General features: G+C 39.4%; 1 protein-coding gene across 3 annotated transcripts; it reads left to right on the top strand.

Moving 5' to 3' along the window:
• Window positions 1-24368: 24368 nt before the first annotated feature.
• Window positions 24369-65644, top strand: SLC36A4 (solute carrier family 36 member 4). 3 transcript variants are annotated; one of them, XM_086384044.1, is made up of 11 exons: window positions 24369-24580; window positions 30464-30587; window positions 32066-32156; window positions 33556-33644; window positions 34631-34726; window positions 37091-37175; window positions 42207-42434; window positions 44263-44361; window positions 48751-48920; window positions 55877-56046; window positions 61491-65644. In XM_086384044.1, the coding sequence occupies exons 1-11, from the start codon at window positions 24394-24396 to the stop codon at window positions 61796-61798; spliced, it is 1647 nt and encodes a 548-aa protein (XP_086240170.1). In that variant the 5' UTR covers window positions 24369-24393; the 3' UTR covers window positions 61799-65644. The 3 variants fall into 3 exon arrangements, with proteins under 3 accessions (XP_086240170.1, XP_086240171.1, XP_086240172.1); XM_086384045.1 differs by having other exon boundaries at window positions 24458-24580; window positions 33556-33615; XM_086384046.1 differs by lacking the exons at window positions 24369-24580; window positions 37091-37175 and having other exon boundaries at window positions 33556-33615.
• Window positions 65645-72089: the final 6445 nt, after the last annotated feature.

The raw sequence follows: 72089 nt of genomic DNA, 5'->3' as shown, positions 1-72089 counted from the left end.
ACAAAGTTGGGTCCATGGACCAACAACACTCTTGTCTTTTTAAAACGCAGAATCTTAGGCCCTATCCCAGATCTACTATAAACCAGAATCTATATTTTTAAAAGAACACCAGGTGAGTGGTGTGCACGTTCAAGTTTGCGAACCATCATTGTAGGAAATCACATGAGAGAGCCTGGTGGAATTTCTCTACTCTTTAAACGTAGTTCTCACAGTGTGCTCCATAGACAGTGACATCATCGTCACCACCGGGGGCTTTTAGACTTAGGGATTCTGGGCTCCCACCACAGACCTGCTGACTCAGAATGCTGAGGGTGTCTCCCAGCTATTTGCATTTTAACAAGCCCACCAGGGTGATTCTGCTGCTGCCGCTGCTGCTAAGTCACCTCAGTCGTGTCTGACTCTGTGTGACCCCATAGACGGCAGCCCACCAGTCTCCCCCGTCCCTGGGATTCTCCAGGCAAGAACACTGGAGTGGGTTGCCATTTCCTTCTCCAGTGCATGAAAGTGAAAAGTGAAAGTGAAGTCGCTCAGTTGTGTCCGACTCTTAGCGGCCCCATGGACTGCAGCCTACCAGGCTCCTCCGTCCATGCGATTTTCCAGGCAAGAGTACTGGAGTGGGGTGCCATTGCCTTCTCCGAGGGTGATTCTAATGCATGTTAAAGTTCGAGAGCCACAGTTTTAAAGCAGAATTTCCCAAAATTTGATTTTTGGAATAGTGAAGTCTCTATAAACAGATGTTATGTGAAAAGCGTTCCATGGTCAAATAAGTTTGAGAAACATCAGATTAAACAAAACTCAACAGTTGTATTTAAAAAGGAGTGTTTTGTAGCCTTTAGTATGTAAATATGCATGGCCATATCCAAGAGGGTGGTATAGAATGCAAACGCATTTGACATCAGAATCATTTTTCCTAAATTACCACATAGGATTTGTGCTCATCATCCCTACAGTGTTGCCCTTATTTGCGTGATTCAGGGACAAGAATAATATGCTGCGTATATTCTTTCTGTTCAGATCTCATTGGCCCGAGTCCAGTCATATAGCAGAGATGCGCAAAAGCTGTATTTCAATGAAAGAAAAAGAAGAAACAATCAGAGAAATAATTTCTGCTATAGCAAAGATATCAATAAACTGTAGAAGTGGGCATGTGGGGGCATATAAATAGCAATTTGCTTGAGGAATATTCACTTAAGGTATTAAGACATGCCTGTGTGTTACTCTAGCCTTGAGACAAAGTTCTGCTGTAAAGCAGACTTTTTTAAAATTAATTTTTACTGAAGTTTAGTTGCTTTACAATGATGTGTTAGTTTCTACTGTACAGCAAAGTGAATCAGCTATATGTATACATATGCCCCCTTTTCTGGATTTCCTTTCCATTTAGGTCACAACAGAGCACTCAGCAGAGTTGCCCAAGCTGGACCGTAGGTTCTTATTAGTTACACAGAGCATCAGCAGTGTATGTGGGTCAATCCCAATCTCCCAGTTCATCTCACCCTTGCCTTCCCCTCTTGGTGTCCATGCATTTGTTCTCTACATCTGTGTCTCAATTTACGCTTTGCAAACAATTTCATCTGTACCATTTTTTTTTAGATTTCACATATATCTGTTATTGCATATTTGTTTTTCTCCTTCTGACTTACTTCGCTCTGTATGAGAGTCTCTGGATCCACCCACATTTCTACAAATGACCTCATGTCATTCCTTTTTATGGCTGAGTAATATTTCCTTGTACATGTGTGCCACATCTTCTTTACCCATCCCTCTCTTGGTGGACATCTAGGCTGCATCCACGTCCTGACTATTGTGAACGGTGCTGCAATGAGCGTTGGGGTGCGTGTATCTTTTGAATTATGGCTTTCTCTGGTATATATATGGAGAAGGAAATGGCAGTCCACTCCAGTAATATTGCCTGGAAAATCCCATGGACAGAGGATATATGCCCAGTAGTGGGGTGGCTAGATCATATGGCAGTTCTATTTTTTTAAAGCACACTTTTTAAATGTTTCCCTCTTTATATTTCCTTCTCAACCATAAAAGAAGATAATTATAAAGACAATAGATGGTTTAGTGGCAAATCTTTATAAATCCTTTAAATGTGTTTCAAGAGTCTGGCAAGGAACCAATTCCTGTGAATATTGGCAGTTAACAACACATTCTTCTATTGGTTTGGATAGTATACAGGAGAAGAGCTTTTAGGGAGAGGTGATTCTTTGACCACTCTGTTGTAACAACCTGGAATTCAGCCCCGTGTGCGCTAATGGCTTCATTTTTCCAGGATGTGCCTGAAGAAATCAAGCTGTATGGCAAATGAGAGGCACTGTTTTGTATAATATGAAGCTGTAATTTATGGTCAGCTCCAAAAGGTACCCTCTTAATGCTTGGGAAACCTAACTGCCATGAGTGGAAAGTCTACTCTGACCCCATCTCTACTGTACTAGTTCAAGTCCAGAAGTATGAGACCAAGCGAATTTTATGCATGGAGATCTAGATTTCAGAATCAAGGTTTTTTTGTTTGTTTGTTTTTACACTTTTAAAAATTGAAGTAGAGTTGATTTATAGTGTTTCAGGTGGACAGCATAGATATTCAGTTTCATATGTACATATATATATTCTTTTGCATATTCTTTTCTAGTATAAGTTATTCAATTCAGTTCAGTCACTCAGTAATATCCAACTCTTTGCTACCCCATGGACTGCAGCACGCCAGGCTTTTTTTGTCCATCATCAACTCCTGGAGCTTACTCAAACTCATGTCCATTGAGTTGGTGATGCCATCCAAGCATCTCATCCTCTGTCGTCCCCTTCTCCTCCTGCCTTCAGTCTTTCCTACCATCTTGTAACAGGTTATTCAGTTCAGTTCAGTTCAGTTCAGTCGCTCAGTCATGTCTGACTCTTTGCGACCCCATGAATCGGAGCACGCCAGGCCTCCCTGTCCGTCACCAACTCCCGGAGTTCACTCAGACTCACGTCCATCGAGTCAGTGATGCCATCCAGCCATCTCATCCTCTGTCGTCCCCTTCTCCTCCTGCCCCCAATCCCTCCCAGCATCAGAGTCTTTCCCAATGAGTCAACTCTTCACACGAGGTGGCCAAAGTATTACAAGATGTTAAATAAAGTTCCCTGTGCTATACAGGTCCTTGTTGTTTATCCATTTTATATATAGTGCTGTGCATCTGTTAATCCAAACTCCTGCTTTATCCCTCCCCACCCCTTTTCCCCTTTGATAACCATAAGTTTATTTTCTATGTCAGAATCAAGTTGTGGTAATTGACATGTAAATAAAGATTATGATTAAGAGCCTTATTTTTAAACAGCTAAATGTTGTGATATAAATAACTTTGTTTTTTATTTCCTTCAAAAGCCACATTTGAATGATGGCCAATGAAGATTAAAGTCAAACTTTTAGAAGGTAAAGAATTTCTTGATGCAATTAATGTAGATTCAAAGAGCTGATTAGACTATAAATTAGAAAACATTTATATTATGCAAAATGAACTGTTCCTTGGCGAATTTCTGACTTAATACAATGGGCCTGTCTTTAAGAAGTCCATCACTGATTTAATCTATTATAAAATGGATGCAGCTTATTGAGAAAATCAAGTCAAAATACTTAGCCATTTTATGAAGGAAAAATCAAACAATGAACAACTATGTGTTATTATGCCTGAGAAACAAAACTGATAGGAACAGAGCCATATAAATGGAGTCTACTGTGATTGGCTATAGCCTGGCCGTAAAGGAAACAGGTAGGTGACAATTTTTTTAAGGGTATCTTTTTCTCAGGACTTCTTGTCTTAAAGAGCTTCCCTGGTGGCTCAGATGGTAAAGAACCTGCCTGCAAAGCAGGAGACCTGGGTTTGATCCTTGGGATGGGAAGATGCCCTGGAGAAGAGAAAGACAACCCACTCCAGTATTCATGCCTGGAGAATTCCATGGACAGAGGAACCTGGTGGGCTACAGTCCATGGGGTCACAAAGATTTGGACACGACTGAGCAACTAACACACTTGTCTTATAAACTTCTGAGGACGTGAGCTGGAATGCGAGTTTCTGACTGGAACATTTCCTGTCTCCTAAGTGGAAGCTTTCTAACTTCATACCACTTCTTTTTACTAGAAAAAGCAGGCTATGTGCTTGTATGAATTTTCTCTAATGAGGTCCACTGGGGATCGGTACCTCTTAGGCAGATTTCCCTACTGAGGTATGGTTGGTTCTACTCCTTCCCAAGGCTGCTGGTATCACCCAACGTTATTAAGTTGTGAGCCAGCTCCTCAGATCACCAAGGAGAGCGTTTTAAGTAGCAGGAATTCTAGGATTCCTCAGGTCTGACATATGTCTCTGGTGACCTACTTACCATAAGCAAGTCTTTCACGTACTCCCTTTGAACTGTGATAAAAAGTAGGCTACACAAGAGCTGACAGGGACGGCGTATCAGATCAAATCCCTAAGCCGAGCCTGATGTTAAAATCGTGAAACAGAGGGGACTTATCAAGTTAGATTTTACATGTGAGAATAATGGATTCTTAGTGTCCAGAGAAAACCCAGACTTCTGTACTCGGCATGACAGTAGTTTCATTAGAAGACAGCACAGATTAAATGACTTCCTTGGAGGTCACTGTTTAACCAATACATAATACTTAAAACGGAAAGAAGCACATTTTTGAAAATACTTTTTTTGCTTTTGAGCCTTTTAGAAGGACACCTGGGATTTATTTCAAGCTTTAAAGCCTTCTTACCATTTATATTGGGCTTTCCTGATGGCTCAGCAGTAAAGAATCCACCTACCAATGCTGGAGATACGGGCTCGATCTCTGGGTAGGGAAGATCCTCTGGAGGAGGAAATGGCAACCCACTCCAGTATTCTTGCCTGGGAAATCCCATGGACAGAGGAGCCTGATGGGCTACAGTGCACAGGGTCGCAGAGGCAGACATGACTTAGCAACTAAAGTACAACAACCATTTATATTAACTACCAAGAGAAGTAAATAATGTGGGAAAATAAGTAGGGGCTTCCTAGCACTTGCCATAATCACTTTTTCTACTGCCCTTCACAGAATAATATTTTCAGAGGACAATGTTGGATATGTGAGTTCAGTTCAGTTCAGTCGCTCAGTCATGTCCGACTCTTTGTGACCCAATGGACTTCATGCCAGGCTTCCCTGTCCATCACCAATGCCCGGAGCTTGCTCAAACTCATGCCCATCAAGTCAGTGGTGACATTTATGTCAGAGTTAAGCTCCAGTAGTGAAGCTCATTTACCTGATTTTCTGATGATTTACCCAGCACTTCATTAGCTCTCTGAGAATGGACAGACGGACACATACAAGGCTCTAGTGACTCAATCACACCACCAACCAGTGGCCTGCACTGTGAAACTGCACCCATGACCAAGAGCTCAGGAGTCAGGCCCTTCCTCAAGTGGCTGGGAGGCCCAGTGGTTTGGAGCACACATTCTAATGTTGCAACTGAATTTAGTTTTCAGCTGTGAAACTAGGGCAAACTGCTTTATCTGCCTAAGCCTCAGGGTATTTTTGGCTAAAAAGTGGAGTAATATAATACCTGCCTCATCGGGTTGTTGTACAGGATAAATGAGGTCATGTCTGAGTGAGACTCACTTAGCGCTGGGCCTGCCTCTATGGCAGTCAATTCCCTTGTTGTTAGATTTATTACTATTACTACTTTTAACTAGAACATTGTGATATGAGAACTTACCTTTTTAATATGACTCAGAAGAAAAGGTAAAGAGCATAAATCTAGTTAAAGGGACGAAACAGAACTAAACTAAGCCATTGGCAGAAAAATGGAGCCTTGATGGACAGTTTTTCCAGGATGATTTACAGTCTGATGGCTCAGCTCTAGGACAGTAAAATCTCAGTAGGGACCTACAAAAACTGGACACGGGGGAGAGAAGATGAGAGGAGGGGACTGCAGAAAATTCTGTTTTCAATTTAACAGCTTGAAGAAAGGGGAGGAGAGGCTGGAAATGACAAATGAATAAGCAGAGTGACTGACATGCAACAGGGGCCCTCACTTGGTACTGTGTACCACTCTATCCAGCATGCCTTTTTTTTTTTTTGGATCAGAAGCCTGAATATTTGGCCAAAATAGAAGTAACGTTTTCTTCAGTAACTGCTGACTTCAGTACAGTCAGTTCAGTGGCTCAGTACTGTCCAACTCTTTGCAACCCCATGAATTGCAGCACGCCATGCCTCCCTGTCCATCACCAATTTCTGGAGCTTGCTCAAACTCATGTCCATTGAGTTGGTGATGCCATCCAACCATCTCATCCTGTGTTATCTCCTTCTTCTCCAGGCTTCAATCTTTCCCAACATCAGGGTCTTTTACAATGAGTCAACTCTTCACATTAGGTGGCCAAAGAATTGGAGTTTCACCTTCAGCATCCGTCCTTCCATTGAATAATCGGGACTGATTTCCTTTAGGATTGACTGGTTGGATCTCCTTCCTATCCAAGGGACTCTCAAGAGTCTTCTCCAACACCACAGTTCAAAAGCATCAATTCTTCAGTGCTCAGCTTCCTTTATAGTTCAACTCTCACATCCATACATGACTACTGGAAAAATCACAGCCTTGACTAGATGGACCTTTGTTGGCAAAGTAATGTCTCTGCTTTTTAATATGCTATCTAGGTTTGTCATAACTTTTCTTCCAAGGAGTAAGCATCTTTTAATTTCATGGCTGCAGTCACCCTCTGCAGTGATTTTGGAGCCCAAGAAAATAAAGTCTGCCACTGTTTCCACTGTTTGCTCATCTATTTTCCATGAAGATATGGGACTGGATGCCATGATCTTAATTTTCTGAATGTTGAGCTTTAAGCCAACATTTACATTCTCATCTTTCACTTTCATCAAGAGACTCTTTAGTTCTTCTTCACTTTCTGTCATAAGGGAGGTGTCATCTGCATATCTGAGGTTATTGTTATTTCTCTGGGCAATCTTGATTCCAGCTTGTGCTTCATCCAGCCTGGTGTTTCTCATGATGTACTGTGCATATAAGTTAAATAAGCTGGGTGACAATATACAGCCTTGACGTACTCCTTTCCCTATTTGGAACTAGTCTGTTGTTCCATGTTCAGAACTAACTGTTGCTTCCTGACCTGCATACAGATTTCTTAAGAGGCAGGTCAGGTTGTCTGGTATTCCCATCTCTTAGAGAGTTTTCCACAGTTTGGTGTGATCCACACAATCAAAGGCTTTGGCATACTCAATAAAGCAGAAATAGCTGTTTTTCTGGAACTCTCTAGCTTTTTCAATGATCCAGTGGATGTTGGCAATTTGATCTCTGGTTCCTCTGCCTTTTCTAAAACCAGCTTGAACATCTGGAAGTTCACAGTTCATGAATTGTTGAAGCCTGGCTTGGAGAATTTTGAGCATTACTTTACTAGCGTGTGAGATGAGTGCAATTGTGCGGTAGTTTGAGCATTCTTTGGCATTGCCTTTCTTTGGGATTGGAATGAAAACTGACCTTTTCTAGTCCTGTGGCCACTGCTGAGTTTTTCAAATTTGCTGGCATATTGAGTACAGCACTTTCACAGCATCATCTTTCAGGATTTGGAATAGCTCAACTGGAATTCCATCACCTCCACTAGCTTTGTTCGTAGTGATGCTTTCTAAGCCCCACTTGACCTCACATTCCAGGATGTCTGGCTCTAGGTGAGTGATCACACCATTGTGATTATCTGGGTCTTAAACATCTTTTTTGTAGAGTTCTTCTATGTATTCTTGCCACCTCTTCTTAATATCTTCTATTTCTGTTAGGTCCATACCACTTCTGTCTTTTATTGTGTCCATCTTTGCATGAAATGTTCCCTTGGTACTTCTAATTTTCTTGATGAGATTTTTAGTCTTTCCTATTCTATTGTTTTCCTCTATTTCTTTGCACTGATCACTGAGGAAGGCTTTCTTATCTCTCTTTGCTATTCTTTGGAACTCTGCATTCAAATGGGTACACCTTTCCTTTTCTCCTTTGCTTTTTGTTTCTCTTCTTTTCACAGCTATTTGTAGACCTCCTCAGACAACCATTTTGCTTTTTTGCATTTCTTTTTCTTGAGGATGGTCTTGATTCCTTGTCTCCTATACTGTCATGAACCTCTGTCCATAGTTCATCAGGTACTCTATCTATCATATCTAGTCCCTTAACTCTATTTCTCACTTCCACTATATAGTCGTAAGGGATGTGATTTAGTTCATACCTGAATGATCTAGTGGTTTTCTCCACTTTCTTCAATGTAAGTCTGATTTTAGCAGTAAGGAGTTCATGATCTGAGCTGTAGTCAGCTCCCTGTCTTGTTTTTGCTGACTGTATAGAGCTTCTCCATCTCTGGTTGCAAAGAATGTAATCAATCTGATTTCGGTGTTGACCATCTGGTGATGTTCATGTGTAGAGTCTTCTCCTGTATTGTTGGAAGAAAGTGATTGCTATGACCAGTGTGTTCTCTTGGCATTGCTCTATTAGCCTTTGCCCTGCTTCATTCTGTACTCCAAGGCCAAATTTGCCTGTTACTCCAGGTGTTTCTTCCTACTTTTGCATTCCAGTCCCCTATAATGAAAAGGATATCTTTTTTGGGTATTAGTTCTAAAAGGTCTTGTAGGTCTTCATAGAACCATTCAACTTCAGCTTCTTCAGCATTACTGGTCAGGGCATAGGCTTGGATTACCGTGATATTGAATGGTTTGCCTTAGAAATGAACAGAGATCATTCTGTTGTTTTTGAGATTGCATCTAAGTACTGCATTTTGGAGTCTTTGTTTGACTATGATGGCTACTCCATTTCTTCTAAGGGATTCCTGCGCACAGTAGTAGATATAATGGTCATCTGAATTAAATTCACCCATTCCACTCCATCTTAGTTTGCTGATTCCTAGAATGTCGATGTTCACTCTTGCCATCTCCTGTTTGACCACTTCCAGTTTGCCTTGATTCATGGACCTAACATTCCAGGTTCCTATGCAATATTGCCCTTTACAGCATCAAACCTTGCTTCTATCACCAGTCACATCCACAACTGGGTATTGTTTTTGCTTTGGCTCCATCCCTTCATTCTTTCTGGAGTTATTTCTCCACTGATCTCCAGTAGCATATTGGGCAACTACCGACCTGGGGAGTTTATCTTTCAGTGTCCTATATTTTTGTCTTTTCCTACTGTTCATGGGGTTCTCAAGGCAAGAATGCTGAAGTGGTTTTCCATTTCCTTCTCCAGTGGACCACATTCTGTAGTTGGGTAAATTGATATTTAAAAACTTTATTTCTTGTAGGTCAGCAGTCTTTCACAAGAAGATTCCCTCTCATTTTGACTATAAAATTTCAAAGGGCTTTTCAGAAAATCTACTCTCTTCAGTCTTTGCTAGTCATTCAAGTGTAAATTCTGAAACTGCTGTGTCCCCACAGAGATAACGGACAAAAACAGAGTATTTGAAAACAACTACTGAACAGGAGAACATGTAAATTTTTTAAAATAATAAACTTCACATGACTTTCTTGAATGTTTCTCTTAACAAAAATTAGTAATTGGCAGGAACCATGACTTTCCCTCTTTGTAAATTTAGTGCTTGTTTTTTATCATGTACTCAAAGGATCAGATAAGACATAATGAAAAGCAAGTTCTTGTTTTCTCTTCCTACAACTCCCTTTCTCAAGAGACATCCATTTTGAACTCTTGATAGTTTTATTTGACATTTTTACTTCCATATTTCTAAATAACACACCTACAGTAGTACTAATGTTTCAGCTTTAGATATTCTCTGTTTTCTCACAACTATGAAAAGGGAGAATTTAGCTCTTTTCCACAGTCTTCACTGAGCACATTTCTTCCCACCCCACCCACATCTTCAAAGAAAATTGTAATATATTCTCTGTCAAAGTTATATTTCGTGTTTTTATTGTTATGACTTTCCATGTATTATTCACTGCCAAGGAAAATGGCACATTATACTTAAATTTCTTTATCGATGCTTTGTTCTTGAAGGCATCCCTTCTGGGTGCCTTCTGTTCTCCTGCCCTAACTGGAACTTCTTGCTCTCTAGGCCTGTTGCACAACTGGGATCCTGCAGCTCCCCTTTGGTATCCTCTTGGGCTTCACCTCTCCCAAGTTGAATCCCTGCTTTCTTGGCTCTCATGTCTACTTCTTCCTAGATGTACTCTTTAATTTTGATGGAGCTTCTCTGGTGGCTCAGTTGTAAAGAATCTGCCTGCCAATGCAGGAGATGCAGGTTCAATCCCTTGGATGGAAAGATCCCCTGGAGAAGGAAATGGCAACCCACTCCAGTATTCTTGCCTGGGAAATCCCATGGACAGAGGAGCCTGGTGGGCTATAGTTCATAGAGCTGGACAAGACTGAGCATGAACACTTGACTTTGATGGAGCAATCCTCCTATGCTTTCTAAGAAAAGGAATATAGGAGGTATATTTTTTTGAACTCTTATATATCTTAAAATGTGTGTATTTTATGCTGTCATTTTATTGATAGTTTGCCTAGGTATCAGATTCTAAGTTGGATGTGTTTTACTTCAGAAGTTGCAATTCAATTCTCCATTGTCCTCTAGTTTTCTTCTTTTCTTGTGATATTTATTTTGAGGAAAATGAGATGTTCAGTGGTGTATATTAAATACTTACTATGAGCTACATACTATGCTGTTATTATCTGTTTATAATCTTTTGTTTTTTAAATTATGAAAATATAACACATTTATAGGTGACTTGGAAAATACAGAACAAGGTTACATAGAGTTCCACTATATATTATAATTATTTCTTTAAGTAGATAAATTAAGATTTTAGTTGGAATTTCAATATCAAACCTTCAAAAATTAATAGAATGAAAACATAGAGAAGTAGAAGGATACAGTGGAGAAGGCAATGACACCCCACTCCAGTACTCTTGCCTGGAAAATCCCATGGACGGAGGAGCCTGGTGGGCTGCAGTCCATGGGGTCGCTAAGAGTCAGACACAACTGAGCGACTTCACTTTCACTTTTCACTTTCATGCATTGGAGAAGGAAATAGCAACCCACTCCACTGTTCTTGCCTGGAGAATCCCAGGGACGGGGGAGCCTGGTGGGCTGCCGTCTCTGGGGTCACACAGAGTTGGATATGACCGAAGCGACTTAGCAGCAGCAGAAGGATATAGTGACCTGAAAATCATTATGAACCAACTCAGCATAATTGAGATTTATATAATTTTTCACATAACAGTATGATACAATTTCTATTCAAGTTCTCATATACCATAAATGAGGAGACACTGGAACATATCCTGTCCTCTAGCTTTTGATGTTGCTATTGGGCAGTTAGATACAACTGTAACTGAATATGATTCCCTCCTCATCTTTTTTTTTTTTTTTTAATTTCAAGAAGCTGTTAGGATCTCTCTATTATTTTTTAATAATAAAATGTTCTAAAATTTTACAATTTTATCTTGGCTTAAACCTGTTTTCATCTGTGATATTGGGCACTCAGTACTGTATTGGGCAATCCTTCTAATTTAGAAACAAATACCCTGCAATTATGAGAAATTCTGTTGTATTATTGCTTTGATTTTTCCTACACCTTGAACCTGCTAGATGAACCATTAATTATTTTTTCTATTTTTCTTTCTTTTTGTCTTTCTGTTTTACTTTTTGTTCTCTGAACATTCCTTTTCCTATGGCATTATATTCTTATTTTATGGATGCACTATCTTTTAAAAATTTATTTGAGAATATCAGTATTTTAGTTATCTTTTTCTACTTGCATTCTTTTACTTCTAGTCACAGTTTTCAGTTAATTTTAATCATTAAACCAGTCACAAAAAGTTAAATAAAACAAACTTATTGGTGATAAAAGTAAGGTTATCAGTAGCAATTACTTCAAAGAAACTCTTAAGAGAATCAGTGCTGGTTAGCATGTTTCCTAAATTCTCAACAGAATAGAGAAGTCATTAAGGTAGATATTAGTTAGAAGATGGTAAAAAATTATCTCTATATTCACTGAAAACATAAGAGGATGAAATGTACTTAAGACATATAACTGGGCTTCCCTGGTGGCTCAGATGGTAAAGAATTTGCCTGCAATGGAGAGACCCAGGTTTGATTCCTAGGTAGGGAAGATCTCCTGGAGAAGGAAATGGCAACCCATTCCAGTATTCTTGTCTGGAGAATTCCATGGACAGAGAAGCCTGGTGGGCTACGGTTTATGGGGTCACAAAGAGTTGGACACAACTGAGAATGAGACACATAATAAAGTAATATTTCACACAGAGGAGGATGTAAAGCAAACACCTAAGATTTGGTCTGTTAAATTTCTCTTTTTGGAAACTATTCACTTAGCCACACTGTCATCTACATAATTTCATCAGTGTGTATGTATGTTAGTTGCTTGGGCATGTCTGACTCTTTGCAACCCCATGGAATGCAGCCCACCAGGCTCCTCCATCCATGGGACTCTCCAGGCAAGAGTACTGGAGTGGGGTGCCATTGCCTTCTCCTTACATAAATCTAACTAGTTCCTTCTAACATTTTCCAGTCCTGTGCCCACTGATGAGTTTTCCAAATTTGCTGGCATATTGAGTGTAGCACTTTAATAACATCATCTTTTAGGATTTGAAATAGCTCAACTGCAAAAGGTCAGTTTTCATTCCAATCCCAAAGAAAGGCAATGCCAAAGAATGTTCAAACTATCACACAATTGCACTCATCTCACATGCTGGCAAAGTAATGCTCAAAATTCTCCAAGCTAGTTTTCAACAGTACATGAACTGAGAACTTCCAGATGTTCAAGCTGGATTTAGAAAAGGCAGAGGTACCAGAGATCAAATTGCCAAATTCTGTTGGATCATAGAAAATTCAAGAGAATTCCAGAAAAACGTTTACTTCTGTTTCATTGACTATGTTAAAGCCTTTGACTGTGTGGATCATGACAGACTGGAAAATTCTTCAAGAAATAGTAATACTAGACCACCTGACCTGCCTCCTGCGAATCCTGTATGCAAGTCAGGAAAAAGCAACAGTTAGAACCGGACATGGAACAATGGGCTGGATCCAAATTGGGGAATGAGTATGTCAAGGCTGTATATTTTCACCCTGCTTATTTAACTTAGATGCAGAGTATATCCTATGAAATGCCAAGCTGGATGAAGCACAAGCTGGAATCAAGATCACCGGGAGAAATACCAATAACCTCAGATATGCAGATGACACCATCCTTATGGTAGAAAATGAAGAACTAAAGAGCATCTTGATGAAAATGAAAGAGGAGAATGAAAAAGTTGGCTTAAAACTCAACATTTAGAAAACTAAGATCATGGCATCTGGTCCCATCACTTCATGGCAAATAGATGGGGAAACAATGGAAACAGCGGCAGACTTTATTTTTGGGGGCTCCAAAATCACTGCAGATGGTGACTGCAGCCATGAAATTAAAAGATGCTTGCTCCTTGGAAGAAAAGCTATGACCAACTTAGTCAGCATATTAAAAAGCAGAGAGATTACTTTTCCAACAAAAGTCTGTATAGTCAGTTATGTTTTTTCCAGTAGTCATATGTGGATGTGAGTTGAATCACAAAGAAAGCTGAGTGCCAAAGAATTGATGCTTTTGAACTGTGGTGTTGGAGAAGACTCTTGAGAGTCCCTTGGACTGCAAGGAGATCCAACCAGTCAATCCTAAAGGAAATCAGTCTTGAATATTCATTGGAAGGACTGATGTTGGAGCTGAAGCTCCAATACTTTGGCCACCTGATGTGAAGAACTGACTCCTTGGAAAAGACCCTGATGCTGGGAAAGATTGAAGGCGGGAGGAGAAGGGGACGACAGAGGATGAGATGGGTCCAGCCCCGGTGGATCCAGGGAATTCGAAGAGGGGACGGCGTCGGTGAGGATCAGGAAACAACTGCTTAATTAAGCGTTAATTAAGGATATAAAGAATAATAGAATAAGGACAGCTCAGTGAAGAAATTCAGTGGAGAAAAGAGGCTGAAATAAGGATAGCTCAGTGAGGAAATTCAGTGGAGAAAAGAGGCTGAATAATTCAGCCAGAAGGTGAGAGAAAGAATGACATGGGGAGACCAAGTTTCAGTGAACAAGGCCCGCACTTTATTTTCCAAAGTAGTTTTTATACCTTAAGTTATGCATAGAGGATAATGGGGGAAGGGCTAGAGTCATGCAGTAAGCCAGGCTTTCTTCCTGCAAACTTATCATATGCAAAAGCTTAGGTGATTTGCATCATCTTCTGGCCCGCAGGCCTGTTAACATCTTTCTTCAGAAAACTTATTTTTCTCTAAAGGTGATTGGTCAGGAGTCACCCTCCAAAAGCATTAGATAAAGTTGCACTCCTACAGAGCAAAGGTGTGGTGGGCTATAAAAGAAAAAGAATTAACTCAAGGGTCCCAGGTTACAAACATTAAAGCTACTACTTACACCAATTATATTAATCAATACACTGCCAGGGACACAGCAAGTAAGGGATATGGAAACTTAGCAGCAAACATTGGCCCAACAAGTGAAAATCCCTTCACCAATACAATTTCTAATCAATCTTTTAACTACTCAAAAGAATCTGTGTTTAGACAGTTTAGAACGTCTCCTCCCTGTCACAGTTGGGAGGCTCTGAACAATCACATGTGGCCGGAAAAACCTATTCAGGCAGGCTAGAGGACTTCCAAAGGTGTTTGTAGGTTGAAACACTGTCACATCCAGGAATTATTAACTGGAGCTGTAAGCTAACTCTTTTTTCAGAGAGAGGTAGTGGGGGAGAGCCCCCCATAAAGTCAGAGGTGTAGGTGAAAGCGCAAAGCAGAAAGTAGGCAGACTCTGGTTTGGGGGGCAGATGCTCGAGAATTTCCAGGGGAACTCCTGAGGCTCAATCCTGCTTTTGCCTATGCCAAGCCTCCTTCCTCATGACCTTTGCCACGGGCAGAGCTCGCTCCCAGCAGATGGCATCACTGACTCAATGAACATGAGTTTGAGCAATCCAGGAATTGGTGATGGACAGGGAGGCCTGGTGTGCTGCAGTCCATGGGGTCACAAAGTGTTGGATACAACTGAATGACTGAAATGAACTGAACCAATTTCTTCTAACCCAGAGGTGTCAGCTTAAATGTCATCTGAGAAGGCTGTGCTGCCTACTAAATCTTAAAGTAGGTTCTCCTGTAGCACCCTGTTAGTATTTTCTTCACTAACATTGTAATCACATAGTAAATATTTTGCTTAGTTCTTTTCTTTTGCAAGCTCTTGTGTTGTATTTTGAATTCCAGTATATACCAGTGTTCTTTGCCATTATAGACCCTATATCTAGCACAGTCCCTGGCTCAGGGTTGGTGCTTCATAAATGTGTTTGGCTAAATTAAAGCTTTCTAAATAAGGCCATATTCAATAACTTTCAACACCTATTTATTGAACCACTGATACATGCAGAACATTCTGTAAGGCCTTATTGAGACAAGGGCAGAGACAAAGATACAGCTTCTCTGTGCAAACAGTCAGAGTATGTGAGAAATGATATATTTCCTTCCATATCAGTAAATAAGGATGTCACGATCATCAGTGATTGTAGTCCTCAAAAATAAGCTGGTGAGCCCTAAGGGTACTCAGGAAGGAGAAGAATTCCTGCCATCTAGCAACCATCAGACTGCAGTCACTCCAAGAGAGCTCAGGATGTGAATATACAGGACACTGGCCGGGCCGGCTGAGGTACATATGAAAGGAATGATTTCACGGAGCACAGACTCCTGCATCCTCCCATACACAGAAAAGTTCTAAGTCCCTTAACTTGGTTTTCTTTAGTTAACAATAATCTTTTGATGTTCAAACTACCTGCCCTTTGTTGCAAAACTTCTATATATAACCTGGCTCTCCCACTCACCTCCTCAGAGCACTTCTCTCAGGGTTACTTGAGATGCTGTCTCCTAGGCTTGAAGTTCTAAAAATTCCCATAAAGTAAAATGTAACTTTCAACTTTTAGGTGACAAGTATAAGACTCAGGCAGGGAAATAATTATAAGGAGCGAGGTGTTATAACAGAGATATGAACAAAGTGTGGTTGTTACAAATGAGGAAGCAACTGAGATATGGTCCAAGGCATTAAAGTGGGGAAAAAAACAAAGGAATTGCTAGGGTTCAGTCAGATTCTTTATAATATCATTATTCTAATAGAGCTTTTTCCTACCTCTTCTTCCAATTTACAATATCTGGAGCAGAAGTCACAGTAGTTTCTTAAGTAGTGAAATATGAAACCATATATTCTCTTGAATTTTATGATCACCCTATCCCTTATTTCCATATCAATCTGTAAAGATCTTGAGACAGGCTGCTTGCTTCAGCCCAGACTTCCCTTACAGGTCTAGACTTTTTTCTCTTACACTGCCAGATCTGCTTATCCTGATGCTAAGATTGAGGACAATGGCTTTTGATTCCATTTAACACTCAAAGAAAGCCTTCCTAAGTGAACAGTGCAAAGAAATAGAGGAAAACAATAGAATGGGAAAGACTAGAGATCTCATCAAGAAAATGAGATACCAAGGGAACATTTCATGCAAAGATGGGCTCAATAAAGGACAGAAATGGTAGGGACCTAACAGAAGCAGAAGAGATTAAGAAGAGGTGGTGAGAATACACAGAAGAGCTATACAAAAGAGATCCTCTCGACCCAGATAATCACGATCGTGTGATCACTCACCTAGAGCCAGACATCCTGAAATGTGAGGTCAAGTGGGCCTTAGGAAGCATCGCTGTGAACAAAGCTAGTGGAGGTGATGGAATTCCAGCTGAGCTATCCCAAATCCGGAAAGATGATGCTGTGAAAGTGCTGCACTCAATATTCCAGCAAATTTGGAAAACTCAGCAGTGGCCACAGGACTGGAAAAGGTCAGTTTTCACTCCAATTCCAAAGAAGGGCAATGCCAAAGAATGTTCGAACTACTGCACACTTGCACTTATTTCACAGTCTAGCAAAGTAATGCTCAAAATTCTCCAAGTCAGGCCTCAGCAGTACATGAACCGAGAGCTTCCAGATGTGCAAGCGGGATTTAGAAAAGGCAGAGGTACCAGAGATCAAATTGCAAAATTCTGTTGGATTATAGAAAAAGTGAGAGAATTCCAGAAAAACGTTTACTTCTGCTTCACTGACTATGCTAAAGCTTTTGACTGTGTGGATCACAACAAACTGTGGAAAAATTCTTCAAGAGATCGGAACACCAGACCACCTTACCTGCCTCCTGTTAATCCTGTATGTAGGTCAAGAAGCAACAGTTAGAACTGGACTTGGAACAATGGACTGGTTCCAAATTGGGGAAGGAGTATGTCAAGGCTGTATACTTTCACCTTGCTTATTTAACTTATATGCAGAGGACATCAAGCGAAATGCCAGGCTGGATGAAGCACAAGCTGGAATGAAGATTACCGGGAGAAATACCAATAACCTCAGATATGCAGAGGACACCACCCTCCCCTCCTGGCAGAAAGCAAAGAAGAACTAAAGAGCCTTTTGATGAAGGTGAAAGAAGAGAGTGAAAATGCTGGCTTAAAATTCAACATTCAAAAAAACTGAGTTCATGGCATCTGGTCCCATCACTTTATGGCAAATAGAAGGGGAAGCAATGGAAACAGCAAAGTGACAGACTTTATTTTGGGGGCTCCAAATTCACTGCAGATGGTGATTGCAGCCATGAAATTAAAAGACGCTTGCTCCTTGGAAGAAAAGCTATGAGAAACCAGTCAGCATATTAAAAAGCAGAGACATTACTTTGCCAACAAAAGTCTGTATAAGAACCGACTCATTTGAAAAGACCCTGATGCTGGGAAAGATTGAATGCAGAAGGAGAAGGGAATGACAGAGGACAAGATTTTTGGATGGCATCACTGACTCAATGGACATGAGTTTCAGCAAGCTTTGGGACATGGTGAAGGACAAGGTAGCCTGGAATGCTGCCGTCCATGGGGTTGCAGAGTGGGACAGGACTGAGTGATTGAACAACAACAATTCTCAAAGGATAATGTTGCTCTTTCAAGACACTGTCCCAAGTGTTCTCATTACTGTGGGTGGTTTCTTGGACAATTACCTGTCTGATGTGCATATTCTCTCCCACTGATCTGTAACAGGTACCCCACGCCAACATGGCTTGTGATCCATGATAGAGCTCTTTCTTCTCTATCTTCCCTATATCTTTGTTATGTGTCTAGAACATTTCACATAAAACCTTTCTTTGGTGTTTGCATGTGTATGTTTCAGAGTGATTGGAGTCGATCTAAAGGAAATAAATGGTGTTGGCAAACCACAGTAAAACTCACAAAAGGATAAAACAGGAGGAAACAGATATTAACTGTGTACACTTAAAATATTAGCATTTAAAGTACTTATCAGTGTCGACTTAAAAAAGATTCACAACCTAAAAGTTGAGATTCATGTTTTAATCGGCAGAAACTTTTAGGACTTCAAGTCCTGGAGACAGCATCTCAAGTAACCCTGAGAGAGCTGCTCCAAGAGGCGGTGGTGGCAGTGGTGGGAACCAGGGGTTTGCGACAAAGGGCGGGTAGCATGAACATCAAATGGTCATTGTTAATCAGAGAACAGGAAATAACGGGAGTTTAGTGCTTTTAGTGCTTTTCTGTGTAAGGGAAGATACAAGAGTACGGGCTCACTAAAATCATTCCTTTGATACGCCCCTCGCTGACCGGGGCCCAGTTTCCTTTCTCTCACTCCTGAGTGGCCTTCCCTCAGGGCTCAGAGTAGGGAGTGGCTGATGGTTGTTCAGTTCAGTTCAGTTCAGTTCAGTTACTCAGTCGTGTCCAACGCTTTGCAGCCCCATGGACTGCAGCATGCCAGGCCTCCCTGTCCATCACCAATTCCCAGAGTTCACTCAAGCTCATGTCCATCGAGTCAGTGATGCCATCCAACCATCTCATCCTCTGCTGTCCCCTTCTCCTCCCTCCTTCAATCTTTCCCAGCATCAGGGTCTTTTCAAATGAGTCAGTTCTTCGCATCAGGTGGCCGAAGCATTGGGGTTTCAGCTTCAGCATTGGTCCTCCCAATGAATATTCAGGACTGATTTCCTTTAGGATGGACTGGTTGGATCTCCTTGCTGTCCAAGGGACTCTCAATAGTCTTCTTCAACACCACAGTTCAAAAGCGTCAATTTTTCAGTGCTCAGCTTTCTTTATAGTCCAACTTTCACACCCATACATGACTACTGGAAAAACCATAGTTTTGAGTAGAAAGACCTTTGTCGGCAAAGTAATGTAGATGGACCTTTGTTGGCAAAGTAATGTCTCTGCTTTTTAATACGTTGTCTAGTTTGGACATAACTCGACCCAGATAATCACGATGGTGTGATCACTGACCTAGAGCCAGACATCCTGGAATGTGAAGTCAAGTGGGCCTTAGAAAGCATCACTACGAACAAAGCTAGTGGAGGTGATAGAATTCCAGTTGAGCTATTTCAAATCCTGGAAGATGATGCTGTGAAAGTGCTGCACTCAATATGCCAGCAAATTTGGGAAACTCAGCAGTGGCCACAGGACTGGAAAAGGTCAGTTTTCTTTCCAATCCCAAAGAAAGGCAATGCCAAAGAATGCTCTAACTACTGCACAATTGCACTCATCTCATATGCTAGTAAAGTAATGCTCAAAATTCTCCAAGCCAGGCTTCAGCAATATGTGAACCGTGAACTTCCTGATGTTCAAGCTGGTTTTAGAAAAGGCAGAGGAACCACAGATCAAATTGCCAACATCCGCTGGATCATAGAAAAAGCAAGACAGTTCCAGAAAAACATCTATTTCTGCTTTATTGATTATGCCAAAGCCTTTGACTGTGTGGATCACAATAAACTGTGGAAAATTCTTCAAGAGATGGGAATACCAGACCACCTGATCTGCCTCTTGAGAAATTTGTATGCAGGTCAGGAAGCAACAGTTAGAACTGGACATGGAACAACAGACTGGTTCCAAATAGGAAAACGAGTTCGTCAAGGCTGTATATTGTCACCCAGCTTATTTAATTTATATGCAGAGTACATCATGAGAAACGCTGGACTGGAAGAAACACAAGCTGGAATCAAGATTGCCCGGAGAAATATCAATCACCTCAGATATGCAGATGACACCACCCTTATGGCAGAAAGTAAAGAGGAACTCAAAAGCCTCTTGATGAAAGTGAAAGTGGAGAGTGAAAAAGTTGGCTTAAAGCTCAACATTCAGAAAATGAAGATCATGGCATCCAGTCCCATCACTTCATGACAAATAGATGGGGAAACAGTGGAAACAGTGTCAGACTTTATCTTTTTGGGGGCTCCAAAATCATTGCAGATGGTGACTGCAGCCATGAAATTAAAAGACGCTTACTCCTTGGAAGGAAAGTTATGACCAACTTAGATAGCATATTCAAAAGCAGAGACATTACTTTGTCAACAAAGGTTCGTCTAGTCAAGGTTATGGTTTTTCCTGTGGTCATGTATGGATGTGAGAGTTGGACTGTGAAGAAGGCTGAGCACCAAAGAATTGATGCTTTTGAACTGTGTTGTTGGAGAAGACTCTTGAAAGTCCCTTGGACTGCAAGGAGATCCAACCAGTCCATTCTAAAGGAGATCAGCCTGGGACTTCTTTGGAAGGAATGATGCTAAAGCTGAAACTCCAGTACTTTGGCTACCTCATGTGAAAAGTTGACTCATTGGAAAAGACTCTGATGCTGGGAGGGATTGGGGGCAGGAGGAGAAGGGGATGACAGAGGATGAGATGTCTGGATGGCATCACTGACTCGATGGACATGAGTCTGGGTAAACTCCGGGAGTTGGTGATGGACAGGGAGGCCTGGTGTGCTGCAATTCATGGGGTCGAAAAGAGTCGGACGTGACTGAGTGACTGATCTGATCTTATCTGACCTGATTCTTCCAAGGTACAAGCATCTTTTAATTTCATGGCTGCAGTCACCATCTGCAGTGATTCTGGAGCCCCCCAAAGTAAAGTCTGTCACTGTTTCCATTGTTTCCCCAACTATTTCCCATGAAGTGATGGGACCAGATGCCATGGTCTTAGTTTTCTGAATGCTGAGTTTTAAGGCAACTTTTTCTCTCCTCTTTCACTTTCATCAAGAGGCTCTTTAGTTCTGCTTCACTTTCTACCATAAGGGTGGTATCATCTGCATATCTGAGGTTTTGAGATTTCTCCTGGCAATCTTGATTTCAGCTTGTGCTTCATCCAGTCCAGCACTTCTCATGATGTACTCTGCATATAAGTTAAATAAGCTGGTTGACAATATACAGCCTTGATGTACTCCTTTCCCGATTTGGAACCAGTCTGCTGTTCCATGTCCAGTTCTAACTGTTGCTTCTTGACCTGCATAAAGATTTCTTAGGAGGCAGGTCAGGTGGTATAGTATTCCCATCTCTTGAAGAAATTTCTGCAGTTTGTTGTGATCCACACAGTCAAAAGCTTTGCCATAGTCAATAAAGCAGAAATAGATATTTTTCTGGAACTGTCTTCCTTTTTCAATGATCCTAGGGATGTTGGCACTGTGATCTCTGGTTCCTCTGTCTTTTCTAAATCCTGCTTGAACATCTGGAAGTTAACGGTTCACTTAAAGCCTGGCTTGGAGAATTTTGAGCATTATTTTGCTAGCGCGTGAGATGAATGCAATTGTGCGGTAGTTTGAGCATTCTTTGTCATTGCCTTTCTTTGGGATGAAAGAAAACTGACCTTTTCCAGTCCTGTGGCCACTGCTGAGTTTACCAAATTTGCTGGCATATTGAGTGCAGCACTTTCACAGCCCAAATCTTTCAGGATTTGGGATAGCTCAATTGGAATTCCATCACCTCCACTAGCTTTGTTCGTAGTGATGCTTCCTAAGCCCCACTTGACTTCACATTCCAGGCTGTCTGGCTCTAGGTGAGTGATCACACCATCGTGATTATCTGGGTTGAAAGGATCTCTTTTGTATAGCTCTTCTGTGTATTCTTGCCACCTCTTCTTAATCTCTTCTGCTTCTGTTAGGTCCATACCATTCCTGTCCTTTAGTGTGTCCATCTTTGCGTGAAATGTTCCCTTGGTATCTCTAATTTTCTTGAAGAGATCTCTAGTCTTTCCCATTCTGTTGTTTCCCTCTGTTTCTTTGTATTGATCCCGGAGGAAGGCTCTCTTATCTCTCCTTGCTGTTCTTTGGAACCTGCGTTCAGATGGGTATAGTCTTCCACTTCTCCTCTGCCTTTCTCTTCTTTTCATGGCTGTTTGTAAGGCCTCCTCAGATAACCATTTTGTCTTTTTACATTTCTTTTTCTTGGGGATGGTCTTGATCTCTGCCTCCTGTGCAATGTCAGGAACCTCCATCCATAGTTCTTCAGGCACTCTGTCTATCAGATCTAGTCTCTTCAATCTATTTGTCACTTCCACTATATAGTCGTAAGGAATTTAATTTAGGTCATACCTGAATGGTCTAGTGGTTTTCCCTACTTTCTTAAATTTAAATCTGAATTTGGCAATAAGGAGTTCACAATCTGAGCCACAGTCAGCGCCCAGTCTTGTTTTTGCTGCCTGTATAGAGCTTCTCCATTTTTAGTTGCAAAGAATATAATCAATCTGATTTCAGTGTTGACCATCTGGTGATGTCCATGTGTATCGTCTTCTCTTGTGTTGTTAGAAGAGGTGTTTGCTATGACCAGTGCATTCTCTGGGCAAAACTGTTAGCCTTTGCCCTGCTTCATTCTATATTCCAAGGCCAAGTTTCGTGCTTTTAGTACTTTTCTGTGTAAGGGATGGCGGAGCCTGGTGGGCTGCCGTCTATGGGGTCGCACAGAGTCGGACACGACTGAAGCGACTTAGCAGCAGCAGCAGCAGCTGTGTAAGGGAAGATGCAAGAGTCTGGGCTCGCTAAAATTATTTCTTTGATGTGCCTATTGCAAACCAGGGGGCAGTTTCCTCTGCTTTCACATCCTGAGTGTCCTCCCCAGGGCTCAGGGTAGGGAGTGGCTGATGGTTGCTAGATGGCAGGTATTGTTCTCCTTCTTGAGTGCCCTTAGAGCTCACTGACTCAGCGATCCTAGAAATTAGACACTGCCCCCCGACCCCCAACCAAAACAACAACAACAAATCAATTTGCCTCAGAAGACCCTAGGGAAATAGAATGGACAAAAAGAAAAAAAAAAAAAAAACACGCAAAAAACAAAGAGAACAACTTCAAAATTATTTTTATTTAATCCAAAAACCTTATTCATCCAGTGATGTAGTCGTGAGAGGGACCAGCTTTGCATACTGGAAGCCCTGGCTCTAGTTGCAGTTAGAAGTCCATATTTTGCCATTTACATTACTATCCTTGGACAAGTGTTACTTAGCTCTGTGTGCTTAGTTCTTGCAGGAAATGGATAAACACATAAGAATTATTGCAGAGGCTTATCATCTGAATAAAAGAAGACAATCCATGTACAGTGCTTAAGAATATTTGACACTGCATTGTATTAGTCTTAACCTTACTTTCCTTTCAGCACTGTGGTAAGGGTAAGTATCTGTGAAGGGCACTGAAAAAAAGTCCTTAAAGTGAGACTGACTAAATGAAGTGCTTCTTGAGGGGACACTAAAGCTGTAAATAGACGCACAGAGAAATCAACAGCCAAGGAGTGGTCAGAACTTCAACACGGATGGGGCAAATGCCCTCTTACTTCGCATTCTTCAAGGTGCCTTATAGAAGGATTGCGTTCTTGCTCAGTCCTGTCCTGTCCAATTCTCTGCGACCCTATGGGCTTTAGCCCATCAGGCTCTTCTGTCCATGGGATTTTCGTGGCAAGAATATGGAGTTGGTTGCCATTTCCTCCTCCAGTGGATCTTCCCCATGCAGCAATCAAACCTGTCTTGGCAGGCGGATTGTTTACCATTGAGCCACAGAATTCAGAATGCTGTGTGTGTGTTAGTCGCTCAGTCGTGTCAGACTCTTTGCGATCCCATGGACTGTAGTCCGCCAGGCTCTTCAGTCCATGGAATTTTCCAGACAAGAATTCAGAATGCTAAAGCCTTGCAAATACATGGGCTCCTCAAATTTAAGCTCGTGGTTATATTTAAAGGCACCCTCCAAGCCCCCGCATGGTGGCCCAGTTGGTAAAGAATCCGTCTGCAGTGTGCGAGACGTGGGTTCGATCCCTGGGTTGGAAGGATCCCCTGGCGAAGGGAAGGTGTCCCCACTCCAGTATTGTGGCCTGGAGAGTTCCATGTCCTGTAGAGTGCACTGGGTCGCAGAGTCGGACAGGACTGAGCGCCTCTCCCTTCCTCGCCCCCGCCCGTAAGGCCCGGGTCTCCGCTCGGTCTGAGCTGTCACCAGTTGTCCCCGAAGCGCCTCCGTCCCGGTGCCCCGGCCTGTCCTCAGCTCGGGTTTCGGGCCCCCGGGCTCCTGGCCCCAGGCGCTCGGGCAGAGGTCGGCCGGCCCACCCGCGCAGGGCGCATGCTCGGCGGCCGGGAGGCGGGAGGCGGGAGGCGGAAGGCGGGCTTGCTCCGCCGGCGCCCTCGGTCTGCAGGCGGCCACGCAGAGGCGGGAGCGCGCGCCCCGGGGCGGCGTAGTCCTGGAGACCCCCGAGCGATGGAAGCGGCGGCGCCGGCGGCGGCCGAGGCGGCTGGGCGCGAGGAGCTCGGTGGGTGCGGCGCGGGCGCGGGGGCCCGGGGCTGGCCGTCGGCCTCGGCCCGGGGGTGCGGGCGCCCTGCCGCCCCGCCCGCGGCTCGGGGTGCGCGGTGCTCGAGCAGGCGGGGTTGTCAGTGGGCTTCTTGCGGGGCGTGGGTCTGGCGTGGGTTCGAACGTGAGAGGAGCCAAGTCCCCAGGACACTGGGGCGGACCGAGGCCGTGGAGGGGACTGACCTCGGGGTCCGCACCTGCGCAGGAGAGCGCGGTCAGGCGGGGAGCCAGGCCTGCAGAGGGTGTCAGAATGTGTGTGTGTGTGACAGAGTGAGTGTGTGACAGTGTGTGAGTGACTGTGTGAAAGTGTGTGTGACAATGTGAGAATGTGTGTGACAATGTGAGTGTGTGTGACAGTATGTGAGTGTGTGAGAGAGTGTGTGTGTCTGAGACTGTGTGAGAGTGTGAGTGTGACTGTGAGAGTGTGAGAGAGGGTGTGTGTGTGTGTGTGAGACAGTGTGTGTGACTGTGTGTGTGCGTGTGTGTGAATGTGTGACAGTGAGTGTGATAGTGTGATTGTGTGTGACAGTGTGTGTGTGTGTGTGTGAGTGAGAGAGAGTGAGTGTGTATGTGAGGTCGGGTGGCGTGCACTGAGTGTACGTGTCAAAGGCAAACCACAGCCTGCGCTGTGACTCGCACTGTTTTTTTCCAGCCGTGCTTTAAGGAAGTTGTCACAGTTGGGCTTTTCGGAGGAGGCACCCGGATCGGGAAAGCTGGTGAATCCTTAGCTTACTCTCCGCCCCCCGGGCGTGGCCATCGCTCTCTGATCGGACGCACACAGCTGTTGACTCCCTTGGCAAGCTTTTGTTTTCCTCCTTTCCTTTGGGGTCTTACCTTGGCGACGGGGAATATACAGCATTGTTTATGGTTTCCCGCTGTCAAAAGGAAAACAAAAGTAGAGATCGGAGTGGTAATAATATTGTTCCTCCCAGTTAAAAGCATCGTATTAGGAATATTTGTAATTCGTTGTTAAATCATTAAATGATTAAAAAAGAAGTTGAGGGAATTCCCTGGAGGTTGAGTGGTTAGGGTTCCTCCCTTCCATTGCAGAGGGCACAGGTTCCAACCCTAGGTCCGGGAGCTAAAATCCTGTTTGCGTCTTTAGGAAATACTTTATTATAGTAACAAGGAGACGTCCTGTAATACTGTGCACTTTGCAGTTGATTTCTTTCAAGTCCCAGTAATGGTAGAAATAAACATAGCGGTATTGAATATTTGCTGTGTGTCAAGTAGCGTAAGTGCTTTACCTACGTTTTGTCTCCTTTAATTCTCACAGTGATGAGTGAAGTAGGTGTAATTATTATCCTTGTTTTATAGATACAGTAATTTTAAGCTTATTAATGGTAGTACCCAGATAGGAACCCAGGTTTATCTGTTGTAAATTCGTTAATAACCCAACCCAGTGAGGATGTCGGGAAATGTGTATTCTCATGCATTACTGGTAAAAGCAGGGTAACATATTTATCCTTAAAAATGCACATATTGTTTGACCCAGCATTTCTGCTTCTAGAAATATTTCCCAAGGAAATAAGTCATGAAACATATCAACAGATGTTCATTATGTCATTTATAAAAGAGAAAAGCTGGTGACTATTTAAATGTTCAGTTAAAGGAAATTGTTTAGATAAATTGTGATATAGCTATATGGTCATATGCTGAATAGCCATTTAAAGTTACATGGGAAGATATTTGCCAGATATATTTTTACTAACTGAAAAAATTTTCTAAATTATTTTTTTTAAGTTGTGTCTGCTCATTAATTCAACACATATTTGTTGAGCTTCTCCCATGCAGTAGGCACTGCTTTAGGCATTTGGGATACATCTGTGAGCAACACAGATCAGATCAAGATTCTTGCTCTCATGGAACTTATACTCTAGTAAGAGGAAGCAGACAGTAAGCAGTAAGACTAGTATCAGTTAATGTATATGTGTGTGCTCAGTTGCTCAGTCGTGTCGGACTCTTGGCGACTCCATGGACTTTAGCCCACTAGGCTTCTCTGTCCATGAAATTTTCCAGGCAAGAATCCTGGAGTGGGTTGCCAATATCCAGGGGGATCTTCCCAACCTGGGGATCGAACCTGAGTCTCTTGCGACTCCAGCATTGGCAGGCAGATTCTTTACCGCTGCGCCACAATGATTACATTAGGCTAAAAGTGCTATGGAGAAAAAGAACAGAGTAAGGGAAATCAGGAATGAGAGGCAGGCTCGGCAGTTTATAGTGTTTTATAAAGTTGTCTAAATGGATTTTATTGAAACAGTGAGATTTGAACAAAGACTTGAAAGACGTTAGGGGATTAGTCAAGTGGATATCTGAAGACAGACTATTATAGGGAGAAAGAACAGCTGGAGTAATGACAGAAATAGCAAGAAGGGCCAGGAAGCTGAAGCAGAATGGTCAAGGTGGTGATAAAGCCAGATTATGTAGTGGTGTGGACGTCCCTATAAAGCCTTTAGCTTTTACTCTGAGAGAATAGGGAGCCAACGCAAGGTTTCAGGAGAGGAGAGACATGATCTGACTTTAATTCTAAAGGATCACTCTGGCTGCTGTGTGAAGAATAGACTTAAGGGGGCAAAAGTAGAAGCAGGTTATTTCAGCAAATCAGCAAACAGATGGACTTGTCCTTCACAGCAGTGTGGTAGCAGCATGGAGGATGGAGAGAAATGCTTAGACTCTGGGTATATAAAGCAGAACCAGAATGATTTCCTGACAGGTTAGATGTGGAGTGATGGTGCAACAGAGGAGACAAGGATAACTCCAGGGACCTGCATGTCTGGAAGAATGGAACTGCCATCATCTGAGATGTTGTGGTGGTTTTATAGTATGTCTGCAAATTCTTTGATGTTTCTCTCTTCTAGAGGAGGAACTTAATTCCCTTCCCTTTGAATGTGGGCTGTATTTAGTGACTTGTTTCTAGTGAATAGATATGATGGAAATGGTGATGAAATCGTGGAAATGGTGGCAGTGACCCCAAAGCTGGGTCCTGAAAGGCACTGTGCCGTGCTCTGTCTTTTGGATCGGTTCCTTGCAGGGAAGCCTGCCGTGCTGTGAGGATACCCAGGCAGCCATAAGGAAGAGCCCATGTGTCATGGAACCGAGGCCTCCTGATGCAGACAGCAAGTTCCCATGGTTAAAGCTGGGCAGAGAAGGCTTGGTGGTGAAGATCAGGAGTTTAGTTTGAGGCTTGCTAAGTTTGAGATGTCTGTTAGATTTGGAAGTGCAGATGTTGAGTAGGCAATGGGATTTATGTCTAGAGTTAGTGAGAAGCCCAGTCTGGAGATAAATATTTGGAAGTCATCAACATGTAGATAGCATTTAAAGCCGTAGGGCTGACTGAAAATAAACTGAAGTGAATTAACATGTTTGTGTATACTCTAAAATGTTGCCAGTGGTAGTTTCTAGGTAACGAGGTCATTTTAATTAAAATTGCTTATCTTTATATTTTCTAATTTTCTACAATGACCAAATATTATTTGATTTAAAAAAGAATTTAAAAAATTGGCTGTCTATGTGAAAAGCACTAGTAGAGTTGTTAAGATACAGGTTTCCTTGAGCTTAAGGTCCAGACTTTATTTCAGAGCGAATAGGAACCTCTGGAAGCTTTCGTGCTGTACATATGCTCTCTGCCTCAGAAGTGGATAAAATAGTTACTGTTTCTATCTTATATATGGTAGTATATAGATTTAGGTGGCAACATTATGTTATTTTTTAGAAAGGAAGTTTTCTACTTTAGTTTATCCATTGTCAAAATATAAGTGGCTTCTTTTGCTATTATAAAAGTAAGGCAAGTTTATTACTTTCTTCTTATTTTTTACATTTTCCAGAGAAAGACAGAAAAAGGTACTCATGCTTTCGTTGTCTGTATCTATCCTTGTTAACTTATTCACATTTTGTATTATTTCCTTTTTTAAATTTATATTTAACTTTTAAAACATCATTGCACTCATGCTGTGATTATCTAGCTTTTTCTTCCTCAAGAGTTGGTATATTATCTCTGTTTTGTTCAGACATTGAAAGCCATAATTTAATGTCAGTGTCATAGTTTACAAAGTGGATGTACTCTAGTGAATTGATCAATTTCCTGATTGTTACACATTTAGGTTGTTCCCAAATTTTAAGCAAAAATTTTGTTTTGATTAACATCTTTGTGCAGAAATCCTTTTCTTCATATACTACATTTGCAGACGTGGGATTACTCAGTGAAAAGGATAAATATTTTAAAGATTTCAATTCATATTGCTGAATGAATGTGATTGTTCTTTATTCTGATGATAATTGGAAATTTCAGGTTGATTTTGGGTTAGGAAATTGAGATTGAAAAGAGCATAAAAACAAAGCTAAAGAATGTTCCAGTATCTTAAAGCATAGCTTTACTGTTATGAAAACCTGTTGTACTGAGTTCCAGTTAGCACTAGGATAATAATGGTAGCTGCCTAAATCTTATCTCTCCACATATCCTCTCCTGAAACCTGTTAATTCAACAAGATCACAAGAAAACACATTTATGAAATTATTCTTTTAGTATAGGAGACCAAGGATACCACAAACTTCAGATAATCTGTGCTACTGCTGCTGCTGCTAAGTCGCTTCAGTCGTGTCCGACTCTGTGCGACCCCAGAGACGGAAGCCTACCAGGCTCCCCGGTCCCTGGGATTCTCCAGGCAAGAACACTGGAGTGGGTTGCCATTTCCTTCTCCAGTGCATGAAAGTGAAAAGTGAAAGTGAAGTCGGTCAGTCGTGTCCGACTCCTAGCGACCCCATGGACTACAGCCTACCAGGCTCCTCTGTCCATGGGATTTTCCAGGCAAGAGTACTGGAGTGGGGTGCCATTGCCTTCTCCGAGATAATCTGTAGATAGAAAAATAAACAGACAGTTTCCAGCAGAGATCCTTTTGCTGCTGCAAACATGGAGAGTGGAGCAGTCTCTGTGGAAAAGAGGAGATGGAGCAGGAGGCTTGGAAGAAGCGCAGTGAAAATCTCCTTCAGAAAGGGAAAGTGTAAAGCATGGTATATATTTATAATGGAGTACTACTCAGCCATAAAAAAGAATGAAATCCTGCCATTTGAAACAACGTGTATGGACTTGGAGGACATTATGCTAAGTGAAATAAGTCAGACAAATACTGTATGATATCACTTATACGTGGAATCTAAAAAATATACCAAACTAGTGAATATAACAAAAAGGCTGACTCATAGAGGACAAAATAGTAGATACCAGTGGGGAAAGGGAAGCAGGGAGGGGCAATATAGGGTCAGAAGATTAAGAGGTACAAATAATTAGATATAAAAGCTGCATGCAACATGGGGAATATAGCCAATATTTTATAGTAACTATAAATGGAGTATAACCTCTAGAAATTGTGAACCACTGTATGTATACCTGTAACTTACATAATATTGTACAACAATATTAAAAAGCTTTTTAATTAAAAGATAAAAATATGATTGCCATTTATGTACTCAGTATGATTTGACGCTAACAAGAGATAAAAGTTCATTGGACTTTTATCTCTTCACTTTTCCATACCATAATTCTATCATCATTTACTATAAACCTCATGGAGACAAAGTAGAAGACGTGTTACAGTGAATACTTCCGCTTTTCACCTGCACTGCTTAGTCCAAACAAAACATCCAGCAGTTAAGTCTAGTTGTTTCTTTCTAAATATGGTAAAACTATTAATGTGCATTCTAAATATGGTAAAAGTATTAATGTGCATTAACTTAGGGTGGAAATAGTAAAGATGAGTAAAATTGCATGGGCTTCTATTAAAAACTTCATTTACACCAGTGTTAACTCAATTTTTAAAATGATGGTGAAGCACTTTTTTTTCTTTTTCAGATATGGATGTAATGAGGCCCTTAATAAATGAGCAGAATTTTGATGGGACATCGGATGAAGAACAGGAGCAGGAGCTTCTGCCTGTTCAGAAGCATCACCAGCTTGATGATCAAGAGGGTATTTCGTGAGTAATTAGGGTTTAAAATGTCTTTTTCTCTTTTGATTCACTGTATATTTTGTAATCATCTTCTACAGACCAGGCACTGGATACTGCAGAAGTCACAAAGATGAGTAAGACATAGTCCTCACCCTCAAGAGAGTCATAGTCTATTTGGGAAAGAAGAAAAACATCTAAATTACAGAGCAGTGTATAGGAATCACTGCATGATGAAAGTGAAAGTCGCTTAGTTGTATCTGGCTCTTCTCAACCACATGGACTATACAGTCCATGGAATTCTCCAGGCCAGAATACTGGAGTGGGTAGCCTTTCCCTTCTCCAGGGGATCTTCCCAACCCAAGAATCAAACCCAAGTCTCCCGCATTGCAGGTGGATTCTTTACCAGCTGAGCCACAAGGGAAGTCTAAGAATACTGGAGTGGGTAGCCTATTTCTTCTCCAGGGGATCTTCCAGACCCAGGAATCAAACCGGGGTCTCCTGCATTGCAGGCAGATTCCTTACCAGCTGAGCTACCAGGGAAGCCCCCTCACTACATGATAATATATATCAAACGCTATGAATCTTGAAAGTAGGGGGATTGGATTGAGAGGAATAGAATTTTCAGAGAAGGGGCTTCTGCAATGTTTAGGAGTTAGACTCTGGGAAGTAGGCAGTAAACAGTTCTTTATGTCGAGCGAATGGTGTGAAGCAGTCATGGTCTCAGGAAAGCAGTAAATATTTAAAAAATCTTTTTTGTTATTTTGTCATCATTAATACATTTGAGTAAGTTATTATTCTAATGATAATTTGATAGTTAAGCAAAGTAACATTTTTATTGACCAAAGAAGAATAGTATAAGCTAATAAAAATTTTAGATAAGCATTTTTTTTTCAAAATTAAAAATTTGTGCCCTTCTTCCTAGTTTAATTTGTGTTTTCTTGGCCAAGAGACTCTTCAAATGCCTCTTGGAATGCTTTCTTAGGTGAAATCCCTTGGGAGTTCATGATTGTAAAAGCTGATTAGTATTTATCTTACTTGATGATATACACAGTTTTAGAAATTGTATATTTTTTCTTTTAATTAACTTCCTCTGAGGGTGATAATCATAGATAAACTATGTTTAATGTCATGATTGCATAGTGCAGTAAATTGCTGTCTTACCAGCTTAGCTGTATATAATATTCAGCATTGTTCTGAATATCATAGCAGCAAAGAATCTTATGAGAAAATTGCCCTTCCTTTATTACTTTAATATGTACAAAAATACTTTCATTTAACTCATTTAATCTCCATAATAACCCTCTATATTCTGCTTTTAAAGCGCAATGGTAGGACTTGAGCCAGATATAACTTCTGGCTCCTTTAGCTTCTGGTCGCATGGAAATGTTAGTTTGATTCCTTGCCTAGATAAATTTTTAGTTCCCTTCTGATGCTAAAACCATGGTCATGTAATGTTAATAGCTTTTGTTCTAAAATGTTTAATTCTTACAACTTCTACTTTTCAGGTTTGTACAAACTCTTATTCATCTTCTTAAAGGAAACATTGGAACTGGTCTTTTAGGACTTCCACTAGCAATAAAAAATGCAGGCATAGTGGTAAGACTCATCTTTGTAATCTCTAGTTAAAATACAGTCACCAGTCTTAATTTACAGCAAAATTTAGAGCAAGTTAACATCTAGCCTAGTCATATATAACCTGGTCATGTGACAACTAGATAGTCATTTAGCTATTGTTGTTAAAATTATATGCACTGTGATAATATCTAACTAAAAATGAAAATTAATTACTCTTTTCATTTCTACCTAATTACTTGTTTACAATATTTAACAGATCCTAAATCAGTATCTGATTTTTCCAAATATAGTTAGATCTTATTAGCCTTTTGGATTTGGATTTGGATTTCCAGATATAGTTAGATCTTATTAGCTTTTTGGATTTTCAGGAATTTAAGTGATACATTCATAGCAACAGATATATTTATAGAGTATTAGTATTGGTGAAATTTTATAGTTTTTTAGATTCTGAATAAAATACATAGTTTTCAGGTTTTAAGAATAATAGTTATAAAAAAAGAATAACAATGTCTTTTGAAAACAAATATTCAAAGAGTTTGTTGGAACCAATTATTGTAATTATAGAGAATCCTGATAAGGGAGTATTCAGTTATGAACTAATGAAATTGTATTTAACATTTTTTTTAAAAATTTTATTTTATTTTTAATCTTTACATAATTGTATTAGTTTTGCCAAATATCAAAATGAATCCACCACAGGTATACATGTGTTCCCCATCCTGAACCCTCCTCCCTCCTCCCTCCCCTGTATTTAACATTTTTTAACTGATGAATTTTCTTAAGAAGAGTTTTAACTATCATTTTGGACTCTGTCCATCCTAATTTAGAGAAACTGAAAAATTTCTGATTATAAAAATAACTTTGGCAATATTTTGTCTGTCAATAATCTACGCATCACTTTAATTTTTGTAAATGAATACTTGAAATTTTTATGTACCACTTTTTCAAATAATTATTTTCTAGGCACAGTTTCTCAGGTGTGGTTCTCAACAAGTGATACACAGAAGTAGATTGCCTACAATCTCAGATGATACAGTGCTTTTTAGTAACTTAGATAATGTTTTATGGTTGCGTATACTTTTAATGGTAGAATACCAGTTGTCACAGACTTGCCATCTGATGTTAAATATCACACTGTATTCTATTCTATTGTGTGGCATATCTATATTCTACGTTCATAGGTTTGGATAGTCAAGTTGATAAGAGGTAATCATATGTGGTTGTCTTAAATATTACTAAATTCTTTCTGTATCAAATCCATTAATTTCTATTATGCAAATCATTCTTTAATCATTTTGTCTAACAAATATTTATTTGTTACTGAAAATTTGTCAGTGACAGTAGTCTGTTATTTCATTGTTTGTAAGATAATTTAATTTTTATTAAACTTAAATATTTAAAACTTCTGTTTTTCCCACAGCTTGGACCAATCAGCCTTGTGTTTATAGGAATTATTTCTGTTCACTGTATGCACATTTTGGTACGTTGCAGTCACTTTCTATGTCAGAGGTAAATGTGGATTTGTTAAGTCTATTTAATTTATTTTAAAGCTATATAGTTTTTAAAGGATAAAATAGTCTTATATTTCTACTGTGCTTTGCAACTAGACATTTGTTACATAGACAATTCTAAGTGAATAATTACGGAGAAAGGTAGCATTTTATATGATTGAAATCTGGTCAGCATGAATATACTTCTTTTAAAAGTAGTGAAATCAAATTTTTTTAATATAGTGTAAATGAAAAAAATCAGGGAAGATATATGGGGAAAAAGGAGGCAGCAGGGCTACTTTTAGTTAAAAAATAATGGTCATTTTGTTACTAATTTCATTTTGAGTATAAGACCTTTTATGCTCTTTGCTGATATGTGGGTTGGTAGATAGTAAAATAATATTTGTTTTATTTTTGTATCAAAATGTTTCTATTGGATAGTGAACCAACTTTTAAACAAACATTGTCTATTCTGGCAAACTAATATTCTAACTTTAACTCACTTTTGTTGTTGCTAAATGTTCTTAAAACTTTAGGCAGGTCATTTATGATCTTTAAATAACACTGTATACTTGAAAAAATAGAAGAGAGAATGTGGCTATTAGATTATTAAATAGGGTAATTTATGTGACAATATATTATAAAGCCCTGTATGGGTTTTAAAAAATAGTGCTGTTATAAGAATGGAATAATTTAGGCATGAACAGTGTAGTTGATGTTTTTAGATAATTGAAATATTTAAATCAGTGAAACACAAATATTATATTATATGAATTTAACAATTATATAAACTTTAACAGTGGGTTAAAACCTAATATATTGGTTAAAAAGATATATAAAAACTTTAAATTTCATGAGATGTCTTTAGAAATATGCAAGTCTCCAAATTTCAAAAACTCCTCTGTCAGTATATAGTCCATTTATTGATGTTCTTTTCAAGAAATGGATTTATGGAACAGTTTAAAATTTTTCTTTTTCATATGCATGTATGTCATTACATTTCAGGTTTAAAAAGTCAACATTAGGATATAGTGACACCGTGAGTTTTGCTATGGAAGTAAGTCCTTGGAGTTGTCTGCAGAAGCAAACAGTATGGGGGCGGTAAGTACTTGCTATGTTATTAATATATAGTTATCAATATAGGTATGTTAATCTGATAAAGTACATTAATAGAAGTATAATAAAATTGGGGGGAGACATAAGTTTTAGAGTTAAATGGACTTGGGTTCAAATTTCAGCTCTATAATTTTACAAATTTATGATCTGGGTTAAAGAATTTTTATTTTATTTGAGTTTTTTCACTATCAAGTGAGTTTACAATAATACTTCACAGAATTATAATGATAGTTGAAATAAAATGATATTTATAAAGCACCTAGCTAGCCTATGACGTAATCATGTTCAATAATTTTTAAGTAAAGGAAAAAAAGCAAGAAAAATGTTGCAATCTCTATTTCAAATAAAATTGTAATGTTTAGCCCATATTCATAAGACATCTGAAGTATGTATTTTAATATAATGTTATTTTTATCATTGTATACTTTAAATGTAACTTTATTGTTGGCAGACATGGCTAATCAAAATCAGGTGAACAGAAGACTGGAAAATAAGCATAGGCAGTTTACAGCATGCTAACCAAGCTACAAATAATGTGTGTGGTGGGAGTTAAAAGAAGGAAAAGGATGGTGTTAGCAGAGTGGTTTATGGTTTGATTTTGAGGAAGTTAGATGTGTCTGTGAGCTGCTCAGCGTTTCCGGCCTGATACACTGTGCGGGAGAAGGAAGGAAGCCGAGCCCAATGCCCTGGGGAGTGCCTCCAGGACCCGTCTTCCTCCTCCTCCTGCCAGTCTAAAGGCAGCTTTGTCTGCTTTTCCTGTCTAAAAGAATGGCTTTCAGACAGAAGTGACTGGGATGAATGTTGGTAAAGGGTACTAAAATTAAAGGTGAGTGAAGAGATCTTAAAGAAATACTTAAATGTAATTCATCAGAGAGAAGAAATTTGGATACATTTCAAGGTACCAAGATTATTTACACATGAGATCCCTGAAGAACCATGAAGAAAGAGAGTTATGGCAAGAATGAAAATAGGCAAGGGCCCTTCCAGCGCCACATGGGAGGAGGAGGGTTTGTTGACTTTTAGACTAGACTGCTTGATAGCTTGACATTAATGGTCAAACAAGAGACTGTAATGAATTAGTAAGTGCAAGCTCGTTCCCAGAACAATAGGCGGAGGTGTAGACTGTGTACTAATAATATGTAGGCAGACTTTTAACTTGATTATAATCATACCCAAATAATGCTAATTTGGCCAGTGATTTCCCTTCCCCACTTCCATACCCGCTGTGTTATGTGGCTGGAATTGTTTAGAGTATCTGAAAAACTGTGCACAGAGCGAAGCGCCTGGAGACGTCTCTGGTGGAATGATAAGGACCATGCCCCCAGTCCTTTCCCATTTCATATTATTAGTGATTTGGATGGTGGGGAATATGCTCATCCTATTTGCTGGGAAATACACTAGTTTGACCTGAAAAAGATCTTGAGAAACAGGAGAGATGGGCTTAATGTAATTGATGAGATGTTTTCATGAAATCACTTTATATATAGATACCCTTATTAATCTGTTGATTTTCAGAAGTAAATAATGGGAAAATTGGGAACTTTTAAGTATTATAACATTTTTTGCTCAATAATATGTCTAGTGATATGCAGATCATAAATATGTGCTCTTTGTGGAAAATAAATATTTTAAGCAAATAGAAAAAAGTGGAAGCAGTGACAGATTTTATTTTCTTGGGCTCCAAAATCACTGCAGATGGTGACTGCAGCCATGAAATTGAAGATACTTGTTCCTTGGAAGAAAAGCTATGACAAATCTAGACAGCATATTAAAATGCAGAGATATCACTTTGCTGACAAGGTCCATGTAGTCAAAGCTATGGTTTTTCTAGTAATTGTGTCTGGATGTGAGAGTTGGATCATGAAGAAGGCTGAGCACCAAAGAATTCATGCTTTCAAATTGTGGTGTTGGAGAAGAGTCTTGAGAGTCCCTTGGACTGCAGGGATATCAAACCAGTCAATCCTAAAGGAAATCAGTCCTGAATGTTCATTGGAAGGACTGATGTTGAAGCTCCAATACTTTGACCACCTGATGTGAAGAGCCAATTCTTTGGGAAAAAACCCTGATACTGGGAAAGATTGAAGGCAAAAGGAGAAGGGGGCGGCAGAGGATTAGATGGTTAGATAGCATCACTGATTCAGTGGACATGAATTTGAGCAAACTCAGGAAGATAGTGAAGGTCAGGGGAGCCTAGTGTGCTGCAGTCCATGGGGTTGCAAAGCATTGGATGTGACTTAGCGATTAAACAACAACAACATTATGAAATGTTTCAAAATAGTTAAAAGGGAAAAAATATATTGGCATTTCTTCAGCTCTTACTAATACTTATTTGTGGGTATCCCTTTTTAGGAATGTGGTTGACTTTTTTCTGGTGATAACACAGCTGGGATTCTGTAGTGTGTATATTGTCTTCTTAGCTGAAAATGTGAAACAAGTAAGTGTTTTTCTCCAGTTTTTGAAATCATTTTCTTCTGATGCCACAGTTATGGCATCATATTTAGATATGACATCAAACATAGATGGTTTGCAGTCTTGGTAGAGACTGTCAGTTTAAACAAACATGCAAAGCACTGAAATAAAAAAAGCTCTTTTAGCACAATGCCAAAGTACATTTCTTTATGTGCTTTAACTGATAGTTGGCCTGTATTATTCTTACTTTACCATCTGTTTTTATTTAGTTAGTCAATAAATTTTATTAATTATCCACATGTGCATGGTACAACTGTAGGCATTACTCAGTAATCTAGAGTACTTCTGTAGGTATTTTAATGCAAAATCATGTGAATATGTGTACTAAAGAATCTATATACCTAGTATATATTTGAGCTTCCCTCGTGGCTCAGCTGGTAAAGAATCTGTCTGCAATGCAGGAGACCCAGGTTCAATCCCTGGGTTGGGAAGATCCCCTGGAGAAGGGAAAGGCTACCCACTCCAGTATTCTGGCCTGGAATTCCATGGACTGTATAGTCCATGGGGTCGCAAAGAGTCAGACATGACTGAGCGACTTTCAAGTATATATTTGACTCACTTTTCTAAGTATAAGATAACTTCATTTTATATTTAGACCAAGATTTGGCAACCATTTTTTGTAAAGGGCTAGATAGTAAGTATTTTCAGTTTTGCAGGCTGTATGATCTCTGTCTCAACTCAGCCGTAGACAATAATATGTTATATATGGCTGTATTCCTATAAAATTTTATTTGCAAAAATAGATGGTAGGTTTTGGTCTGGGGGCCATAGTTTGATAAAGCCATCCTTTTAGATTTTTAATGGTGGAAAGGGTCACTGAGTCATTCTTTTATAAATAAGAGAGGTGATGCTTTTATCAGCATTATTCATCATTGATGATGTGCTTTTGATTTTACAAGTATTTAATTCTTCAAGTCATATAGTTTTAGGATTGCTACTGCTAAGTTGCTTCAGTCATGTCCGACTGTGCGACCCCATAGACGGCAGCCCACCAGGCTCCCCTGTCCCTGGGGTTCTCCAGGCAAGAACACTGGAGTGGGTTGCCATTTCCTTCTCCAGTGCATGAAAGTGAAAAGGGAAAGTGAAGTCGCTCAGTCGCGTCCGACTCTTAGCGACCCCATGGACTGCAGCCTACCAGGCTCCTCCGTCCATAGGATTTTCCAGGCAAGAGTACTGGAGTGGGGTGCCATCACCTTCCTCGAATTTTAGGATTACTGACTCAGTTAAGAGGCTATTTAATGTCAAGATAAGATATCCCATTTTGGCAGTTATTTTATAGAATATGGTGGAAATGGTGCCTTTCTAGGATTGTGCAACATGGTAGTAGTGAATGTTTTCTATCATCCCCTAAGAGAGCTACCAACAAGCTTGACTTAAAGTTATAGATAATGCTCATAATGCTTTATGATCCTATATTTATAAACTGTGATACAGTTTAATTTTTGCAAGTGCACTGTAATATAAGTATTATGCTCATTTTATGAATGAGGATACAGAGTCTCACAGAGCATGAGCAATGTGCCCCAGGTCATGTAAATTAGGCAGAAACCTAAATGCCTCATACAGCTGCCACACTACTGTTCTTCCTAGGGCAGGGCATTGTCTGATTTAGTTGTGAGTATGTGTATGACACAGACTATGTAAGTACATAAAATAAATATCTGTAAGCTCAGGATTGGTGACTTTCTTCTATGAAATGTTATCAGTTGCCTCCAAAGTTGAATGGAAGAACTTTACTCATTTGCACATATCATAAGACCAGGTAGAAAAAGTGACTCTCTGGAAGGTAAGGAGAAGCTTGCAGTTGATAGAAAGATGAAAGTTCTTTTGCAGCCCAAAGAGCAATATGGAAAAACACATTGAGGCAGATGTGAGAAAAGTTGAAAGCAATGCTAAGCACCTCACCTTAGAGAGCAGACAGATGATCACTGAAACAGCATCATCAGACATTGCCCCTCTCTGCAGAAGTGTCCTCACATTTGAGAGCAGTCTCCAATAAAGGACACACAGGTTGATTAAACCGTACTAATTGCTACTACTTTTACAGTTAAAACCTGTAAGGTTATTACCACCTTGATCTGCCTAAAACTGAAGGTTCAGTATTACATTGAACCAAAGAATTAAGAGTTTAGTTCCCGTATGGAGTTGTGCGTCTCTTGGTCTGTAGCTGCTGCATGGCTGTTCTTGGTCCCGTTAAGCCGCTGTGGACAGTTGGCGGGGTGAGGTACTGTGGCGCTTCCAGTGAGGCTGGTCCATCGTGGTTATAGTAGCTTCTCGCTGCTCTTACGTTAGAATGCTCAAGAAAAGGTCAGATAGACAAAATAGTGTATGGGTATGAAGAACAGGGAAGGGCTATTACATTCAGAGAAAAAAAATGTTGTGATACCAAAGACCATGGACTTCAGAGTCAAAAGATCTGAATTCAGGTGCATGCTCTCAGTTTTAACTTACACTTTGGGTAAGACCCCTTATTCCTGGTCAAGCCTCAATTTCCTTATTTGTAAAATAGGAACAATAGCAAAATCTCGCATATTCCTCATAGCCTTATTGTGAGGCTCAGCTGATGAAAGGTTGGTGAAAGCCTTTATACAATGCATTATGCATTGTATATGCAGTATGCAAATATAGCATATTATAGCTTTAATTCTGCATTTTAGCTATGCTGAAGAACATCATCTGCCTTTGGAATTTTAACCATTAAATCACTGAATTGAAAAGTTAATAAATTGTAGAATTTAGTAAATTTGAGCTCTACTGGAAGCAACTGAATTTAGTAATTTTATCTTATAATATTTATTTCAGTGTTTTGCATTTTGGTAAACATGTGAGAGCGTAGGAAGTCCTATTAGATAGCCAATCTCTGTCTCTAGAGGGCACCGAAGGACTCAAATGTTTACCTGAATCTTGCTCTGGGTATGTATCGATATTTTTATTTTACTTTATTTTTCAATCTTGAGAATTTCCTATAACCGTCTTTCTGCCAAAGAATACTAAACTATTATGAGAGGTTTGTGATAGAATTGATGTGAAATTCCCAAGCACCTAACAACTCAAACAACCCTTTTTAAAATTGGTTATATGACTACTTTTCTCTTGCCAGGAATCCTTGATAGAGCTTAACTCTATTATTACCTCATCTTGATTATGGGAGGTACTTCTTTGAATACCTGTACTTCAGAAGTATTTGGTTGTAAATAATTTGATGACAGAGAAAATTGAATCAACAAATAAAATATCTTCTTAAAAGCCCAGTGCTGTAAACAATCAATTTTGCTACTATTTCAAGTTATAGAAGATAAAATAGAAAGTTTTAATGGCCAATTATAAGATAAATGAGAGCCGTGCATTTCTTAAATGGTCCATGGCATAACCTGAGAGTCTGCTAGTCCAGTATGAGTTATAAGTTGCCAACATAACTTAAAACTAGTAGGTATAGTCCCTGCAATTTAAGATGATAATGTACATTTGTAGTGACACTAAACATTACTTATTGTGGGTAAGGGTAAAATTAACCTCCTGATTTATTAATCATGTCAGAATTGTGTTCTGTACTTCTGACTTGTTGCCCTCCTAGTGCCGTATTTCAGGGGGGAGAGATGTCACGGAGGGGACCGGGGGCTCCTTGGGCAGGCCCCTTGTTAAGGCTTGCAGCATTTTGATCAGGTGACCGTGTACCTGTCCACGCTAGATTCTTGGGTCTCAGACCTGGGTTTGAATCCTAGAACCACCACTTACTGGCTTGATATCATATAGAGTTTTGTTTTTTACTTTCCCTAAACCTCAGTTTCCTCAACTATAAAATGGAAATTAATATTACCACCCACCTCTAGAGAGTTGTTTTGAGGATTAAATGAGATGTTGCATATCAAGTATTTAGTTCAGTACTTGACACAGTGTATATAAATCATAATTTTCTTTATATTTCTCCTTCATGAGTATAAGTTGGTGGAAGTTTTCCGTCCCCTCTTCCTTAGTCTCCTGGTAATCCTGTATAGGTTCATGAAGGGTTCCTGGAGAGTAAAGTTCAGTACCTGACACATACAAAATACTCAGAAAATACTTGCTGTTACTACTGTAAGTTTTGGTTCTTAATTTATATATCCAGAGATGTGATAATGTCATTATGTTCAAAGGAGGGTACAGTGTTTGGGGCAAATAGATTTTCACTGATATTTTTATTTTAGTATGATCTGCCTCTTCTGTGAGTTTTTAAGATTATTTGTAAAGTCCTCTATAATTTCATTTCTATTTTTGTAAGTTGGACTATTTGATTAATTGAATCAGGGACAATTTTTAATATATGGAGCCTATAAATTATGGAATCTCTTTTGGAAGCTAAATATTGGTTTATAGAAATAGCTGAATAAATTTTGAGGTAAAGTTGGTTTATCTTATAGGAGCTTTTTGCTCTGACAAAAATTTATTGTCTAGCATGCCGAAGATAACTGATTTTTAATAAATATTTATTGACAGTGATACTAATTCATCAACAGTTGCTTTATAGAATACCTTTAAAATTGGGCTCTGATTTCTGAGTTTCATTTGGATTACTGTACATTTCTAAAAGGCACTTGGAGATTGTTTTCTGCTTTGAACAAACTGTGTTAATAGACTACCCAATGGCCATTCTAGACAAGCATACTTCTACTTTTGATTATCTCAGAAGCAGACTGAGCCTTTGCAGTCATCACGAGTGTCACAGTCACAAAGCTTCGAAATGCATTAGCAAGTCTGTCCTCATAAGTTTCTAGTGAGCTTTGTTTTCACAGTATTATAAAGGTATTTTGCAAAGAAGACTATTCTAATTATCCTTATATATATATATGTATTTCTAGGTTGCTAAATTGTCTTGAAACTATGTATTTTATTTATTGCAAAGGAATTTATCATAGAGTGTATATAGATCATAGTTTTCTTTATATTTCTCCTTCATGCTTATAAGTTAATGGAAGTTTTTGTCTTCCCTCTTCCTTATTCTCCTGGTAATCCTGTATAGGTTCATGAAGGGTTCCTGGAGAGTAAAGTGTTTGTTTTGAATAGTACCAATTCATCAAGTCCATGTGAGAGAAGAAGTATTGACCTAAGGATATATATGCTTTGCTTTCTTCCATTTTTAATTCTTTTGGTCTTCATTCGTGAGCTCAAGAATCTGTTTGTGCTTTCATTCCTTGCCAACATATCCATGGCTGTCAGTCTTGTGATAATTTATCAGTACGTTGTTAGGGTAAGTATAACATGTTTTTAACTGTGTCGTATGTTTTTTAACAAGTAAACTTTTTTTTTTTACTTTAGAGGTAAAAGTGATGATAAGTACAGATCCTACTTCCTATGTGTCACCTAGGAGATAATCAGGTTTTCTTTTGGGGGATACTGCTTAGCTGAAGAAGTGTATGGCATAGAGGATGAAAGCATAGGCTTTGTAGTCAGATCTGGTTTTGAATCTTGGTCAGTATGCTTCTGAGCTGTATGGCATTGCCTCAGAAGGTAGTAATGCCTGCCCTACTAGAGTTGTGAGATGCAGGACCCTGCCTTAGTACACTGCCTAACATGAAATAAAGAACTCATCAGTGTTTTGTTTATTCCTTTAAGACTTAAACCAGTCCTAGGAGATGGGAGTCTAGCTGTGATGTTACGGTTTTCTTTCACGCCTGAAGCTTTACTTGCCGCCACCGCTTCAGCTCACTGCCACTACCCTGGGCTGTGACCTCTTTCTGCAGTAACCACAACTGAGTTCATTGTCAGTAGTCTGGAGATACTTAACTCAGTTTCCTTAAAATAGTCTGTTGAGGGGATCCAGGGGATCTGCAGATCCCTTAAAATTATTTATAAGATTTAGTGTTTCTGTATGTATATGTGCGTTTCCACTGGGCAGCTGTACAGCTTTCATCTCTCACTGGGGCCAGTGACTCAAAAAAGGTAGAGAATCCTTGTTTTATTCTTTTCTGATGCAATTAGACTTTTTAGACATTGCTGCTAAAGTAGTTGTCCTAAAATCTCCATTAGCAGTCCATGATGAATTCTCCTATGATGAGTCTCTGTTTCTTTTTTGCCCTGTCTGAATTCCAAAGCCTGTGGACTCGTTGTTATAGCACATGTGAGTGGAAGAGGAGAAGCAGAAGGACCTCATAAGATTTTCTAGAATTCCTGATGCCTTAGTTGGACATCTAGGAGTTAGTGGAGCAGAAACGTATGTTCCTGAGGTAGAGTTTGTGAGCCTTGAAGGACAGTTTAGTATTATCCAGCAGTCCAAACATTTTAATTTTCCATTTTGATCCTAACATGTTTTTACTCATGTATCACCGTGTCTTTGTTCATGCTTTTCATCAGCCTCGAATTCTGCTTCCTGTCTGGTAAGGCAGAGAACGCAGGGTGGTGAGGAGACTTGGGGTAGCTGGGGGAGTAGCCACTTTGGACCCAGACATGTTGAACAAGATGTGCAGATTGTAAGTTTCCAGATAGTGAGGGTTGGAACTAGGCTGTATGAGTCAGCACCCACATCGAAGCCAGAGTCAAGGCTTCTGCACAAATAATAAGGGTGATGGCAATCGTCAGGTCAAAGAGTAAAACACTGAGACTAGAGCTCGGGAGCCACGCAGGGTTATGAGGTAGAAGGCCAGAGTTGGGCAGCCTTAGAAACCAGAAGAGCAGTGAAAGTAGAGTGGGAACGAGTTTCACTGGACACTGTCGGCAGTGGTTGATAACTGATTGTATGGCCTCAGCTCAGATGTTGACTATGCTTGCGTGTTTCCTGCTGTGGCAGGAGCCATGCCCAGTGAGAACAGCCTGGGCCTTACAGGTGGAAGCAGGTAATCAGGAGCGTTTAGCTCAGCTGGGACTTGTGGGCTCGAGGAAGACAATTGCTTCTGGCAGTAAAATCCTAAACAGCTTGGCTACCTTTAACATAGGATGCTAAACTTTTTATTGAAAGAATTATTCACATTTGTAATCCACATTTGCTAGCGTGAAGCTCATAAGTATATGATTTCACTCTTCTGCTTTAAATTGTTTCAAACAAGTAAGTAACTTATGTTATTTTTTCTTTCTTTCTCCAGAATATGCCAGATCTCCACAACCTTCCAATAGTGGCTGGTTGGAAAAAATACCCCCTCTTTTTTGGTACTGCTGTATTTGCTTTTGAAGGCATAGGAGTGGTAAGGATTTAGTCTTTATTGTTATTTTTTAAAATCTTAAGTCAACACAGAGACTTACTTACATTTAAAAATACATGGTTTTCTTTCCTGTTTCTGGGTTTTTTTGTTGTTGTTGTTATTTCTATTTTTTTATTCCTAGAAAATGATTTGCATTTTGGTATGATAATCTTGAATTACAGTTTAGTTCCTCTACTAACCAGGAGTTCATCCATGTTTTATCTTGGATAATTTTCTTAATAAGTAAAATGAGAGCATTAGAATAGACTATTTTTAATATTTTGTTGTGAAAATTTTCAAACCTATATAGTGTGATGAACTCCTCTGTAAACATCACCAAGCTTCAAAAACCATTAATTCATGGTTAATTTTACCTGATCTATATTCACTTTACTCTGTCAAGTCTGGGTTATATTTAGACAGATCCCAAACATCATATCTTATAGATTAGATTACTAGAAATTGGTTGAAATTGTTATAAAGTTTACTATTACATAAGAAGAGTCAAACATACATTCTTTTTAGATTTATGCATATCATATTTGTTTTGTGAAATGATGTTATCATGAAGCTAATACCAAGAGATACAAACATCGTGAGGATTCTGAGATCCTAAATATTTCCATTTAAGATGCTTCCAGTTCAGGGACACCCTTGTTGCCTAGTGGTTAAGACGCTGAACTTCCAGTTCAGGGGGTGCAGATTCGGTCCCTGGTTGGGGAGATAAGATGCCAAATGCCATGCGGTGTGGCCAAAAAATTAAAAAAGATGTTTCCCACTCATTGAAAACCTGAAACGTATAGATCTGGGCAAAATAGGATATTGCTATTTGTGTGCTCAGTCAGTCGGTCATGTCCAACTCTTTGTGACCCCATGGACTGTAAGCTGCCGGGCTCCTCTGTCCATGGAAGTTTTCGGGCAAGAATACTGGACTGGGTTGCCATTTCCTACTTAAGGCAATCTTCTCGACCCAGAGACCAAACCTGCACTCTTGTGTTTGGCAGGCGGATTCTTTGACACTGCCACCTGGGAAGCCCGCATACTACATTTGATCTTGGTCAAAAGACCATGTCTTTTTGTCTTTTCATACTGTTCATGGGGTTCTCAGGGCAAGAACACTGAAGTGGTTTGCCATCCCCTTCTCCCTGGGCCACTGGGTCCTTCTCCAGTGGCCCAGACCTGATGCTGGGAAAGGTTGAGGGCAGGAGGAGAGGGGAGCAACAGAGGACCAGATGGTTGGATGGCATCACTGACTCAATGGATGTGAGTTTGAGCAAACTCAGGGAGATAGTGAAGGACAGAGAAGCCTGGCATGCTACATTCTGTGGGGTCGCAGAATCAGACACGACTTAGCAACTGAACAGTGAAAGGCTGTAGCTTATGTTTCACAGACTGATGTTTGGTGTGGGAGCGGAACCACTGATAAACATCTGTTTGTATAAACCACAGACAAAATAGAACTGAGACAATTTTATGCGATTTTAGTTGGGTTTCTGCTCTCTGAATTCTCCTTTACAGAATTCTTACTAATTCTTGGAAGCTCCATTTATCAGTGTTGTAGATTTTCATTTCTGCTTTAACTAGTAAGCTGTAGTTAAGCTATTGGACATTTCCAGTTAAGTGTTGTTCTCTGACATCTCAGATTCAACAACTCTGAAGTCTGACACATACTTTTTCTTTTTAATATAAAATCAGTTTCACTTTCTCATTTCTCTATTTCTTTTAGTTTACTTTTGGTTGCTCAAACTTGAAACACTGGAGTATTTCTTTTCACTGTGTCCCTGGTTTCCCCATTCCAGCCAGTAGCTAAGACGTATTGAGTTTTCTTTTTGTATTTCCCCAAATCAGCTCCATAAATGAGGTTACGTGTGAAACAGGCGGCGCTGCTTCGTGCAGGTGGAGCCTCCGTAGTGTCCGTTTCCTTCGCTTCCTGCTTTCCTGGCTGCACTGGCTCCACCCCTGACTTGAGCTTCTCCTTTCAGTCTGGGTTTCCTCTGAGCATAGGACATGTGCACTCTTCTGTTTTCTGTTAATCACTCACAGTTTTCATATGGACTGACCTAACTCACCTGAAGAGCGGAGATAACATCAGTTATTATCTCACGAGGTTATTGTGAGGACTATATGAGATCCTACATGCAAAGCTTTTAGAAAAATACCTGGCACATTGTAAGCACTCAGTAAATACTTATTATAACTTAGTGTCTTTTACTGTGTGGTCAGATTTGTATGCCCAAAACCTCCAAAGATTTGCCTACAAATTAAACTTTTAAATTAGCCCCCCTTTTTTTTTAAGGTTTTCTTTTTCCCCCCATAATGTAAATATTTATTCATCTCATTGGGTCTTCCCTGGTGGCTCAGATGGTAAGGAATCCACCTGCAATGTGGGAGATCTGTGTTTGATTCCTGGGTTGGGAAGATCCCCTGGAGAAGGGAAAGGCTATCCACTCCAGTATTCTGGCCTAGAGTATTCAATGGACAGAGGAGTCCACGGGGTCGCAAAGAGTCAGACACGACTGAGTGACTTTCACACTTCACACATTCATCTCATTAAATTGACAGACGACAGATACAGTTGGATAGAGAATCAGTTGTAGATGTGTGTACTTGGGTCAGTATGTGTGCATGTACCTATTAACTCTGTCTGCTGAGAGAGCAGAAAGCAGTGGTACCCAGGAGCACTGAGCCCGCTTAGTGCCCAGATCTTGAGTTCTAAATCTGATTTTCCAGCAAAGGAAACAAAGTTCTTTGGAGAAATGGCTGCTTACAGGACGGAAGCAAGGAAATTCAAGGTGTATCTGGAGCATATTGTGGTGCCAGAGAGTGTGTGTGTGTGTGTGTGTTAGCTGCACAGTTGTGTCTGACTCTGAAACCCCATGGTCTGTAGCCTGCCAGATTCCTGTCCGTGGAGTTTTCCAGGCAAGAATATTGGAGTGGGTTGCCATTTCCTTCTCCAGGGGACCTTTCTGACCCAGGGATTGAACCCTCATCTCTTACATGTCCTGCATTGGCAGGCAGGTTCTTTACCCACTAGTGCCAGCTGGGAAGCCCTGCCAGAAAGTATGGAAGTGCTCACAAAACAATAGATGCACATCAAAAGGACAAAGGACCTCACCTGATAGAATTCATGATGAGCAAAGCTGGAATGATAGTAGTAGCAAAATGCTGCTAAGTCGCTTCAGTCGGGTCCGACTCTGTGCAACCCCATAGACGGCAGCCCACCAGGCTCCCCTGTCCCTGGGATTCTCCAGGCAAGAACACTGGAGTGGGTTGCCATTTCCTTCTCCAATGCATGAAAGTGAAAAGTGAAAGTGAAGTCGCTCAGTCGTGTCCGACTCTTAGCAACCCCATGGACTGTAGCCCACCAGGCTCCTCCATCCATGGGATTTTCCAGGCAAGAGTACTGGAGTGGGGTGCCATTGCCTTCAGCAGTAGTAAACTATAAAACAAATATATATGAATCCCTATGAATGCAAATATGTGATTAAATAAATAAGCACAAAGGGCAGATTTCCAAGTAGCTTATGTAGATACTATCCTCAAGGAGTTGTAAGTTAATCCCCCCAGTCCCTGGAGTGTGGGCTGCCTGTAGTGATTTGCTTCTAATGAGTAGAGTGTGAGGAGGAGGAAGGAAAGAACTTTATAAGCAGAACTTTACTGGCAAACACTGCCTTAACCAGGGGATCAAAATGAACTTCACCAGCGATAAAGCATGTTGACAGCATGTGTGATAAGAAGGGCATCACACTTCCATGGTGTACTTTTATGAAACCTATAATCCCAATCTAGCCATGAGGAAGACATCAGACAATTAATAGAGGGGCAATGTGCCAAATACATACCATGCTCCTCAAAACTGTCAAGGTAATCAACAGAAAGGAAGGATCAACAAACTGCCCCAGACCAGAGGACACTGAGGACACATGATGGCAAAATGCAAGGTGCTGTCCTGGCCAGGACCCTGGAGCAGAAAAAGGACATTTATGAGAAAACTGGTGAAATCCAAATAAATTTTGGAGTTTAATTGTAATGTCCCAATATTGGTTCTTAGTTATAACACATGTACTTCAGTTGTGTAAAATGTTAATCAAAGGAGAAATTGGTCAGGAGTATATGGGAGTCTTCTGTTTATCTCTGTATCTTTTCTGTGAATCTGAAATTATTCTGAAATAGAAAGTTTATTTGTTAAAAAAAGCTGACAGTTTTGTGTATTAAGAGCTGATTTCAAATCTTTTTATTTTAGGAATTTAAAAAATCTGTAGTCTGAAAAAATATGTAATATTTAGAAAAATACATCAACAATTACGTGTTGTATATACTATAGAAAGATTAATTTGGGCACCTGTCAGGCAGATGCTATATTGTTTTCATTTACTTGCATTCTCTTCTTAGGTCCTTCCACTGGAAAATCAAATGAAAGAATCAAAACGCTTCCCCCAAGCATTGAATATTGGCATGGGGATTGTCACAGCGCTGTATGTATCATTAGCTACTTTAGGATATATGTGTTTCCACGATGATATCAAAGGCAGCATAACTTTAAATCTTCCCCAGGATGTGTGGTAGGTAGACAAGAGTTTGTAAACCTAATTTGTATATTTTATAAATATAATTTACTAGTGTTTTATGATAAAGGTGTATTTTTAGTTTTATGATTTAAAGATTTAAAATCCTTACTGTGGTCTCTTTATTTGTGTAATCTAAATTTTTTCATAATCTTCAGAGGAGATGATCTGATTTTACAGATTTTTGTGGCATATTTTTAAAAGATTAAAAATTACAGGTTGTTCCAAATTTGGATAACAAGCGAAACATGAACTCTTTTAATATGGACTCACTTTAATAAAAAATTTAATACTTATCCTTGCTGCCAAAAATCTAACATTCTGGGTTTCTGATAAAATCATCTAACCTGTCACTGTGGCCCTCAAGGTTTTCACGGTCAGCTTTCATACCGTGTGTGCCTCAGTCCTTTCTGAGCACAGGACACGTCACGCAGGTGACCCTCGAACAACAGGGGTTTGAACTGCATGGGTCCACTTATATGGATTTTTTTCAATTAACACATTAGAAAAATTTTTGAGATTCATGACAATTTGAAAAAACTCAGAAACTACATAGCCTAGAAATATAAAAAAGGTATGTCATGAATCTATAAAATATATGTAGCTGTACCTGTAGCATACAAGATATTAGTTAATTGACTGTCAGTAAGGCTTCTAGTCAGTAGTAGGCTATTAGTAGCTAAGTTTGGGGGGAATCAGAAGTTATATGCAGGGTCAGACCCCAACCCCTGCATTGATCAAGGGTCAACTGTAAATAGTGTGGGGCATCTTAATATTCTCTTTAATATTAGAACCATATTCTGCTAAATGAAGCAATATATAGAGTCTTTATCTTCTTCCAGAGATTGATCTTTGGAGATTTAATAAAGATACTGGTGGTGATTATGATGTAGACTTGCTCCCTTATTTATGAAATGGAAAGTAACTCCTTAGTTTTGATAAATGCAAAGAATAAATATTGACCTAATATCATGCTGCTCCTTTAGCTGTTTGGATGGAAGTCTGTGAAACCTTAAATTTAAATATTTTGACTGGCTTCCTGATGAGTTTGATTGCTATTCAGTAGTCATTTGAATCCTGGGTCCTCATTGGAGTCCAGGATGTTGTTAGAACAAGTGTTTGTAGGGAACCATTTATGATAGGGAGAAAGTACCTAGAGTAGTTTCCAGGTTGCACAAGTCTCACATATGCAGTGTGTTTATCTTTGGTTTTTAAATTACAGTTCTACTTTAGCTATGATATATTTAGGAAGGCATTCTGAGATGGAACTGTCTCAGTGTTATACATTTGTTTCAAGCTGGAGACATGCCTACAAACAAGACATGTGGTTGTTTGGCATTTATTTCATTAACCTATTTTATAGTTGATAATATAAATTTTTTTCCTTCAAAAGTGCTCCTTTTTTTCTTTTTTGTAATAGTTTAGTATGGAGTATAGACAAATAGCTTAATATAAGAGGATCAAGGCTAAGAATTATGGTAGTTTAGTTTCTCTTTCAAAGATAGTACAGTGTCTAGAAAACAGAATGATACATTTCTCCACTTGAAGTAATGTTTAGACTAAATCCTAAAAGCAAATTTATAAGTAAATTTGACAAGTACTATAAGATATAGGTGGGGAAACGATCTCAGAATCCTCCCCTACCCTTATTCATGAATGTATCTAAAGAAAGTCTTAAGGGGGAAGATACCGAGGTGGGAGTGCCTGCGTGTCAGGTTGAGACGCTCCTCTCCACAGGGAGCTAGGAACCTGGCGAAGTAGCAGTGGACACGGAGGTGGAGGGCATGCTTTTGGTTTTCACAGCTAAACCGCAAGGGGATGGTACTGTCCCTGCAGTAGCTCTAATGAATCCTTCCCTTTTTCTGCATCCACTTCCCACCTTTGCCTTGTTCCCTAATTGCTATGGCTCCCCAGTTAGAAAGGAACTCATTATAAGCCTTAATTAAAAACAGACTATCAAATAAAACAACTCTCCACTTTCAGGTTGTGACTGTTTTTTTAGTCAACAAGATCATAGTTTCTATTCAGGAAAACCTGGTTAGACACCTGCTTTTTATTTAGAAGAGGGGAGCCTTGTATCCTTGGAAACAAAAATCTGTACAAAACAGGAAAGCAAGTCAAGGTACTCCCCTTTAGAGAACCGATGTTGAGTAACACCTTCTTGTGGAGACATGCCTTTTCTGGCTTACAGTCTATTTCTTTATGGTCTGCAATTGTGCGTGCGTGCTCAGTTGCTTCAGTCATGTCTGACTCTTAGCAACCCCATGGACTGTAGCCCACCAGGCTTCTCTGTCTGTGGAAAGAATACTGGAGTGTCTTGTCATACCCTTCTCTAGGGGATCTTCCCAACCTAGTGATCAAACCCAAACCACCTGCCCCGCCCCCCCGTCTCTTACATCTGCATTGAGAAGTGAGTTCTCTGCCACTAGGACGGTTAAAATACTAGCCATGGTTGAGGGATACTGGAGAGAAGGCGGTTGTCTTTTATAATGATAATCTTCCAAAATAATAAGTTTGGACTAGGATAATCATGGGGTTATCTCAGAGATTCCTATCTTGAATTGCTATGTATGAGTCCCTTCTTCCCTCCCCTTCCTGTGCTTCAGGCAATAGGCTGAGCAGTTTAGGGAATGTGTAATGTACTCTTTATTGGCTGGGTATTGATCTTGGAGAGGTAGCAGTGATGTGAAGCGAGATCTTAGTTCCCTGCCCAGAAATTGAACCTGGGTAGGCTGGATGAAGCACCCTACTCCAGTACTCTTGCCTGGAGGATCCCATGGACGGAGGAGCCTGGTAGGCTGCAGTCCATGGGGTCGCTAAGAGTCAGACACGACTGAATGACTTCACTTTCACTTTTCACTTTCATGCATTGGAGAAGGAAAGGGTAACCCACTCCAGTGTTCTTGCCTGGAGAATCCCAGGGACGGGGGAGCCTGGTAGGCTGCCGTCTGTGGGGTCACACAGAGTCGGACACGACTGAAGCGACTTAGCAGCAGCAGCAGCAGCCTGGATGAAACTAGCCACTAGATCAGCAAGGGTTAGAGGCTAGAAGCTCTTGCCCCCATTGAAGTGCATTTCTCATGGAGGCAAAAACTGTGAAAAGAGATACAAAGTTTATTATTAGACACATAACACAATCACAAGTGCGAGGGCCCAGTGGAGAAACTTTGTGTAGCTGAGATAGATGTGAGGCAGAGATGCACACCTGGAGGGAAGGGGTGGGGTGTCCCCCTTAGCGATAGGGAGCACTGCAAGAGGCAGGTAAGGCGTTCATATAGGGCTGTTCTTCTGGGTCTTTGTTTACTTTGGGCCAATTATCTGGTTTCTTTTTCCACACCTGACTTACCCCAGGACCCTTCCCCATAGGCATGTGCAACACCATGGACTGTAGCCCGCCAATCCTGGGCTGGAATCCATTTTCCAGTGGATGCCAGGCAGCCTTGGCCTTACGTACTAAGGGGGGGTGCCCTCTCCTTTGACCCCGAGGAGCTTTTGTGTACATGTTCAGTGTCTCCCTTGCCCCAAGGATGGGAAATATATGACCTCTTGATCCTTTACGCAAACAGGGTTTAGCCCCTCTCTGCTTCTGCCATGACTGTTACCTTAAGGTGTCCACAGAAGATATAGCCTGGCTATTTTCCCTGTTTCTGTTGTTATTTCTATTTCAAAGTGCAAAGAGGAGGCTGGTTGTAAATACATAATCTGGAGTCCCCCCTATCTCCTGTCTCAGGAAATGCAAACAGGAGGCTAGCTGTAGAGTGTCTAGCCTGAAGCCCATTTTTTTTTTTTGGCCCCAAGAAATGTAAGCAGGAGCCCACCTAATTCCTGCCTCAGATATGAAAGCCAATGACTGTCACAGGAGCCTAGGGAACCCAGCTACCAGCCATGAGAAGCTGTAAAGGGCTTTTGATGCCACGTTGACTTAAAGTCTCAAAGTTCATGTGGGGTATTCCTACAAGAAAAGGTTGAATTAGAGAGCAGCCTCAGAATAAAGCAAGTATGGATTAGAGAGACTCCACGTTATTAATTACTTATTACCTTCAATCTTAGTGAGGCATCATCTTTTAAAACTAGTTATGAGTGATATTGTTTAATGTAGTGCATTTAGCTTTTGAAGTAAAGGGTATATTTTAAAGATTATAATAAAATAAATTGGGCTTCCCCGAGGGCTCAGGGGTTAAAGGACCTCCTGCAATGCAGAAGACACAGGAGACACAGGTTCAAACCTTGGGTCGGGAAGATCCCTTGGAGGAGGAAATGGTAACAGACTCGAGTGTTCTTGGAGCCTGGCAGGCTACAGTCCATGGAGCCTCACAGAGTCAGACATGACTGAACGACTAAACAATCAAGTAAATTCACAGTTCTGAGCTAGAAATGAGCACCTTGAGGCAGAAACCCTGCATCTCTGGGTTTGTGATGCATCTCCGTAAAATAGCACATTACTCAGCACTTAGTAAATATTCATTAAATAGTATTCTAGGTATAAAAGCATTTCCCTTGTAACTGCTAGTCTTAATTGAATGATGTTTCGGCAGTGTTTTTCTAGGATTTCCACTTGAGTAACCCAAATAGCAGACATTCTTCTCCTAAGAGATATCAAGGGTATATTAAGTTTTCAGATAAACAGACCTTGAGAAGCAGGAAAGTGACGTCTTCCGTCTCACACATGGAATCCTTTTGAAGCACACATTGGATTGGAAAATTCAAACAGGAGAGAAGCATGTAAGAACAGGGAAGACATGGGGTAGATATTTTAATTTATTTAGATAAGTGAACTGGGACTTCACATTCCCCACAAAACAGAATAACATCTTAAGTCTGAGTTCCTGTTTGTAGCATACAGGAACTAGGAGGCTGAATATTCTGGGAAATATAGCTGACAGATAGTGTCAGATAATCAAGCTGTCTTAATTGATCCTACCAGGAAATCTGAGAGTTGACTTCTGAGGAATTTGTTACCTAAGATGAAAATGTTTAGGCAAGAATGGAATCACCAAGAGGCACAGTAAATAAAGATGTAGAGAAATATAAGGAAACAGGATAAAGAAGATTTGTATATTCTGAACTATTTCTTCCATTCTCGCCCTCAGAAATTCTTAATGATACTCTTCCAATATGAAAGTTGCCTATACCTAGGAATCCTGGCTGAAATGACCTCTGCCTTTCCTTTCCTCTGTCTGTCTTCTTTTTTCATCACAGTAAATAGTATTAAATTTCTGAAACTATTAGTATATATGGCCAAGATTAGTACATATGGACAATTACCACAGATACATGCTTAAAACCAAAATGAGAACAAAGGTTGATAAACATGTAGGAAAGTTGAGTATAGAAAAACAGAGTGCTTGAAATTATAGATAAGAAACATAGAAATTAGGGGGTTCTTGAAACAAAAATAAAAACAGAATAGTTAATTTTAAAAGACTGTAATGCTTCTCTTTAACACTGATTTCTATATTACTCTCTGATGGATCCTTAACAAATATACCAGCTTCTAAAAAGATACTGACCATTTTATTTCCCATTTTTACTCTGGGTAATAGCCAATGATAGTAATTACATATAATTAATATTACTGAGTGGTGTTAATAATAACCAGATTCTTAACTTATATAATTTGTTTTATACCAATAGAAAAGTTATTCTACCTATATGCTTAATGATATAGTTTTAGATATATTGCTAATTATATTTTTAAAACATGTAAGTTAAAAGATAATTAGAAAAAAGGACTGTACTAATAAACTGATAAGAATATTCAATTCTCCAAAATTATGTATCAAAGCATATGAAGCAGGAGTCTTTTGGTTATTTTGTACATTTCAATAGCTTGACCATTTATGTTTAAACTTTAAAAAATCAAGGTGAGAAATATATCTTGAGGTCTTTTTAATAGTAAGTTTGTACTGTTCCTAGCCCTAAGGCCTTCCTTCTTTCCTTAATTTTGCTGTTTGTAGTGTTTTCAAATCTGTTTCCACTCAGCTTTCTTCTTCCTCATTCACTCCTAGGATGGATACATTATAGAAGGAGACTTAATCGAATTCCTTCTTGTTTGGCAGCTGTTTAGGAAAACTGTTTGTAATCTTGACATATTCGTGATATCATGCAGTGTTTGTCTTTTTCTCCGTGGCGTGTTCACTCAGCATAGTGCCCGCTGGGTTCATGCATGTTGTCTTGTTTTTGCTCATGCACGTTGTCTTAATATGAATCTAACTTTCTTTTTATTTTGGTTATATCCATTTTATTTCTTTTATTTTTATTATGACTTAGATAAACAGAGAATAGATTGGTGTTTGCCAGGGGCTGGTAGATGGGGGAAAAGAGAAGAGTTTTGTAAAACAATACAAGCTTTTGGTTAAAAGATGAATAAGGTCTGAGTATCTAATGTATAATGTGGTGACTGTGGTTGATATTGGAGAAGGCAATGGCACCCCAGTCCAGTACTCTTGCCTGGAAAATCCCATGGACGGAGGAACCTGGTAGGCTGCAGTCCATGGGATCGCTAAGAGTCGGCCCGACTGAGCGACTTCACTTTCCCTTTTCACTTTCATGCATTGGAGAAGGAAATGGCAACCCACTCCAGTGTTCTTGCCTGGAGAATCCCAGGGACAGGGGAGCCTGGTGGGCTGCCGTCTATGGGGTCGCACAGAGTCAGACACGACTGAAGCGACTTAGCAGTGAACCACTGAAGCAGCAGTGGTTGATATTACTGTATTGTATGATTGAAATGTGCTGAGAGTAGAATCGGTGTTCCCACCAAAACATAAAAAAATAGGCAAATACATGAGGTGATGGATGTGTTTGTTAATTAATTCTGTTTGTGGGAACTCTTTCACAATGTGTATCAAATCATCATGTTGTAGATTTTAAATGTCTTATAATTTCATTGGTTAGTTAAATGTCAGTAAAGCTGGAAATGAAAGAATGACTAAATTTTGAAAATTTTTTAACAGGTTATATCAATCAGTGAAAATTCTGTATTCCTTCGGCATCTTTGTGACATATTCAATTCAGTTCTATGTTCCAGCAGAGATAATTATCCCTGTGATCACATCCAGATTTCATGCTAAATGGAAGCAAGTCTATGAATTTGCAATAAGGTCCTTCTTGGTTACTATTACTTGTAAGTATCACTGCATACTTATATCATAATGATTTTTATTGTTGAATTTCTTCTAATGAAGCTACTTAAAGTATATTTTTTATATTTTTGAAATAATTTTGTTCACCTAACTAGATACATTTTGGTTTAAAATTCTGTTATTCTACTGATATAGAAGAAAATCATAAATCAGACCCTATCACATGTAAAACAAGTAACCGAATTATTATTTTCAAAATAATATCACTCATGATTGAAATATATATTTAAATCAGATGCATAAGCGACTCTTTATATGGTTGATAACATTTTGCTTTGGCTTTCTAGTTTTCCTGAGGTTTTTTATATCTGCTAACTTTTGTGTATTTAACAGTTCAGCTCTCCATGACTCCCTATACAAATGGGTTTTGTTCTGTTTTGGTCTTTAACAGTTTTAGTGGCTTATTTTACTTACTATTGGAAGGAGTGTGTATAATCTCTTATTATAGTTGCATATTATAAAATGCCCCACAAGGTAGAATTAATCATGCAGACTCGTGGAGAGGGGCCTTTCGTTTGGTGTAGCACTCTCAGTGACGTGACGGTTCAAAACTCAGGCCTCCCACTTCCTTGCTGGGTCTTAAGTTACAAACCATCTTTGAGACATTTAAAAATATGAACAAAGTGGTTAGAAGTTGCTGTTAATACTATCATTATTATCACCACTTTTATTATAATTGCAAAGAGAAAGATGATTGCCCCACTGACCTATCTGATGGGATTGCCTAGGATGATACCAAGGACGAGATGACTGGTGACTGGGGGTAAGCAGCTTTGGAAATTCTCAAGAAGATTTGAGTAACTATCTTGGCCCATTCGAGGTTAGAGAATGGTAGAACTAGAAATTCTGGGTAACTCTGTAAATTGCATTGAGCACCTTGGGGTGCAGCTTATGCCTAGATTTAAAGAATTGGGTGTATTATATTTTGTTCAGGGAAACAGCAAAGCTGGGCAAAGTAGATAAAGAAGATAAGACATACTTTTCGAAGCAATTATTTAAATGAAATATGTCAACTAATAAGGGAAATCACATTGAGGAATGAAGTCAGTAAACCCATACTCCATTGTCTAATGAAACACCCAGGTGGAAAAATTATTTTAAAATGTTTTAGAATATTCTTTACACATTACTTTTATTGACATTTTGACAGCTGTACTAAATAAAAAGACATATTTCAGGCAAAGTCCTTCTATCAGGAGATGTAAGGCAGTTCTATTCTGAATGCATGTCTCCTTTTAAGGTTAGCTACTGAATTTTAATAACTTCACCCACTTCTGCACATTGGCTGCTGTTATGTTGAGCTCCCTGTCTGCTGCGGTCCAGACCAGACTGCACCTCTACCTCCAGGAGTTTTTTCCCACAAGCCAGGGCTTTTTCTCAAGGGCTGAGTACATAGCACCAAGAGTTGCAGCCTGTTCTTTGTTGCTGCTTTCTTTTAGTTAAAAATAGAGAAGCCTGTTTAACCATATGTGAGGGCTATATTTACAGCATGCTTTGGACACAGAGAACACAGACCATGTCATATGCCCTTCTACTTCATTGAGACACATGGTTGGACACTGACCTGCATTTAAATCTTTGGCAGGTCCTTCAAGTTAAAGTCAACCGATGTTCATGACAGACCTGTTTTGTATCCGTTATCCAAAGCACCTGAAAATGTCCTGGGCAGGACTCTTTACTGACGGGTGTGTGGACAGCTGGCGGGACTTTGTCCTGTCTGAGGAGCGGGCTGTGCAGCGCCAGCAGGGGGAGTGGAGGTCCCGCTGGGTGTGCGCCTTTCAGGCCCCACAGTCCTTTCCAGGTGCTCGGCCACGTCTGCAGGGCAGATCTGCAGACTGTGGGGCTCATCAGCTTGGGTTGTATGTTATGTCTCGGTCTCCATTTAGTATGGAATCGCCCTTTCACAGCATCTTCTTCATGGAATCAAAAGCTTGAAAGGATGGGTCAGGCTCTTCCTGCGTGTTCCCTGTAGACCCTTACCTGCTAGGTAGGCATTACACAGGTAAGAGAGAAGAGTGACTAGCAACTGGCCAGAGGCCACCATGGATTGCAATAAATGCCTTTTATTTTAAAGGCAAACCTGTAGAAAAAGCTGCTAAATTTTGATTTCAAACCAGTATTTTGATCCCCTGTTTGAATTGAACCTACAGAATATGTTAAATACTACTTATTTCTGTTATTGTCCAATTCATTGATCCTTTTACTGTTTTTAATTTGAAAAGCCCTTGGATTTGAGAGTATGCTTTCTTCTTTTAGTAAACTGTGACTACATAAAGCATAAATCTTTGGTAGTTTGTAGAATACTAAGAAGAAGTACCAGAACCATTTAAGTTCGTTGTCACAATAGCTGAAAATAAGTACCATGCTGTGCCCTAGTATTCTATCTTAGAGTCAGTAGGTATATGGAGAGGATCATTCACTGTTTGTGCAATTTAAATTTGTGTGCTGCAACTAGAGAAAGCCTGCGTGCAGCACTGAAGACCCAGTGCAACCAAAACTAAAAATAAATAAGTTTTAAAACAGATTTATGAGCTAGAGTGTTGTTGATGCTATAGTAGCAAGCATTTTATTTTTTTCTCTGATATATCTGCTTTTACCATTAAGATGCAAGAAAATGGACCTTTTTTGCCATTGCTTTTTTTTCCACGTCAGAGACAACTTTGTACCTTAAGGACACATTCTTTTCCTCTATAATATAGTTTTTGGAAATGCTGAATAAGATTAATTAGTACTTACTAGATATATTCATAATAACTGTCTGTAAATGACAAAGGGCAGCATATTTATAGTAATCCTGTAGTGAATATTTGTAATGAATAAATTATCCTTATCCAAGTTATCCTTTGACTTACTATTTTTGTGATTTTTGAGTTCTTCTATGTCAGATTTGCCTAAAGTATATATATTTCACTTTCTTCTCTACTAACAATATCAAATAACATTTTAAGCCATTTTCATTAGCAAATATATATTGGTTATATAACATTTAAAGAATGACTTTATCTAATTGATAAATTTCATGATTTAAAAGCATTTGGTAAATGAAATTTTAGTCTGAATAAATAAATTCTAAAATACTATAGTGTTTCTCCAGATGCTTTTCCAAAATACTTTTACTCATAACAACTTGGCCTATTGGAAAACATTAGTAACAAAAAATAGACTCCAAAATGAAAGGCTCTTTAGATGACAAGGTGGTAGTTGTGTTGGTCTGGTTGTCCTTTTAAATACTGCCATCTACTATAAGTATTTTTTCACAAAATGGATAAAAGCCAATGGGTTCTGAAATGTTCTGTTGTGATTGAGAGTCATGCTTTATACTTACTTTGAGAGAAATGTTAAATGGTATAGCACACATCCATTATTAAACAAGGATTCACTTTATAAAGTATTTCTAGTTTAGAGTTCCAACTTCACATTATTTTACTTAGGAAGATTTATTGTCCTTCGGTCTTGTAGAAGTGCAGCTATGTTTATGATTTCAAAATAACTTTTTTAGGATTTTAGCTTTCATAATAATGTAAATAAAAAGTGTGTGGTTCTAAGAAATGTGGTAGTTCCAAATTAATGCCACATCCTCCTGGAAAAATATCGAGAGCCACAAAGAGAATATGGGGAGCGAGAAACCATAAACTAACAGTTAAGAAGTAAAGAAACCAGTAGACCAGAATCCCGAAACTTAATTACAAAGAGCATGAGTTAAATTACACACACACACACACCCCCACAGAAAGTTCAGTAAGAGACAAACATGCAGGAAAAAGAAAAGCAAAGGAAAGTAACCTTGGAAATAGAAGGATGACAAAGAATAGTGAGAAAACTGATAGCTTTTGAAGACGAGGAAAGGAACACCGACACATACATAATTAGAGTCCTCGCAGCTGAACTGTGCTTACATAGCCATCTTTGGTGGCGGCGGTGATAGAGTTGTCACAGCTTGCATGCCAGCAAACTTAGCTACTATTTCTGGTGGCAGCTCCAACCCTTCACAAATCGAGAAAGAATATGTCTCGATTTTTGCAAACCTGTTGATACCTTTTGGTAAGATAAGATCAAAAAAGTGCTGGATCAAAACTTGCAGAAAACTTGTCAATAGCTTGGCATAAAATCCTGCTGACAATAATGGTGCATAATTTTTTTTATCTTTTCATTTTTAAATAGCTTAGAAAAGCTGTACAAGACAGTAGAATTACCATAAACCCTTTACTCTGTTTCCTCTAATGTGAGCAGCTTACATACCACAACTGTTAAAGCCAGGAAATCAACATCGATAAAATGCTGCTGACTCATCTGCAGACGTCATTTTGCTTTCACCGGTTTTCCCTTTTTCTGATCCAGGAGCCAATTCAAGGTCCCGCTTGAATTTAGTTGTCAAGTCTGCTAGACTCTGCCAGTCTTGACAGTTATCTTTTTTGGTCTTCATTTAACCTTGACATCTTTGAAGTGTCAGTAATGCTGTAGAATTTCCTTCAGTGTAGACTTGTGTGATGCTTTCTTCTGATTAGGTTGAAGTTAAGCATCTTTAACAAGAATCCACAGGTGATGCTTTGCACTTCTCAGTACATCATATCATGGCTTATGACTGCTGATGTTAACTTTGATCACTTGGTTAAGGTGGTGTCTGTCAGGTGTCTTCACAGTAAAGGTGCTCTTTTTTTCCCTTTATAATTAATGAGTTTTTAATAGGGGTATTTCCTGTTGTTATACAGTTGGTGTTTAAAAAAAAAAAAGTGTAAAGTGTTAGTCGCTCAGTTGTGTCCAACTCTTTGCAACTCCATGGACTGTAGCCTGCCAGGCTCCTCCATCCATTGGATATTCCAGGCAAGAATACTGGAGTGAGTTGCCATTTCCTTCTCCAGGGGATTTTCTGACCCAGGTATCCAACCCAGGTCTCCTGCATTGCAGGAAAATTCTTTGTTGTCTGAGCCTTTTGCCCATTAATTTTAGGATCCTTCATTGACTTTTCCTGCAACAGTTATTACTGTAGTGTTTACTTAATAATGATTTTCCGTTTCCATGGTTTCTTCTATTTTGGTTAATTGGAATTCTAATGTAAGAAATAGTTATCTCTTCTCTTTGATTTAACCATTTGTTTATACCATACCAGCCCAGATTTTGTGTTTTATAGAATGAGCTTAATGGCAGAATATGCATTCTTTACCCAAAACCTCATAGCAAAAATTAAAAGTTGTTTATGTAAGAAGCCCTATTGATAAGTCAAACTCTGAGAACACTCAGTGTTTTGGTTTCTTTCTTTATTTTCATTTTTAGCTCAGAACAAAACGTGACAGATGCTTCCGCAAGCAATAGTCTCATAGTGCCTACTTGCATCAGTTAATTTTAATGTGTTGAAAGTATCTGCAGTTAGTGTTTACGTAGGTATTAGATATTTACATAAGGAAAATTTGTATTTTCAATTTTCTAGGTGCCGGCGCAATCCTCATTCCTCGTTTAGACATTGTGATCGCGTTCGTCGGAGCTGTGAGCAGCAGCACGCTGGCCCTGATCCTGCCGCCCCTGGTTGAAATTCTCACGTTCTCTAAGGAGCACTACAGTATATGGATGGTCCTGAAGAACGTTTCCATCGTGTTCACTGGGGTTGTTGGTTTCTTATTAGGGACATATGTAACTGTTGAAGAAATTATTTATCCTACTCCCAGAGCTATCACTAGCACTCCACACGGCCCCTCTTTAAATTTGAATTCCACATGCTTTACATCGGGTTTGAAATAGTAGGAGCAGAGAGATGAGTCTCCGGTTTCAAAATGATTTAAGAACCACTAGGACACGGCAGTACTGATAAGCTACAACATATTTCTTGGTTTTAAGTATTAGCAGCAATTTCAAAAATTTTAGTTTTGAAAATTGAAAAGATTAAAATGTTAAATAATTAAAGAAATACTCTATTACTTGTCTTTGAGTCAGAGATGATTCAACCGAGATTCTGTCTTTTACCTCCATGCTATTTTGTCACCTGGTTGAGAACAGGGTTTCAGCATTAAAAGAATTAAAGAAGATGGTATAGGTAGCTGAAATCTGACCACCCTAATGAATTTCAAAGTATCCTTCATGTTAGTATAGAAATATCTCAGTTGTGTTTTTATTAGAGAGCCAGATACTTACATTTACCCTTTGGAAGTTTAGAAAAACCTTCATTAGCCATGATGTAAGCATCAGAAAATCCCCCAATCAAGAGGACCTGTGCAAGAGTCTGACTTACTGTTTCAACCAGATTTGAAAGAGACTTTAAAAGTTGTGGAATACAAATTCCCTTGTTTTTTTTTTTTACATGTGGAAATAGATACCCAGGATGGTTAAAGTTAACTTGATTGAGACCACTCAGCTTGAGATCAAGAGAACATGATCTTTGGATTCCTGGTCCAGGATTTTTTATCTTTCATGTCACATCCTAGAAAAAGAATAAATTATGTTCAGTTCAACTTTAGTGTTAAGTCGGTTTAATATGATGTTTGCCAAGTGCATGTGACCTGAGAAGACAGTCAGGGAGCTCTGAAAAGCCTGCAGCACAGCTGTGGGGCAGAAGCAGCGCTTTAATGAACCAGTAGAAACACCTTGCTGGTTCAGCTTCTGGCAGGTGGACAGTGCCCAGCTGTCCTGTGTGTGGCTTTAGCTGTCCTTACTGTTTCTTCCTTTCTAGGTTTGTAGGTGGAGAAGGCAATGGCACCCCACTCCAGTACTCTTGCCTGGAGAATCCCAGGGACGGGGGAGCCTGGTGGGCTGCCATCTATGGGGTCGCACAGAGTCAGGCACGACTGAAGTGACTTAGCAGCAGCAGCAGGTTTGTAGATGCCATCTTTCCTAATGACAAAAAAGTAGGCACCTGGCATGATACAGGACCTGTGCCCTCTTTCTGGCCTTATGGCCTTCCTCATCAGAGCCTTCTATTGCTCCGCATGGGCAAATAAGAGAAAGATTCAAGCCAAGGGAAAATTGAGATAATAATAAACTGTTAAATACTGAGAGCTCCAGGCTTCTTCCAGAGAAATGCATTCTATTCTATTCCTCCATATTTTTCAAGTCCAGTTATTAACCAAAACAAAGAATCTCAGTAGGCATGGAAGATGAAAATGGTTAAATTTAAAATTGAGAATCTTAATTTTTTTTTTAAATCATAATTTAAAACTCATTGAATTTTTTAGTCAGGTTGGTGAAAGATATCACCAAGATCACTGCAGTGTATATAGTCTCTATTTTTGTATGTAAATGTCCATTCAAGTATTTTTTGCTTACATCATAGACTTGAGCATAATCCTAAAGGTATATCAGAAGCTTTGTTTTGGTACAAATTCATCAGCATTAAACTTAAAAAAAAACATTTGCGTCAAGAATCACCAATAATTATTTATGACACTTTTATGTCAAATCTGTTGTGTTGAACCTTTAGTCATGTTGGGAAAATGTGGAAGAAATTTTAGGAAAAGTAATTGCCATTGAAGCTAATGTTATATAACCTTGAATATAAGAGTAAATTAGGTATTTTTTTTAAGATATGTAGCTTGGTATAAAGTGACTTGAAAACTATTATTTGATACAAAGCACTATTAGAGTTTTTGTCAGCTGTCTCAGATAATATTTCTAGTCTGTGTGAAATTTTATTTTTGTAGTTTTGCCTTTGTTTATTTTCTTTATGAAATGTATCAACTTTAGTGAAATATCAAATGGTTAATCATAGCAATATATAAATTTTAATTTATTGTGAACAAATGTTGAGTATATTTTCAGAGTCAGGTTGAAATGCAGAAAGGAAGAGGTGGAGAACAGTTCTAGTTCTTAACAAGAAACACTATGTAGATGCAAATGCACTCTATAAGGATTTTGATGATTTATTTTATTTGCAAAAAAATCAAGCAGTATTTTTCCTTTGAAAATTATTTTTAATGAGTCATAACATTTTCTGAATGTTATTAGAGAAGATACTTTGATCAAACCAGCTATTGATTTTATTTGGGGACCTGAAAAAATGAGAGTGGTCGCACCTGTCCAGTTTTTATCCAGTATCTTTGGTCCATTGCATTCTGGCTAAAATGACGTCAGCGTTTCATCTGCCACCACAGTAAAACACCTTGGAAAGCCAGCCAGGTGTCCTATGAACTTTACTACTGGAAGGGGGAAGGTAAAGGAAAACATTATTCACCCCTGAAAACCTCAGAGATAAGCCAGTCACCTCTGTTCCTTTCCAGCCAAAAGGATTTCTCCAGTTTCAGAGTCCGCTTATCAAAACACTGACTCTCAGACCTTTCTATTTTATCAAAGGATCTGCTTTTCCCTGAATGGTATGGTTTCTCCACAAGTGAAGAAATAAGACCTAGTTTTTCTTAAAGACCAGTTTCTATAGTCTTACCAAGTGAAAAACATACTATGTTAGCAAATGCCACATTATGTTTTAATCCTGCCCTCTGGATTCTCCTCTGTCGAAATGATTTCTGCCTCTTGTCTGTATGATGCACTTAACATTTTTGTAAGTGTTTTATGCAATATGCATAAAATGATGCATGTTGTAAATGTCCTGACGTGGCCTAATTTCATTCAGTATTTTTGTAGTAGTTGTAGAAAAGCTAACTGTAAAGTGCTCTACAGATATTAATTGGGATATTAATTGAAATTCTATATCAGTGACATGTCCAGCTGTGGGCATGCTTTATTTACTCTAGCTTACCTGTGACATCTCCTCTGGGGCTGACATGCCAGAGAGGTCAGAACAGCAGCTGAGAAGTGCATTTGTTTACTGATAATATGTATCCCCTCATTTCTTCATGTGCAAGGGAGAAGATACATAACAGAGCTAATAGAAGTAATAAATAAAATTATTTAACTGATACCAGTGGCTCAGTGAATATTTTCTGTTGAGAAAATAACTTGGTAAAAACAAAGGCAATGCTATAAAATGAGTTTTTTTTAAATGAGTATTTTTATCTTTTTGCCTCAGTTAGCTCCCCTTCATAAAACAATTTGAGAGACTTTGATCTAAAAGGTATAACAACATACTTCTAACATTAAACGGCTGACTGAAATAACTAACAATTTGGCAGTATGGTTACCCATAATCTTATTCATGCCACTGGTGCTCACTAGGCTAAACTCCATTCTCAAAGTTGTTGGTTCTGACCTAGGAGATAAGAAAACATGCTTTAGAAATGTTATTTATTGCCCTATGATAAAATGAAATGACAAATCACTCTCATTCTTAAAATTATATGTCAAGGTTACCTAGCCCTGATGTATCCACATATATACATTCCAGTACTCTGTGTTATATACTAATATAATTTCCCATTTAAATTGGATCCAGACAGATGTGTGTTGAAAGATCACCCTGAAAATGATTCCTTTAGAGTTTTCTTGATAACAAATAGGAAAACACACGCTTGTACCATGAATAAATTAAGCTATGGAGTTTTGTTTCTCGAAATGATGTTGTTTGTTTGAGTGAAAACTACGTATCAGTGCACTTGAGTCAATTATATTTCTTTTAACTTATTTTTCTTTATAATATGAAAAAAAGTCTTTAAAAGTACTGTAACTTCTGAATTTTCAATAAAATATTATTTTGCTTGCAAATGCCTTTTTAAAATAAATTTGTCTTTTAGAAGGTTAAATGATGCAAATGTCATGAACTGCAAAGGGCACTGGTATATTCTACTGTAACATTTTAATCAGTCTTTGAGGTTAGTTCCTTGTCACGTGACCTTCTACATTGGAAGCTGCTGTTATGCACCACCGAGATACAAGAACCGAAGCTGACTGAGAATGGAAGGTCACGCTCAAAACAGTGACCTGAACTTCCTGCAGAGTAAATGCTGGGAGGGCAGTCTGCCAGTGCCACAGCCATGCCATCATTTACCGTTCTCATAGGGTCAAGACTGTACCAGTCACACTAATACGTTTTGCTTGCAGTATGCCAACCCCGAATCAAAGACCATAAAGGTATTTATACCTTGACAGCAATAATTGTGCTCTTGTGAACTTAAGAAAAGGGCATTCCATAGTTCATCAGAAGAGAAAGATTCTATACCTAAAGGTGCATTGGCAGCCTCATGTGTAATAGTGAACAGCTGAAAACAACCTAAATATTCAACACTAAAGAAATCATAAATTGTGATATTTTAGCCTATGTACAATTTTAGCCTCCAGAGCCTACAGTACAATAGTAATATTTTAGCCTAGAGATTACATTATTCTACTAACGTTCTACTGAAGATTAGTAATTTGGTAAAGAATAAATACAAAGAGTTAATTTTTTAACTGCAACTCTATAAAAATATGCTTTTGGACCAAGACAGGAAGATAATCAGGATATAAACCCTGGTGCTAAGAGAAAGAGATGGGTTTTACGTTTTACTGCTTAGTTAAAAGAAGGCAGTGAGAGAAATAGGGTTTTGAGAGAGGAACAGGGAGTTTATAAAGGCTTAGTAGTAGTACATGCTTTTGTTAAAAAAAAAAAAAAAGATGGAATATAAAGACCAAAAAAAAAAAAATTACAGGGTGTGGATAGGAGTGGGTACATAAGAGAGATGTAAATTCAATGAAAAGCCCTATGGAATACTTGTTGGATGAAAAAAAAATGACCATTTTGTAAAATTAACTTTGGGTTTTTTTGTTAAATATAGAAAGTTTAGTGTTTGTTCTTAACAGATAAGCAAATTCTCTTTGTAAAATTTTGAATTTTACAAACAGATTGATGGAGCTCCCATTTCAAGGGGTCCACGGACCCAAGAAGGAAAAAATTCTTGGAAGAGGTACATCTGTTTCTGAAGAATGGGTTTGGTTCAAAGTTTCCCCATGGAGGTGGACTTGTTTGCAATGGTATGGAGGTCTTTGGTCGTCACCGTTTCCTGAAGCTATGAAGTACAGGATGACACGGTAGGAGACAATACAATGCTTCTCAAATGAGACCTAACGTATTAATCTTGCCAAGGAATTTGGGAGTAACTTCCCCATCCTCCGTCCTGGATCTAGATCTGGCCTACAGGACGAGGACTGGACGCTGACCCTCCAACCAGCACTGTGTGGAAAGGAAAGCTGTGCTGGGTGTGGGTCAAGGCTGAGCAGGTCTTGAGTAGAACAAGAAAGTGCTGGAAAAAATGGGTAGTGCAGAAGCAAGCAGCTTCAGATCACAGGCCTACGGGGCCTTACATACTTTTGTAGCTTCAGCAGCTCATCACACTATTAGGGCACAGAGTAGGTGCTCAAAACACTGAGCTTGTGACTCCCCTGCCGTAAATCTTTTCTCCTTCCCCAACCTCAGCTGTGTGAAGACCAAGGCCTCCCTCCCTATCTTAGCCTCCAGGTTCCAGCAGCACCAGCTGCACCAGCAACACACCACACACCAGCTGGTTTTCATCGGCATGACCGTCATGTCTTCATGCTGAAATACTTTCTACTTTCTCCTCCACTGTTTTCTGGCCAAGCCCTGCTTATTCTTAAGATTCAACTTAGGCGTGTCTTCTATCAGGAAGCTTTCCCGTTTACCCTCTCCTCCACCCAAAACTGTGCACTCTTTGCTTCATACTAGAAAATGATCTTAGGTTTACTATCCCACTTTGCTCACTAGGGTAATTCAGTTTCTGGGTCTGTCTTTCCGTTAAATTGGGAGTTCTATAAGCATACCATATATGTGTGTGTGTGTGTCTGTGTGTGTGTGTGTATGTAGGCAATTTTGTCAACTGTGTTCAATACTAGAAGCCTATCAATCAGGCACTTTGGAGATGTAAAAAATATTTGTTGAATAAATGGTAAGGAAAATCATTCAGTTAAAGGAATAAAAAGGAAAACCCCGTATTAGAGTTCTGGTATTTAATAAAATCTTTGCGTGCAGGGGCCAAGTCATATTTTTGTACTGACTCTTCCAGCCTTGTGTGTATTTATTGAACAACTGTGGCCAACTCTTTTTCACTTTATATGTGAGCTCAGCAATTGTCTTAGAGAACATCCTCTGAATGAATCAAGCCTTAAACACATATTCAGGAACTTCTGGTTATGGGTGTAAGGTCCTTAAGGAAAAGACTGAAAACCCTCCTTCGCAAACCTTTATGTCTTCATGCTTTATATAAGCAGATTGTTTTGTAGAAAAAAAATCAGAGGTTATACTTTCTATTTATCATAAAAATATATATATGACCTAGAATGCAAATGTCCATTTCTGCCTAAAAAGAAGTATGTGTCTAAAGTATAATATCTAGTCCTGATATCTGAGGGTATTTTCCTGAACTTTTGATGCTCAAGGGATCCCTGCTGGTAAGAGTCACACATTTAGATGTTTGGAATCGTCTCGCAAAGGTGAATACTCTCTGGCTGTTCTGAGAAGCTCTGTCTGTGCTCTGTGCTCAGTCGCACCTGACTCTTTGCGATCCCATGAATTGCAGCCTGCTGGGCTCCTCTGTTCATAGAATTTTTCAGGCAAGAATACTGGAGAGGATTGCCACTTCCTACTCTAGAGGAACTTCCCAACCCAGGGATCGAACCTGCATGTCTTCCATCTCCTGCATTGGCAGGTGGATTCTTTACCACTAGCGCCCCCTGGGAAGTCCTTTCTGAGAAGCTACCTCTTGTCAAAGCGCGTTGCTGTATACGACAGAGATGAACCTCAGTGCAGGGCAAGAACGAGAACCTATCCATGTGGGAAAAGCGACTGCCAAGATGATTATTGTGTAAGAATAGCTAGAGGTGAAAATGAAGTTAAGAAGAATAGAAATGATGGCTGGAAATTGGATTTAGTTTAACTGAAAATTCATTTGCTCCAGTACATTGTGTTTAACGAGGCTTTGCCCAAGTGTATTATTAGCGCATAAAGCAGAGTGCTCTGTGGCGATGAGTGACCATAGTCATACCTTTCAGTATAAAACATATGAATTTTGCCACTGGAAAAATACAAGAGACATCAAATTATACTCCTCTTGGAAAAAAATGGATCTGGGTTATCTTTTTCCTATATGCCGGTAACTCTGGCCACCCAATGTTAATAACCAGTCAAAATCTATATCAAAAAACACTGCCAGAAAACAGTATGGAGGTTTCTCCACAAAAACTAAAAACTGAACTACCATTATGACCCAGAAATTTCACTCCTGGATCTATATCTGAAAAAAAATGAAAACACTAATTCAGAAAGACACATGTACCACGTTGTTCATAGCATCATTATTTACACTGCTGCTATGAACCTAAGTGTCTGTCAACGGATGAATGGAAAAAGACGTGGTGTGTATATATACAATGGAATATTGTTCAGCTTTAAAAAAGAAGGAAATCCTGCCACTTGCAGCAACTGGAGACCAAACTAGTGGTTCCCAGTGGGAACAGGGGAGGGGTCAGGGGCAATATAGGGACAGAGGAGTAAGAGGCACAAACCATTAGGTATAAAATACACTACAAGGATATAGTGTACAACATGGGGAAATGTAGCCAATATTTTGTAATCAACTGTAGATGGAGTATTAGCTCTAAAAATTGTGAATCATTATATTGTATATCTTTAACATATACAATATTGTTCATCAACTATGCTTCAATAAAAATTACAAATTTAAAAATTTACAAAAAGACCACTGCTGGAAATGGCATAGTATCAGTGGTGGAAGATGCTCATCAAACGGTGTGCCTCAGCGTTTCTCTTTTCAGCCACTGCAGGGGAGGATGCACGTGGAGGAAGTGCTTGATGACTCAGTGATACTGTAACAGAAAATCCAAACCACAGGAGAAGGGATGTTCTGATGTAAAGTTTCTTTTGGAGCCATCATGCAGACTGGCGATGTGCTGTGCTCAGTTCTGCCAAGGGCCCAGATTCTCATGAGAACAGAACACCGTCCCTGAATGCAAACCCACGCACTGCTTGGTTTTCAGGGGTTAATTAACAATCTGTGGTGACAGAGCCTCCTGATCGCAATTTTGTGTTTAAGGAAATAGTGAAAATTATAACTACCATCAGATTGCACCTATTGAATATCCACCTTTTGAGCACATTCTGCCAAGAAAGGGGGGGTGAGTGTACAACACTGCTTTTCATCACTGAGGAATGCTGGCTGGCAGAGAAAAATGTGCTCCTCGGAGCTGTAAAATCAGGGATGGGACACTTCTTCATGGCGTTAATAATCTCAATAAATGCCATTTCTATCATTTCAAATGCACAGTGCATCTCAGCAATATCTTCAATTCTCTTAACAAGCCTGAACTCACCACAGGAGAAATAAACTTTTGCCAGTCTTCCATGGTGAGGATAAGGTGGCAGAATTAAGACAAGACAAGACAAGCTAGTAAAAATGCTCCAGTTACCAGGAAATTGATTCATTCCAATATTTGATGATTTTATTTCTCATTAGAGAAAACAAGACAGTGAAATCTTGGGTATCCTTAAAAGCCACATCAAGATGCAGCAATAAAATGGAAACAATTGCTTGACAGAATGAAATGTGACCAGGGTAGACTGAGAATTCGTTTGTCACTATCCTCAAGTAAACTCAAACTGCCACATTTCGATATAATTGTGGACTTAGAGTTTTCAAGGTACTACTTATTAAATCTCTCCTTTAATTTCAGGTCCATGTTTGACTTGAATAGGCTTCCCCAGCAGCTCAGCAGTTAAGAATCTGCCTGCCAATTCAGGAGACACGGGTTCTATCCCTGGGTAGGGAAGATCCCCTAGAGAAGTGGCAATCCACTCCAGTATTCTTGCCTGGGAAATCCCATAGAGAGAGGAGCCTGGCGGTCTTTAGTCCATGGGGTCGCAAAAGAGTCAGACACAGCTGAGCGCCTAAACAACAAACAATATTTGACTTGAGTATCCAGATTAATCAGATGGAGCCATCAAGCACTCACATTCCCAATCATCGATAACTGTCATTTTAGCCTCTAATTTAGTAGCAGTAAGAGACAGGAAAGAAGCATAATGCTTGTAGAACCTAATGCTTGAATTATTGAGACAAAAGTGAAAAAGGTTAGCAATGAGATCATGTCTCTTCCACAGACATGAAACAATTATTTTCACCATTAATATTATGTTCCATTTTTATAACTTAAGTACTTATTGTGTCTCTTTCTATTCACTTAAAATTAATGCTCCGTGAGAACAATGAGCAAACCATAGGGTGGTTTGGGAATAACAAACATCTGAGAACTGCTGGTGAGAGATAGCTGATGGAAGGAATGGCTGAGGGAATTCTGTAGGCTACTCAAAAGCTGACGGTAACGAAAGTGCGCCCCCAAGTGACTTATCCTGGTTGTGACAATGGAAAATTGGGGATAAGTGCTGAAAACTGGTGGAGGAGGAAATGGCAACCCACTCCGGTATTCTTGTCTGGAAAATCCCATGGATGGAGGAGCCTGGCAGGCTGTGGTCCATGGGGTCACAAAGAGTCAGACACAACTGAAGCAACTTAGTACAGTATAGCACAGCTGAAACTGGTGCAAATCCTGAGATTTGCATTTGATGAAGACAGTTAATATGGGAATAATGGAATCTTTTGAAATTCTTAAAATACAAGTGATGGAAATGATCACATTAGTGTAACTGATTGCATCATTAGTCACCATTTTCCAATAAAAATTGATATATACTGGTAGAATGACAGTAGATCAGAAACCCTTTAAATCTGCCAAGTGATGCAAACAATTTTTCCTCCTGTCAAGAAGATTCATTTACCAAAATTTCAACCCAACTAGCCCCTTGTACAGTATTCTGTGCGGTATAGAATAGGCCCTTGCATCTTGTGTGGTATTCTGGACGTCTTCTCTCAGTGATTACCACAGTAAAGCTCGCTGAGCTTTGGGAACAAAGAAAAGTAAAAGAACAAATATTTCTGGTATCCATACATTGTATTAGTCTTAAGTCTAGAAACATTGTCACAGCAAGAAGAAAGAGGAGAGAAATTGCCTAGATCCTAAATCTCATTATCATCCTTCAATTTAGCCCCATTTTCAAATTTTATGAACTCAATGAAATCGCATCATACTAGGTGTAGCTGCTAGGAAAAAATTGCTCTAAAGATGTCAGGACAAGTAATATAGCTGC

Source organism: Bos grunniens, chromosome 29, assembly GCF_055505025.1.
Source record: "Bos grunniens cultivar Pamir isolate PY7600 chromosome 29, Bosgru_T2T1.0, whole genome shotgun sequence".
NCBI classification, from domain to species: Eukaryota; Metazoa; Chordata; class Mammalia; order Artiodactyla; family Bovidae; genus Bos; species Bos grunniens.
This window is presented reverse-complemented; position numbering and strand designations above follow the sequence as displayed.

Coding starts and splice junctions, on each gene's coding strand:
- SLC36A4 (XM_086384044.1), top strand. CDS start 24,394: ATGCTCGGCGGCCGGGAGGCGGGAGGCGGGAGGCGGAAGGCGGGCTTG. Junction 30,588..32,065: donor GATGATCAAGAGGGTATTTC/GTGAGTAATTAG, acceptor TCTACTTTTCAG/GTTTGTACAAACTCTTATTC. Junction 32,157..33,555: donor TAAAAAATGCAGGCATAGTG/GTAAGACTCATC, acceptor TTTTTCCCACAG/CTTGGACCAATCAGCCTTGT.